This window comes from Lactuca serriola, chromosome 9 (assembly GCF_051521515.1).
Source record: "Lactuca serriola cultivar US96UC23 chromosome 9, Lser_US96UC23_V15, whole genome shotgun sequence".
NCBI classification, from domain to species: Eukaryota; Viridiplantae; Streptophyta; class Magnoliopsida; order Asterales; family Asteraceae; genus Lactuca; species Lactuca serriola.
The window spans coordinates 219,795,519-219,863,220 of record NC_136416.1 but is presented as its reverse complement, the minus strand read 5'-3'; the positions used below and the strand labels follow the sequence as shown (position 1 = coordinate 219,863,220).

General features: G+C 37.4%; 2 protein-coding genes across 2 annotated transcripts; both read left to right on the top strand.

The window, feature by feature from the left end:
- The first annotated feature begins 29,246 nt into the window (after window positions 1-29,246).
- LOC145077194 (uncharacterized) lies at window positions 29,247-44,400 on the top strand. The gene is made up of 14 exons (XM_079022954.1): window positions 29,247-29,822; window positions 31,677-32,778; window positions 32,877-32,945; window positions 33,054-33,278; window positions 33,397-34,128; window positions 34,248-34,845; window positions 34,930-35,027; window positions 35,378-35,515; window positions 36,253-36,342; window positions 39,204-39,936; window positions 40,022-40,425; window positions 41,190-41,545; window positions 42,213-42,427; window positions 43,248-44,400. Exons 1-14 carry the CDS (start codon window positions 29,374-29,376, stop codon window positions 44,054-44,056), a joined length of 6,018 nt encoding a protein of 2,005 aa, XP_078879080.1. The 5' UTR covers window positions 29,247-29,373; the 3' UTR covers window positions 44,057-44,400.
- A 16,991-nt stretch (window positions 44,401-61,391) lies between these two features.
- LOC145077198 (putative disease resistance protein At5g66900) lies at window positions 61,392-65,508 on the top strand. Its single transcript, XM_079022961.1, has 5 exons — window positions 61,392-62,181; window positions 62,308-62,714; window positions 62,795-63,150; window positions 63,761-63,975; window positions 64,539-65,508. The coding sequence occupies exons 1-5, from the start codon at window positions 61,512-61,514 to the stop codon at window positions 65,354-65,356; spliced, it is 2,466 nt and encodes an 821-aa protein (XP_078879087.1). The 5' UTR covers window positions 61,392-61,511; the 3' UTR covers window positions 65,357-65,508.
- The last annotated feature ends 2,194 nt before the right edge of the window (window positions 65,509-67,702 follow it).

Genomic DNA, 67,702 nt, shown 5'->3' with positions numbered 1-67,702 from the left:
AAACCCTAGGGAACCTCCCTAGCACCCGAAGGAAGCCCCGAGGCTCCCGGAGTCCCGAGAAAAAGAGTCTTTCGGTTTCGAAACGCTGCTCCAAATAAAGTTCCGGTTTTCTTTAAAATCCGATGTAAATGAGCTACGCTTACGCAATTTTTAATATAGCTTTCAAATAATTATAGTAATGTTATTAGGTCTTTAAAATAATTATCTGGGCTATTATTATGAGTTATATTGAGTGTTATTTAATGCTTATATAATAATATTAATAGCTAGACTATTAATTAGTCACGGTTAACGTTAGACTAAACCCTAGTGGTATTGATACTAGGTTTTATCGAAGGAAAATTGTTTTAAGAGTATCGAAGCGCTGTCCGAGTGCTGAGTCACCACCTTTCAGGTGAGTGTATAGTTACTTTCAGCTTACACATAGATATGAAGTATTTTATATAAATTACGTGCTATGTGTGCATATTATCTGAATACTTGCTATCTATGCTGGATGAACGTTTTATACATGTTTTCAATGATTTAAATTGTATATGTATTTTATATCTACAAAATGTGTTGGGTAAAACATGGGTAGATGTAATAGTTGCTGTGTGACAAAATAAAATAATGAGAGGCCTCGTTATAGATGTTATTGATGATCCAGTTATCTAGCGGAGTATAGATGACGACCACGGACTATTCTAGACAGTCCAGTGGAACACTACCAGGCTTGCAACCTGTAGGTGTTTATTTGAACTGTGTGCTCACCAGGTGTACTCCATCCCCCACATGGTCGCCTTAAGGACATTTATTGCTGAGGAATCCCCTTAGCAGTAGTGTCCATCCCGATGATAGTCCTTAGACTAGGTCCCTTGTGTTAGATGTTTTAGGGACGTAAAGTGAGGATAACGGGAATGGGTAATCGGGTTTGTTTGGTTTGATATAGTTAATAAACTTATTTATTGTGGGTTGAAAACCCTATGTGCTCACCAGGCTCCCAAGTCTGACCCACTCAGTTTCTTGTATTACAGGTAGTGGCGCATGAGCATAGATGTGATGTCTTGGGATGAGAGATTAAGGGATTTTAGGCCTGTAAATACAGAATAATGTAGTAAGGCCTATGATGTATTGTTTATGCTTATGATCTGTATCGAACATGACATCCCGAGTCTTTTTAATGAAATACATTTCTATGGAAATGCTTTTGATAAATCTTTATCATATTTTGTTTTGGTACAAATTTCGCACACTTTTATTTAAATTGTTACTCTGATTTTTAAACAAAGCATAAACAAAATCGGTCTTTTCTGGCCGTGAAAATGGGGATGTCACAGTCGCGTTCTGATATGTGTATTTTTATATATATTTTTATGCACTTTATCTTAATATTTTGACCTTATTTATTCTCTTTTAGAACTAAAAAGTACTCATAATGCTTTGAATTATGTTTTGCAGCTATTCGTTATCGATAAAGCACAAAAGAAAAGACTAAAGCGGAAATCGGGCTTAGAAGCTAAAAGAAATTAAAAATGCTGGATTAGACCAATTACGCCCCGCGTAATACACCTGTACGCTAAGCGTAGCGACCAAAATCATATTACGCCCAGCGTAATTCTAGGTTACGCCCCGCGTAATGGCTGGCCTCGGATAAGTTCAATCGCGTAGAAATCTTAGGTACGCCCAGCATAATCCGACTTACGCCCAACGTACGTAAGTCGGCTACAAAGGTTATAAAAGTCGATTTTCAGCTAACCAGAAGGGGGGATTCGACTTCCAACTTAATTTAGTCGATATTAAACTTCTGTTAAGCCATTTTGAGGGTTTAGAAGGTGGCCGGAAGGCCGTTAAGCTAACGGGAGCAGAGATCGGAAGGGTTGGAGAGCGGATACATGTCGGTAATCATATGGGTTGCTAACGTGACCATGTTTAGCATTCCATTGTGGTACTATTCTGTATTTAGTTTCTGATTTGGGTGTAAAAACCTTTTACTTTGTGTTTATGATTGAATGAAGCTTTGATTATTAGACTAATTGCTATATTAAACAGTTTGTTTGTGTTTAATTTATCTTCCCAAACTTGTTAAAAGATCCTTACGTATTAATGATAATTATTTGCTATTAATTGTTAAGTGAATTGAGTTGCATGAACATCTGCTTGATTGCTTGTCTCTTATGATTTTGATGACCATCGAGGTTATAAGTCTAGGAATAACAAATGTGAAACTAGGATTAACTTGGGAATAAGTAAGTTAATGTGTGAGCCTTGTTTGATGACCATCAACAAGAGGTTAAATTGAATGTCTAATTTGATTAACTATATTTACAAGTCTTGCTTGATACGAACTGAACACTAGGAAGCATGTTAGTTTAACCAACTGATCACTGTTTGAATTGACTTGTTTGCTAAAGGATTAGTTACAGTGAACGCGAATCTAATCATTTTAGGAATCGATAAACATGAATAAATGAATTTATGTATGCAATTGTCTATGTTTTTAAGGTGTAATTTGTCTAAACCAAAGTACCTGAAGAGATTTGCTTTCCTATTAGTTTATCGAGAGTGGTTAATTAATTGTTAGTTTGAGATTTATTTCTTTATCCTTTTCGTGTGACCTGTAACCTATAATTAAATATATTAAATTAATCCACCGTTCCCTGTGATCGACACCCGACTTACCTAAGCTATACTGTAATCTGACTAGGTACACTGCCTATAAGTGCATAGTTAGTCTAAGTTTGTTAGGTTATAAATATTAAAATTAGTGGGTACTTTCGTGCACATCAAGTTTTTGGCGCCGTTGCTGAGGATCGAACTGTCATTAATTTAGTTTATTTGATTATTCGTTATTTTTTTTAGTTAGTTTTTATTTTTAGTTTGATTTTCGTTGATACCATTTCACTTGTCGGGAAGGTTCTTGTTGTTAATTGCAGGAATTTGGGGTTGTACACATTGCTTGACTTTACTTTTTGCATGGGTTTCGATGATGAAAGCAATTAGGGAATTCTTGACCTGCTTAGCCTACTACTTTGTTGATTTGTCCAACTCAATCCATGAGGCGTAGTATAGCAAGGCGTATTGTGGTGGTTAAGTGGAAGACCGAGCTCTTGCTGTTCTTGACTAGTTAGGTCACTTCTTGTTCCGCTTTTAGTTAAAGGTGCAAGGAAAACAAAGGAAATATTCTAACGAGTCCCGAAAGTGGGTGTTTTCGCAAACCAATTCTTGCATGCAAAGGTTTTTGATCAACCGTTGTTGTTTGATCTCGACAAAGACAAGTTGTTATGACGTCTCATTTTTTTTTCACTCATCGGGAAGTCATCAGTTGCTGAAGCAATTAAAAAGAAAAAATAATTAAGTTTTAAAGTCCCTTAATTAAATAGTTAAAAGAAAAGAAAAGAAAGTTTAATTAAAAGAAAAAGAATACTTCATTACGCCCAGCGTAAAGTTGAATTACGCCAAGCGTAATAAACCCTGGATCGCGGATACACTTTTCACGGAGATGGGGTTACGCCTAGCGTAAGGCGACGACCAGGTTATATCTATTCCCCTTTGACTTTTTTGTTATTCCTTCAAATTTCTTCTACTCGCATACACTGTGACGACGAGCTTCTTCCAAGAATCTTGATTTTTTTCTCGTTTCTTGTAAAATTCGACACACAAGTAAGTATTTCGGTTACTTAATGTTTTGGATTTGTTTTTAAATCGACGAAATTGGCTGCAAATTGCCTTTGTTCGAAATCTAGGGTTCATATAGTTCTTGAATTAGGGCCGATTTCGCAAATATATGTTCTGATTACCAATTGAATGGACCGATTTCTATCAATTAACTAAACCCTAGGACTTAATTTGGTCTTAATCCCGTTCCACACCCATCGATTTAAACTTGGGGACGTACGCCTAGCGTAACCCCTATTGACTTCGATTCTTGACTGCTACACATGTTTCCCTGTTAAGTGTTTGCTAATAGACAATGAATTTACAGGGATTGATTCATATTTTTAGGGAGGTCCCGTTTTTTTCTACTGTGTTGGATCACGCAATCCTTATGCTCGATATAGCCCATTTGTTTGCCCTGCTGTGTTTATTGCTTACAGTTGGTTAAATTGAAAAATTGTGATATGGGTTATGACTTTAGCGCAAGCAAAGGAAGAAGAACACAGACTCGTGAACCTGGACGTACGCCCAGCGTACGCTGGATGTACGCCCAGCGTACAGACCATGTCCAGCTCCAATTTTTTTTTTTTGGTTTAAAAATTTGTTAATGCTGCTATATTTTGTTTTGTTTTGTGTTTGTGTTAATATGTGCAGATTATGGCCCGAAGAACTCAAAGGACTAACCCACCCGAGGATGTGACCGATCACCGTTTCTTACAATTTCCGCAAACGCTGAACGATGCAACCTAGGCACGTTATGTCACCAACTTGAGCTTGCTTCTCACTAAGGAGATCGATATAGCACCATCATTCGACTGGGAATTGGCTACTCGGACTGGACTAGCTGCATTGATCCATGAATTTTTGCAATACACGCACTCGGACGCGAGTGGTGTGGATTTGTTCGTGTGTTAGGGATAGGCACGTTTGTTCAGGATCCAGGAGCCTGTTTATCGGGAATTTTTGCTGGAGTTTTACGCTACAGTTTCCTATGATCCTAAGAAGGCACCCGATGACAGGACAGCCTTTGCCTTCAGACTGGGGGGGGAGTGAGCCGGGAATGCAGCGTGATAGAGCTTGCGACTCGAGTGGGTATTTACACAGCCGATGAGACGAGGAGTGTCCACTTCCCGGCATTCCTTGCTGATTGTCTCACGGATCGGCTAGACGATTATAACGAGAACACTTTTTGGGCCGAGATTACAGGAGGGGTTTATACACCATCTACCGCACGAGGGAGGATGATTCGGTCTACTACATACTGAATGCTGCACCAGTTGATTTCCATGTCTCTCACACATCACAAGTATAGTGAGAGAGTGCCTTCGACGGACTTGTATTTCCTATGGGCACTTGTTACTCCAGGGAGGCACCTGAACCTTCCAGTGGCTTTAGCTGCATATTTGGGACGGAGGGCCAGGGGACTTCGGGAGGATAGCCCGATTTGCGGAGGGCATTTTATCATGCGGTTAGCTCGATCATATCAGTTGCTAACGCGTGAGATCACGAGATCGATGGTGTTTCACGACATGAGGCCAATGAGTCTTCAGCTGTTAGAGTCGATGCGTGTATTAGAGCGGGGTGGAGATGGTGTCTTGAGGGTTCGAGCAGATGATGTGGCGGATGAGGAGGGTGCCGCCGAGCCACAACCGAGACGGGTCCAGTGGCATAGACCTGCTCCTCAGGGAGCGCAGCAGGGACCTGAGCCAGAGATTGATATGCACTACCTAGCTCAGGGCATTGACCGTCTTGACATGAGGGTCCAGAACCTTAGCGAGTATGTTGCACATGTGGATAGGCAACAGTAGTGGTATGGGGATGCGTTGAACGCATTCTTTGCCCACCAGGGGTTTCAGTACTCGGTTCCCTACCCTCCACCATTCCAGTCACGATATGATGGGGCCGGTACTTCTGGGACACAGCCGCATGATGATGGGGATGATGAGTGATCTTTTTTATTTTGTTTATTTTTTGTGTTATTTTTCGTTTAGTATTAGTTTTTTTAGTATTTGGTATGTAATTAAACTTTAATTTAGTTTGTTTTACTTTTGTTTTCCATGTTGATGCTCTTTGGTTGTTTAGATTTCTGCAGAATTTTCGCCCTTAGAAAGCTGGCAGTAAGTTCAGTAGCTAGGTCCGACTGTTGCTAGAGAGAGTCGTGTGAGAGTTGAAGATTATAGTCAAGACCCACAATTTGTCATAAGTGTGGGGTGCATATTGATTTCGTGAGCGATCGTTTTGAAGATTGACATTTTTACGACATTTTGACTCTTATGATATGGATGAGCTGTTCCCACACCATAGAGTTTTATTTTGACGCGAGGAAGAAGTATCATCCCGGCTGCCACGACATGGTTGACACTTTCCTATGTTGTGGGGGATTTTTTTCATCGCAAGAAGAGGATGTCATTCTTGGCGAGACGATGTGGTCGACACTTTCCCACGTCATGGTTACTATACATTGCATTTGTTTGCAATCTTTTGCACCACATTTTTGGAGTCGGCGGTCTTGATTTTATTTTTCGGCAAATTCAGAAGCAGCAGTTCTAGCTTTCAGTCTTTCAGCAATATTTGAAGCAACTTGTAGCAGCCCCATTTCGATCTCGCCACAACTACCCAGGGGAGTATGTTCCTTTTTCTCACTTTTTATGTTCTTAATTCGTTTTAGCATACAATGAGGGCATTGTGTGAAATAAGTGTAGGGTAGGGGTCGGTAAAAGTAAATTAAAATTAAAAGAAAAAATGAAATAGCTAGAATTTGGAAAATTTAAGAAAATTTAAAAACTTGAAATAATAGTTTAAAAATCTAGTGATAATTTAAAAACTTGAAATAATAGTTTAAAAATCTTGTGATAATTTAAAATTTTTGCTAATATTGATAATCCGATGAGAACTCAAATGTTTAGTTGAGCCAATATACATTATAGTGCATTTGTGGCCTCCCTTATTTTAGTGAAATCATTGAACAAAAACATAACCCCTCTTGGTTTGAAGGATGCAATATATTTAGCAGCCTAAACCTGAAATGTATCCAGGAAAATTATTATTGTTAGCCAATAAAGGTTGAGGTTGAGCGCCTCTGCTTAAGCATGTAGGTTTTGAGTGAAAAAAAGTGAGGTGCATGCAATATAAAAAAAAGAGAGAATTACGAAAAAAAGTTTGAAGAATTTTGGAGCAAATATAGTGAAGATCAATAGATCAAAATTCCAAGAAATGCAAAAAGTTGAAGATACCAGAAATCAAATCAAACAAAGGTGGTGAATTCAAAGAAATCAAAGATCAAATGTCAAGAAAGTGAAGAATTCCAAAAAAGCTCCATAGTGGTATCATAAATTGTAATTCTAGATTATGTATGCTTAGGTTGCTCAACTAAAAATACCTTGAGGTTAGGAGGTTTTCTGCGGATGGATTCGGAGGGTTGCGTAAAATGAGCATTGTTCGGAAAAAGTGGGCGAGTGTTTATGAGGATTGTGAGTATTTAAAGTATGGGGGGTACTTTAGGAAAATTTTAGACACAAATGCATGCGTTGAGGTCTTGGCATAATGGCTGAGTTTTAAATGGATCGTTTAGTGCAATATTGGTAAAATAAAAGTAAATTTGCTTGGGGGCAAGCAAAGGCTAAGTGTGGGGTATTTTGATATGTGTATTTTTATATATATTTTTATGCACTTTATCTTAATATTTTGGCCTTATTTATTCTCTTTTAGAACTAAAAAGTACTCATAATGCTTTGAATTATGTATTGCAGCTATTCGTTGTCGATAAAGCACAAAAGAAAAGACTGAAGCGGAAACCGGGCTTAGAAGCTAAAAGAAATTAAAAATGCTGGATTAGACCAATTACGCCCCGCGTAATACACCTGTACGCTAAGCGTAGCGACCAAAATCATATTACGCCCAACGTAATTCTAGGTTACGCCCCGCGTAATGGCTGGCCTCGGATAAGTTCAATCGCGTAAAAATCTTAGGTACGCCCAGCGTAATCCGAGTTACGCCCAGCGTACGTAAGTCGGCTACAAAGGTTATAAAAGTCGATTTTCAACTAACCAGAAGGGGGGATTCGACTTCCAACTTAATTTAGTCGATATTAAACTTCTGTTAAGCCGTTTTGAGGGTTTAGAAGGCGGCCGGAAGGCCGTTAAAAATGTTTTTTTTTAATGTAAAATAGCCCAAAAGTGGACTTTATTCAAATAGCGGTTATAGGGCCGCTATAGCGATGACCATAATCGCGGTAAATAGCGGTAAATCGCGGCGCTAATAGCGCCACCGCTATTCTAAACCGCTATTTTGAAATAGCTTTCCCTTACCTCCGCTAACCGCTATAGCGCCGCAATTGACTACATAGGTTATGAGATATGATATGTTAAATTATGTATGCTAGAGCTGGCTAGGTATTCATATTAGGACTAGAGTGGCCTGATTTTGTGATGCCTTAGCCTAGGAAGGGTTGTGCTACTATGTGATGCTTGAGAGCGAGTAGGTAGTAGTGAGGGGCTAATAAGAGGTCTACCGAAGGGTAGCCTATGCCAGTGAGATATAGAGTAATTGTGATTTGGGATCCAAGGAGGAGGACTTAGGGTGAATACTGATGCGGTGTAGGCGGTAGTATCAGGGCCCGTACTACCGAAGACACCGGAGCAGTGCGCACTCTAAGTAAGAATCCTTTGGGTACTAAGGAACAAGTAGGGTCGAGTTATCGAGTATGATCATGCTCGAACGAGTCTTTGATATTATTATGTTATATTTCAGAGACATCATGGTTGGGACACGCCACAGACCTGAGGCGGGCGGTGTGAGTGACGAGGAGCTTCATCAAATGATCCACGATGAGGTGGCGGCGACGATCAGGGCCGAGATTCCGGAGATGTTTGGGTCTATCAAGACCACTCTGATTGAGACTTTCGATGACCGGTATGCCGCGGTGACTGAGGCTGCAGCCACTGCAGCTATAGCAGCTGTGGCTGCTGCCAGGCCTCAGGGAGGTGACTCGTTGTTGTTCCGGGAGTTCAGCAACATGAAGCCACCTGAGTTTGATGGGACGCAAGATCTGATCGCTGTGATGAGATGGATTGCCGATATTAAGGGATGCTTCTATACGTGTTCATGTCCGGAGCATTTGAGGGTTCGGTTCGCATTGAACCAGATTCGCTTGGGAGCGAAGGACTGGTAGAAGTTCGTGACGACAAGCTTTACAGTTGCAGAGATCTCAGAGGTGACCTCGGAGAGGTTCACCACCATGTTCAGAGATGAGTATGTTCCCCCGGTGGAGAGTGAACGGTTGGTTCAGGAGTTCTTGACCCTCAAGCAGGGTACTGATTCGGTTACTGTGATTACAAGGAAGTTTCATGAGAGGGCGATGTTCTGCCCTGAGCAAGTGTCTTCTGAGCTGGCACGTATGAGCCAGTATTTGGGCGTTCTGAGGAGAGACATTCAGGAGTTTGTGTCGAACTCGACGTACCGGACATTTGCTGAGCTCCAGGAAAATGCCCGGAAGAGGGAGATTGAGTTGGAGACTCAGGCCAGGGAAGAGGCCGAGTCTCAGAGGATGGATCGGCGGCCGGCTTAGTCTCAACCGGCAGCCAAGCGGGCCAAGTCCGCTGATTCGAGGACTGGAGGCCAGAAGGGCCGCACTTGCGGGAAGTGCGGCAAGGGACATGAGGGGGCATGTCGGTCGGGTGCTTGCTACAAATGTGACAAGGAGGGGCATATCGCCAAGGATTGCCCCAAGGGATTTATGGTTTGCCTTCATTGCAACCAGACTGGCCATCGAAAGGTCGAGTGTCCACAGTTGCATCAGGGGTCAGCACAAGGATCTGCGCCTGTTGCTAGGGTTACCGAGGTTCGACCAGTGAAGGCCAAGGCTCCGAAGGATCGTGGGAGGGCTTTCCAGTTGACTGTGGAGGAGGTCCGCGCAGCGCCCGATGTTGTGGCTGGTACTTTTCTTGTGAGTTTTGTACCTGCTTTGGTGTTATTTGACTCGGTTGCGAGTCGGTCATTTGTTTCTTTGGCATTTAGTCATCACATTAGTATCCGTCGAGAGGCGTTGAGTCGACCTCTGCGAGTTTCTATAGCTGACGAGCGAACGGTGTATGCTACGGATGTGATTCGATGATGTATCCTTGAGATCTTCGGTGTGGAGTTCCCGATAGATCTAGTCCCGATTGCGATGGGGGATGTGTGTGTTATAGTGGGCATGGATTGGTTGAGCCGATTTGGATCTTTCATTGCGAGCGTCAGTTGGTGACGATACGAGACCCTAGTGGGGGAGTACTTACGGTGTACGACGAGGGAACCCGATGAGGGTCAGCGTTTTGTTCGGCTGCCAGGGCGAGACAGAGTTTACAGCAGGGCTGTAGTGGATTCGTAGCCTATGTGATGGACACGCGAGTGGCCGCTGGGAGGCCAAGTTCGATTGATGAGGTTCCGATAGTGTGCGAGTTCTCGGATGTTTTTCCCAAGGAATTGCGGGGTGTGCCTCCCGAGAGGCAAGTGGAGTTTCATATTGATTTGGTTCCGGGAGCAGCACCTATCGCCAAGGCGCCTTATCGCCTCGCGCCACCAGAGATGCAGGAGTTATCCTCGTAGCTTCAGGAGCTGCTGGGGAAGGGGTTTATTCGACCGAGTAGCTCGCCTTAGGGAGCGCCGATCCTTTTTGTCAAGAAAAAGGATGGTTCACACCGGATGTGCATTGATTACCGGGAGTTGATCAAGTTGATGGTCAAGAACCGTTATCCGTTGCCGAGGATCGATGATATGTTCGATTAGTTGCAGGGGGCGTCTTGGTTCTCCAAGATAGACTTGAGGTCGGGTTATCATCAGATGAGGGTTTGGGATGAAGATATCCAGAAGACGGCGTTCAGAACTCATTATGGGCATTACGAGTTCGTGGTGATGCCTTTTGGGATCACCAATGCACCAGCATCATTCATGGATCTCATGAACACGGTGTGCAGACCGATGCTGGATCGATCGGTGATCGTATTCATTGATGATATTTTGGTGTATTCGAGATCTAGAGAACATCATGAGGAGCATTTGAGGGAGATCCTTGGAGTTCTAAGATCGGAGAGGCTTTATGCCAAATTCTCCAAGTGTAAGTTCTGGTTACGAGAGGTCCAGTTCTTGGGACATCTCGTCAACCATAATGGGATATTGGTCGATCCGGCCAAGATTGAGGCGGTCATGAGGTGGGAGGTACCGAGATCGCCCACCGAGATCAGGAGATTTCTAGGATTGGCCGGCTATTATCGGAGATTTATCAAGGATTTCTCCAAGATCGTCGTGCCACTCACCAAGTTGACCCGGAAGGGTGTCGCTTTTTCCTGGGGTCCGGAGCAGCAGACCTCATTTGAGACACTTCGCCAGAAGTTGTGCGAAGCCCCGGTGCTCACGCTCCCGGAAGGGATGGAGGATTTTGTGGTGTACTGTGATGCGTCGATATCCGGGTTGGGAGCACTGCTTATGCAGAGGGGGCATGTGATAACATATGTATCGAGAGAGCTGAAGCCTCATGAGTCGAGGTATCCCACCCACGACCTGGAGCTGGGGATTGTGGTGTTCGCCCTCAAGATTTGGCATCACTATCTGTATAGGGTTCGGTGTACCATATACACGGACCACAAGAGTTTGAAGTACTTGATGGATCAGCCCAACCTGAATATGAACCAGAGGAGATGGTTGGATGTGGTAGAGGATTATGATTGTGAGATCCTGTACCACCCGGGCAAGGCTAATGTTGTAGCCGATGCCTTGAGCCATAGGGCAGAGAGCGCCCCGATACGAGACGTTTGCATGAGACTGACAGTGATGACCCCGGTGTTGGACACCATTCGAAGGGCCCAGACGGAGGCCGTGAGACCGGAGAACCGCAAAAGGGAGCGAGTGATTGGGCAGGTATCGAAGTTCATTACCGATAGTCGAGGACTTATGACCTTTCAGGGTCGGATTTGGGTACTGTTTGTGGGCGGAACGTGTACCATCTTGATGGAGGAGGCACATAGATCGAGGTTCTCGATCCATCTCGGGGCCACTAAGATGTTTTTGGGCCTGAAAAGGGAATATTGGTGGCCCTGTATGAATAGAGATGTCACATGGTTCGTGGAGAGGTGCTTGACCTGTCGCAAGGTTAAGGCCGAGCACCAGCATCCACATGGTAAGTTGCATCCATTGGAGATTCCCGAGTGGAAATGGGAATAGATTACCATGGATTTTATCACAAAATTGCCAAGGACTACAAGAGGTGTCAATGCAATTTGGGTGATTGTGGACAGATTGACGAAGAGCGCTCACTTTCTTGCTATCAGTGAGAGTTCTTCTGCTGAGAGGTTGGCAAAGTTGTACGTGAGGGAAGTGGTATCGTGGCATGGAGTACCGACCTCGATTGTTTCAGACCGAGATGTGCGTTTTACTTCCAGATTCTGGAAGAAGCTTCATGAGGAGTTGGGTACGAGGCTGCATTTTAGTACCGCATACCACCCACAGACGGACGGACAAAGTGAGCGGACGATTCAGAAGCTCGAGGACATGCTTCGGGCATGTGTATTGGACTTTGGAGGGAGTTGGGACACGTATTTTCCCTTGGCTGAGTTTTCCTATAACAAAAACCATCACTCGAGCATTGGTATGCCACCCTTTGAGCTGTTGTATGGGAGGAGGTGTCGGACTCCCATTTGCTGGGGGGAGGTAGGGCAACGTGTGATGGGTAGTATGGAGATAGTGCTTCAGACGACAGAGCAGATACAACAGGTCAGACAGAGGTTGTTGACCGCTCAGAGTCGCCAGAAAAGTTATGCAGATAGGCGACGATCCGAGCTCTAGTTTCAGGTTGGGGATTTTGTTCTCCTGAAGGTGTCTCCTTGGAAAGGAGTGATTTGATTCAGGAAGAGGGGCAAGCTGGGGCCCCGGTATATTGGGCCGTTTAAAGTGATTGCGAGGGTAGGCAGAGTAGCATATCGATTGGAGCTGCCTGCAGAGTTGAGCCAGCTTCATAATACCTTCCACGTGTCTCAGTTGAGGAAGTGTATAGCCGACGAGTTAGCGGTAGTGCCGCTGGAGGATATTCAGGTGGATGCGGGCCTGAATTATGCTGAGAGACCAATTGAGATTCGGGATCGGAAGATCAAGATTCTGAGGAACAAGGAGGTGCCGTTGGTACAGGTTCAGTGGCAGCATCGGAAGGGGTCCGAGCTGACGTGGCAGACAGAGTCAGAGATGCGGGAGCAGCATCCAAAGTTGTTTTTGGTATAAGACTTCGAGGGCGAAGTCTGGTTCTAGTGGGGGAGAATTGTAACATCCTGAAATTCGGGTTCAATCATTTAACCCTTCTTCTTTTCCAAGTTGTCAAGCTAGGTCCCTTTATGTAAAAATGCTAGTCTTGTGAGTACGCCGGGCGTACTGAGGAGTACGCTGCGCGTAATCGCGCGCTTAATTTTATACGCGGATTCATCCGGGTACGCCCAAGGTTACGCCGGGCGTAACCGGCCCAGATGCAAAACCCTAAAATGTCTTGAGGGCTATAAAAGGAATGAGATGGCCTTGTCCCTCATCCACCATCACTCAGAAAGAAACCCTAAGAGAGTGCTCCCTTCGTCCCTAGCTTGTGTGTGAGTGTTCTAAGCTTTAAAGTGCCATTTCAAGGTGGTGAAAGAGAAGAGGAGGCCATTGTAGGAGCTAGAAGTTGGTGGTCAAGAGTAGATATGAGATCTACAGAGGTTGGAGCTTCTTCCTGAGGTATAAAGTTCAAAACTTGCCTTGCTATTTGTGTTGTGTGCTTCTTTGACCAAATTCTAGGGTTATTGGTCCCAAGATGGAGACTTTATGAGCAAATAGTCTCCATTGGCCTAGATCTATCATATTTCAGGACTATATGAGTTGTATGCTCATAAAAATGCAATATTGGACGTAAATGTTGAGCCATGCATGAGATCTAGACTTTTGGAGGAGAAAGGAAAGGTGTTAGAGGGTGTGGGAACCTTTACAGCCATGCAAAGGCTTAAAGGTTTCGACTTTATGAATTAAGAGGTGTTAGAATGGCCAGATCTGGAATGTGAGATTATGTCTTAACTGTTTAAGACCTAAAATGAAGAAAGTAGGAAACTGGGATTTACGCTTGGCGTAATCCCAGTACGCGCCGCATAGGGGGGTCGCGTTTCCCGATTCTGGAGTGCACGAGTACGCCCCACGTACTGCTTGCTGTTGACTTTTGTTGACTTTTAGGGTTTTGGTCAACATGTGGACTTTTGAGTCAGGGAGGGGTAAAATGGTCTTTTACCCTTCTGTGGGATTGTAGAAAGGGATGTAGTATAGCCTTGAGAGCCGTTAATGATTTGAAATGATTACTTGTTGTGATTAGGCAAGGCTAGGTCGTTGTTTCGAGATTCAGAGGTATCGAGCACGTGAGTTACTAGACATCATACGAGGTGAGTCTTCTCATTATATTGTACCTGGAAGGGTACCTATGTGTGACCGGAAGGTCTGGTATGCTATGAGATATATGCATTGTATGTTATGAGTTGCATGTATTGTATGCATTATGTATGTGATATGTATGCTATGCTTGATGTCACAACTATAAATTTTTGTGCCTTGTAACTACAACACTTAAGTCAAATTGTGAATCAAAGACATAAGAGCATGTATGATGCATACTCTATGACAACAAAATTTCAAACAAACACCCCATGCAAGCATTTCAAGTAGTCAATAAGCAATTGGAAACCCTAGGAGTTCTTGATTAAGTCCATTTTGGACTAGGAATTCCTTATTGGGCCCAATGGACCAATAAGCTTCCAGTTTGACCATCTTGGGCTTAGAACTCTTAAATGGGCTCTAATTGGACCCGCTTCCATGTATTTCAATATTTTGGGCCATATTGGGCCTAGAATGAAATAAATTAATTATATGAACCATTTTGGGGCATAATTTACCTAATTTAGCCCTAATAGGTCATAAAAATCACACTTATAATTATTAGGACCAAAAATCACTTAACATAACTATGAAATTGGGCTTAAGCCTTTAAGGCCCAAAAACTCTCTCTTTTCTCTCCATTCTCGGCCCAAGCCCACAAAGAGGAAGAGTTGACTTTGTGTGTGTGCCACCTCACTTTTACCTCAAGGTTTTCTATGCAACTCTCATACTTCCATGCAACCATCTTATCAATCCTCTCTCTTCTCTCCTTTCTTCTTGATTCTCGGCCGAGAGCTCCCAAACACACACACATTTCACTCACAATTCTCTCAAGAAACTTCCTCATTTCTCCTCCATATTTTCGAGATCCAAGAGGTGTTCAAGGGACTTCTTCCATAAAAATCATCATCTAAGGTAAGATATTGCTTGGATCCATAAGCTACCTATTCATTTCATTCAAAAATCATCTCTAAATTCATTCAAACTTATGATCTAGCACCTTAAAAGCATCCAAGTTCGAGATCTTTCAAGGAAGGTTGCTAGGATCGAATTCTTCTCATCTTTTCCTTCCAAAACCGAAACCACACCCAAGGTGAGCTTCATACCCCCTCTTTTTCGGTTTTTATGAGTTTTTATGGGGGAAAATACAAGCAAATGTGTAGATCTATGAGTAAATGTATGCCTTGTGTGATTTTTATGCTTGTATGTATGATTTTATGTGTTTTGTGATGAATATGTTAGCCAAAAAGTACCTAAAAACCGAGATCTACAATATGAGGAATGAAATAAACATAACTTATACCATTTTACACTAATCAAGTCAAGAAAAATAGTTTATTTGGTTAGGATGAACATTTTTGGACTTAAAACCCATTTTTGGGCTCAAATTGTCAAAAATACAAAACTAAGGGCCCAAAACGACAAACGATAATTTCTGGAGGTTGAAAAGGGTTCAAACAGTTTCTAATATAATTTTTCTGAATATCAACACTTTTGAGGGGCTTAAAATGTAAATTTTGAACATAATGGGCTAAATTGGGCTTTTCGGCCCAATAAGCCCCAAATTGCAAGATTTTTGAAATTGAGGGGCTGAAAATGCAATTTTCTGTAAAACAGGGGATTACAAGTGTATTAAAACTATTTCAAAGGTCAAAAATGTTTTTCAAAGTTAAAAGGGATCAAAATGCAAAAAATTTCCATTTTGGGCCAAAACTGTAAAGTTTGCGAAAATGGGGGTTCCAACCGAGAAAACTTCATTTTTGAAGGACTTAAGCTGTTTATCAAATAAATCTGGGCTGAAAATGTCTTTTCAATAAGTTTTGATACTAAAGTGTCAAGAAAAATGGTTTAAGGACTAAAATGGAAATTCTTTTATATAAAGGATTAAAAGTGTAAATTTTATCCAAGAAGGGTCATAAAAAGGTAAACTCTTAATTTTAAACAAATAAATCCCTTAAGATGAAATACGAGCACCACAACTACCGGCGAAACGTAATAACAAATACACTTTCAACACCAATATCGTTATCAAACGAATTGATTCGGTCTCGAATCAATAACGAATCAAAAATCAATAAACAATAGTACTTCAATAAACACGCAAAATTCACGAGAAGTCAATATTCAATCTTTGGGCTTGAAAGTTTCAAGTCGTGCTTGTTGGGCCTAGCTAGCCCAATAACATGATTTTTAGGCCCGAAGGGAACGCGCTTACATGTTGTTGGGCCTTCTATGACCTAACTCCATGTAAAAGGACTTTCAATAGCTTTATTGTGCTGTTGGGCCCCAAGGGCCCATTGGTACTGCTAGTAAAGTCGAGAAGTCAAATGTGATTCGGGCCAAGTGCCTTTCGCATTCCCGATAGCCTTGAACGACTTATGGAAATAATGGGGGCTTCGTACCCTCCTTTCTCCTCGGTTGTGGGGCTATGAGAAGTCAAGGTGGTTGGATTAAGTGAGTAGTACGGACAACGCCTAAGGGATCGTTTGTATTTGGTAGTTATAAACTAGTCATTTTCATTAATGCGTGATTATAACGACTCACAACCCATAATTAATTCAATGTCACCTGGAATTATCGAAAACAATCGTCGTACCGGTATAACAATAAATAAGACACGAAATTTTATGTATGAGGAAAACATTGGGTTTTCCCGGAAAGTTCAACACTTTTACCTATGTGATGTATACAAGGTTTAACAATTATACACGTTTACAAAAATCGACAAGCATACTACGGATCTCCACACTTTTTCTTATATACAATACTCGTTTAAGAAAATATCGGATTTTCTGGGTTTTCAAACTTCACAAAAATCAATATTTTTCAAACATGACTTATGAACTCACCAACATTTCATATGTTGACGTTTTTCCAAAATACTTGTATTCTCAGGTAACAGGTAAATCGAAGAATATGTATCCAGTGATGTCATGGTGTTTTTTTTTAAATTAGTATCGAACGGTTTAAGTTATGGAAATGTAATGTTTAAAACAATGTGTTGAATGTAAACAATATCAATTGTAATATTTCAATGCATGGTGATGAATGATGTTATGATTCATGTATAATCATTGTGATGGTATTCAATTGAGTCACAATAGCCCTCGGATGTTTCCGCCGTCTGGTTCGGGGGTGTGACACTTGATATGGGCCAGAAGGCATTATGATGTGGACCGGAAGGTCAGGGAGTTATGGACAGGAACGTCGACATGGGTAGGACCGGAAGGTGTACCGGGTTGGGACGGAAGTCCCCTGAGACACATGGACCGGAAGGTCATATGGGTATGGCCTGGAAAGGCGTATGTGTGTAAGTGGTATATTGGGGAACTCACTAAGCTTCTTGCTTACAGTGTTTATGTGTAATATGTTTCAGGTACTAGTGAGGACCGTGGGAAGGCACCGACGTGACTCGTACACACACAGGCGGATTTGGATATGTTTGATCTTGGGATTTGATATGTTTTGACCATGTTACATTGGATTTTATGGTTTTGTATTGAATGAAATTATGTTTTAAAAATGAAAAATTGTTTTGAAAAATTTACGTCGTTACATAAAGAGCTGACATGGGAGTGTGAAAATTGAGGAGCTTATTCGGGAGGATGTTTTGGAGATAACAGGACGTATGTAGAGCCTCGAACCAGAAATGTGGTGGAAGAGATGCATGTGTAAGAAGGACAAGCATGATTTCATTAAGTCTTCAAATCATGCGCTCTGATTTCCCATTTTGTTGGGATGTTTAGGGGCAATAAAATCAGAAGTGGAGCCCGTTCGTGTCAGCGAACGTTTTGAAAGAATGGTTGTCGAATTCACCCCTAGATCACATTGGAAGGCTTTGATTGGTAAGTTGAATTGGGTTTTAATGTATTTGTGAAATGTTGAGAACTTTGTGAAGGTTTTGGATTTGAACTTTAATGGAAACACCCATGTGTATTGGGTGTAATCATCAATTCAAACCATGTAGTATTTATATCCAGTTTTACTTTTTACGGGTGACGTCCACAAGTCACAATGAATTATATCAAAGGGCAATATAGTAGAGGATGTAGAAATAGAAAAAGGTAGACGTTTATGCTTGGAAATTTGACATGAATTGCAAACTAAATTTCGACAACGTTTATTACATGAAATGATTTTATTTGAACTAAGAAAATTCAAAACAGGGAGGCCAGGATGACCCAAACGGTCATGCCAAACATCTTGAGCACTTGCGGACAGAAAGGTGGAACCCATGACCGGATATATGAGAGGATAAAGTTGATTGGAAATATTGTGGCGAGATATCATTCGACCCGTCTGGTAATCCTTCACAGAAAACCCATATGGATCAAATTCAACAGAAACCTTGTTATCAATTGAAAATTTCTAACATAAATAAGGTTTTTAATGATATTTGGGGTGTAAAGAATATTTTTAGGGTATAGGTCTCGAGTGCGTGTTTGAAAAGATGAGTTACCTGATCCTTGCACTAGCACACAAGCACCATTTCCTACAAATATCGAATCAATTGGACAATATAACGAGGGATTTGAAATTTTACCTTGGTCTCCAGTGAGGTGATCAGTGGCTCCCGAATCCATGTATCACTGTTCATCGAGTTGTTCCAGATTCATTGCTTGAAAAGCTTCACCTATTTGAGTAGGTTCCATCGGGTCATAAGCTATGAAATGAGTCTGATTGTCTGCTGGGCCATTGGCGCGAGAAGCAGGCCTACGGACAGGAGTCCAAGTCTGGGATGGTTGACAATTCCATGGAGAGTTCCAACCTGTAGTTGTTGGGTAAGGACAGGGAGGTGGGCTCCAATAATCCCAAAAGGGAGCACGGGCATTTGAAGAAAACCAAGGTTGTGCCTGTGCTTGCTGAACCTGCTGATGCTGAGACCTAGGCTGTGGATTCACTGGGTTGCGCCTTAGGGCAGAGGAAGTACTACTCTGCTGAGAATTGGGTCGTTTGCCATTGTGCCTGTTGCCTTGGCGTCGACGATTGAGTAGAGTAGATGGCGCAGAATGCAAAGTTGCCATGGCTGTGGGTGGGGACAGGGTCTCACGGGCTATTTGCCTTTGGTGTTCGAGTTCCAGCATACTCACAACCGTCTCCCACGTAAGAAGAGTCTGATTAATGTAGATCGTTGTTGTGTCATACTCAGCAGGTAATCCACGAACTAATTGAAGAACTAATCGTTGATTGTTAACAGGGCAGTCCACATCATTGAGTCTGTCACCTAGTTCCTTGAGCTTTTGACAATATGATTCGAGGGATGGCATGGATTTCAGAGTGAGATTGTTGAACTCATGTTCAAGGGCTGCAGACCTTGAACCTTTATTGTTGAGGAATATGGTTTGAATGCGACACCAAGCTTCATGAGCCGTAGATTGAGTTTAAAGGACATGAGTCAGCAGGTCATCAGATAATGTCCCATAAATCCATTGCAAGACGATTGAATTCTCCTCTTATTTCATTCCACAAACATAATCGTACATATACAGGGAGATAACAATAAAATCGGGAATTACAATCTTCTAATTTTGGAGCAATATTTTGACTAGGTAATATATTAAATACCCTAGAAACATACAACTAATAATATTCAACTAATATATACAGCTAATACAACCAAGTAACACATATTCAAAGCCAGGGATATTAGAGGGTTATAATTGTAAATAGCCATAGTATAAGGGTTAAGATGTAATTATGTGTTATGTTAGTTTGACATTCTTTTACCTCATGTATATGTACTCTGTTTTTGATTCAATAGACTTTGAGAAGTTTCATTCCTTCATGCATTTGTTTGATATGGTATCAGAGTGTATTCCTTGTTTCCGCTCAACTCTCGTTTGTTCTTGATTTCATTTTCATTTGAATTTGATATCATTTCTATTTGTTTCTTCGTTTTGATATTTCTTGATCTGTTTGATTCTTCATTTCGAAGTTTTGATCAATTCATCATGTCTAGATCTCAGCCAGAAAGTTCATAAAATGTTATTATCTCTCCGATTGATGATAGGATGTCTCCTTATTACATTCATCATTCGAATATTCTAGGTTTTGTCCTAGTTTCTCAACCATTAACTGGTGAGAATTATCTATCATGGAGTAGATCGATGATTATCGCTCTTTCAGTCAAGAATACGACCAGATTTATTGATGGATCTTTGCCTGAACCTCCATCTTCTCAAATTGTCAATCACAGTTAATGGATGCGAAATAATCAGCTCGTTATTTCATGGATTCTCAACTCGGTTTCTAAAGAAATCTCAACAAGCATTATGTTCACTGATTTTGCTCATAAAAATTGGGATGATCTCAAAGATCGTTATCAACATAGAAACGGACCTCAGATTTTTCAAATTCGAACATAAATCGTGAATCTCAATCGAAATCAAGATTCGGTTTGAGTATATTTCACAAAATTGAAGTCGTTATCTGAAGAACTTGAGAATTTCTGACCAAGATGTTTATGTGGAAAGTGCGAATGTGATGGCGTAAACAAAATTGAAAAATATTTTTAGTCTAAACAAATCATGAACTTCCTAATGGGGCTAAAGGATTCGTTTTCTACAACTCGCGGTCAGATTCTTCTTATCCATTGCCTGCTATCAATCGTGTATTCTCTTTAGTTGCAGTGGAAGAGAAACAAAAGAACATTTTGATTGATAATGAACATACTTCATCAGTCGCATTTGTAGCAAAATCCAATAACAATAGATTTTCTAATGCCAATATCAATCAAAACAAGAAATTCAATAGAGATAGGCCTTTTTGTACTCATTTTAATTTTCAAGGACATACGGTTGAGAAATGTTACACACTTCATGGATATCCACCAGGATACAAACCCAAGACAAAGAATAATCAAGTCAATGTTGTCACAAACGACAATATCACCGTTGATTCTTCTATGAATGATGGTCTGAGTAACATGTTCATGGGATTTTCTCAAGCACAATGTCAACAAGTGATGTCTGCATTAACAAACCACATGATTTCTGTGAATCCAAATGAGAATACTGCAACAGGTAACTGTTATTCTCTATCTATCAAAAGTGGATTGAAACCTTGCATGTGGATTCTTGATTCAGGTGCATCTCAACATGTGTGACATGACATTAATTTGTTTATCAACACAAGAAAAGTTACTCATCACACAGTTACTCTTCCAAACAAGGTTATCTTACCTATTCATTTAGTTGGGGACATTAAAATTGACTTTCTCTTTACCTTGAGCAATGTTCTTTATGTTCCTGCTTTGATCTAAATCTTACATCTGTAGTGCGATCACTAAATCTCAGCAATTTATAGTACAATTCACATGTCATCATGCTTATATCCAGGATGTCATCCACAAGAGGATGATTGGCAAAGCTGACAACATTCAAGATATTTATGTGCTTAACAATCAAAAGGAAGAGGTTGCTGCAAATAGAGTGATTTTTGTTTCTATGGAGTTATGGCATAAGAGATTAGGACACCATTCTAAAAATGTTCTTGTTCCAATTAAGAGCATTCTAGGTGTTTCTATTTCTCAAAAGAGTTGTAATAATCATTGTTCTGTGTGCCCTTTGGCTAAACAGAAACAATTGCCCTTTGAAAATTTGAACAATATGTGTGATGACATATTTTCTTTGGTTCATTGTGATATTTGGGGCCCATATCAACAATCAACTCATACAGGACACAAATGTTTTGCTACCATCGTTGATGACAAAAGTAGATATACCTGGATTTATCTGTTGAAGCATAAATCTGATGTAACATCCCAAAAATTCAAGCCAATTTATAACTTTTTAAAACATTTAAAAAGCATTAAGTTATTACAGTTTTTTTTCAAAATAGTTTAAACATAAGAGTATCCTCAGAATCAAATCATAAAACCATGAAATAAGAGGAGCTGTACGATCACGCCTTCCCCTTCCGCGATCATCAGAAGTACCTGAAACAATATTCGATAAATGTAAGCTCGAAGGCTTAGTGAGTTACCCCCAAAATACCAACCCATACTAACCAAAACAAATATCATATGAATACAAACACAGATCAGCATGCATAATGAGCCTTCAGCTTGACTGGACCGCCTCGCAGGCCTTCAGTCTATCTGGACCGCTCTCCGAGCCTTTGGCACGTCTGCACCGCCGTGTAGGGCCTTCAACCTATCCGGACTGCTCACCGGGCCTTTGGTCTGACTATCATACCCTCCTGGGTCTGTAGTCTATCCGGACCACCCAGAGTATGTGGGCCTTCAGCACAAAGCAGGACCGCCTCAACCCAAACCCCCAATCAAACAAACATGTGCACAGACATATCAGCTAGCATACATAACGGTCAACCGATCTAACATATCAAATATCATAGCAACATCTTATAACCAGGATACCGACCTAACCAGGTCACTAACATATGCACAGATGATCATACAGATCTAACAGATCACATAGCATAACAACATCCTAAAACCAGGATACCGACCTAACCAGGTCACTAACATATACAAAGATAATCATACAGATCTAACAGATCACATAACATAGCAACATCCTAAAACCAGAATGCAATCATAAGGGTCGGCCTTGGTGCCGTAGACCCTGTTGATATAGTGAGGAGTACTCACATGTCACTGCTGAAGTCCCGCAGAATAAACTCCAGTTGCTGGTTGACAGCTTCCCGAACTATCAACATCAAATAATACCTAACTAATAATTGGGTTCCAATCTCAAAGTCCAACTTACACTCCAAAAGCCCAAAAGTCAAATAATGGGCCAAAGCCCAACATATGGCCCGATTTTCCGAATTGATCCTTATATATATATATATATATATATATATATATATGTGGCCGAAAATGGTCCCTAAAATATCATTAAACACCCCAATTTAACCATTTCCAAAATATTATGTTTGACAACTTGTTTAAACATTTTTTTGAAGCAAAACCTTATGATTATTAATATAACAATTTATGACTTATATTCCATAAACATATTAGTTTTTGGTTCTAACATCTACTTTATGATATATAGTTCAAAACATCGAGACTTGTTAAAATTCGAGTTCTTGAACCAATACATAAAGTTCATAACTTTAAGCACATAATTCATAACATACATGCATAACAAGCAATTATACTAAAATTCACAAGACCCTTGACTTGTATTCTCCCCCAAAAAACAATGAAAACTAAAAAAGATAGGGGTATGAAGCTCACCTTGGGTAGAAGATGGTGTAGTCAAAGAGAGGTGGTGAGAATTTGGAGCCTAGAATACTTGAAGTGTTGGATGAACTCCTTGAGGAAATTGCTATCATATACTTATGATGTGACAACCGTCAAATTCTGGTCAAGTCAAAGTCAAATAAAGTCAACAAGTCAAACCGGTCACCTCAGTTAACCCTTGTATACTAGGGATTACGTTATGTAATTACTAAACAACTCGCTATTCTAATGAGAGATCATAGATTGAAAAGTTCGTACATCTAGATTTCCTTAACCTAAAACTGCGTTAAGTAATGAACCAAATCGATAAAACAATGTTGCATACTCATCGGGAGTGAGTGAGATCCTTAATCATGGCTTAACGAGGCTTAGGACCTCGCGTTGCGGAGCCAAACACTCACAAATGTCACACACGAAACCTCTCTCAATCGTTTTCAATCTATCTCTCTTTATCTGAAATCTCTCCTAAATCTCTCCAAGAATGTGAAATCTCTCCCAAATCTCTCTTTGTATGAGAAATCTCTCCAAGAATGTGAAATCTCTCCCAAATCTCTCTAAGTATGTGAAATTTCTCCCAAATCTCTCTTTGTACGAGAAATCTCTCCAAGAATATGAAATCTCTCCCAAATCTCTCCAAGAATGTGAAATCTCTCCCAAATCTCTCTTTGTATGAGAAATCTCTCCAAAAATGTGAAATCTCTCTAAGTATGTGAAATCTCTCCCAAATCTCTCTTTGTATGAGAAATCTCTCCAAGAATATGAAATCTCTCCCAAATATCTCTTTGTATGAGAAATCTCTCCAAGAATGTGAAATCTCTCCCAAATCTCTCTTTGTATGAGAAATCTCTCCAAGAATGTGAAATCTCTCCCAAATCTCTCTCAAAAGTTCCTTAAACTTTTTAAAGTCATTCGGGTCATTCCGACCCTTAACCGGGTCAAAAATCGCTTAAGACGGAGTTAGAACGGGTAAAATACCCTAAAAGACCCGAAACCCTTTATATGGGGCCAAAGCCTCTTAGGGCCGAGAGTCCTCTTAAGGACCCGAAACCCCCCTCTCAGGACTGAACCTCGCAGACCGAACCCTCCCTTTTGGGCCCAAACCTCGCACACGCCCGAACCCGAAGTTTCTGTTCATTTCGGTCTATTTCTCTCCTGATGCTTTCGGACCGAACCTCCTTTCGCTTCTTGCTGTTTCGCCTCATTTCGCTTTGGCCCAGCACCAGAAGGGACCGAACCTCCGGCCAAGACCGAGAGGCCTCGCTGGAAGTCCATTTCCTTCTGGTTTTCGACTACGACTTCATTTTAGCTTCGTTTTTAACTATTTTAACGCGGGATTTTCACCCAAAACTTTATTTTAACATATAAGACCCCATATTTACTAATTATCCACGTTTTTGGGGATAAACCTTATCCAAGAAGAGTGGGTGAAGTACAAGAGATAGAGTGTTGACTTATCTTTGTATTATGACACAAGCAACCCCCATACCCACTCCATGCCTAACCCACACTCCTCCCCACCATACCTTGTCACTTCCTTGTACTTTTTACCTCTCTCACAAGCCATCCCCACATCTTTAGAGCTGGTTACTCAACCTCTCTCCTCATTTTCTTTCACTTGCTATCATTTCACCAAAAATCAAACACAACTTTTCTCTCAAACTTTTTCTCTTTATTTCAAGACTCCAAGGCTGATCTTCAAGCTTTAATCTTCTCTTGGTAAGTATAATTCATCCTCCTTGTAACAGGTTTCATCAGAACATAACTAAAATTTTCTAACAGGTTTCATCAGAAAAGTTGGACTCCATTCACGGACTGTTTTGGACAACTTGAACATTTTAGTTTCAAAAACGGTTTTAGGTGCAAGTAGTTCCAGTTCTTAGCTTTAAAATGACTACTTGCACATCTCCATATGATTTTTCTACAATTTATGGTAATTTTTACAAAAATGTCTATCATTTCAAACATCAATCCGGACCAGTCTGTGATTATGGACTTTTTCACACAAGTTGGAGGTCATTAAAGTTTATAATAAAAAATATGAACAAACTAGACTCATTTTCCAAACTCTCAGAATTTACGGATTCTGATTTGCACCTTTAATTATTTTTCTATAAATTTTATAAAAACAGAATAGAAATGGCAATACTAGAAAAATATTTTCAATTTCATTTACACCTTGTAACTTGTTGAGCAAGGTGTGTACCTTCATGTGATGATATGTTATTACCATATATGTCATTTTGTCTTGTTATATAGACATACATCAGAAAACAAATGGATTCTTACCTTCATAAGTATGGTAAATATATAAATGGTATTACAAGGCTATATCCATTGAAATACAAACATTGGTAAACTATGACAAGTATAGTTTATGCTCACTACCCCAATAAATATTTAATAAACTATAATAGGTATAGTTTAGGATTCATTTACATAACAAGCACATTACTAAAGGTATTACACATACAAGAGGGTTATAATCGAATACCCCCACAAACAAATACGCTAGTTATAATAGGTATAGTTATGACGTATATACATTACAAACAAAGTAATAAACTATAATAGGTATAGTTTATGTTTCATCTACACTACGAACTTAATTACAAGAAAGGGATTCACCATCACCACCACTTTTGATAAGCTATAATATGCATAGTTCATGTTCACTACCACTATCGCTATTTGATGAACTATGATATGTATAGTTTATATTCACCATCACCACCACGTTTTATCTAACTTTAATTTTATATAGCTTATACACACAAGGAAATTATAGAAGGAAACTATAGGGGATTCTAGGATGCACTATTTCATAACATAGAAACTTACATTTCACAATTTGAGGAAAATATCGGAGTTTTCTAGAACAACTTAATTGCTTTTACAAGGAAAAACAGTTTATTTCTCAATTAAAACTCTTATGAACTCACCAACCTTTGTATTGACACTTTTTCAAACAACTTATATTCTCAGGAAATTACTAAACAGGTAAATCAACTGCTTTCAAGGACGGGACGCTAAGGCGATAAATTCAAAACTTATTTTGTCATCATGATGTAATTGATTTTGAAACATGTAAACTTACTCTATGATGTAACTCTTTCAATTATATAGATGATGGTTGTGTTTGCTTTCTTCACTATTACATTCGTTGTTATGATACTATACATGAAGTCATCCACCCCCGAACGTTTCCGCCGATCTGGTTTGGGGGTGTGACATATGAACACATAAATTTATGTGTGAGTAGAAGATTACAAATAACTAATTGTATGAATCATTTAACAAGGCCTACTTCACTTACCAAATCTTAAAAGACAATGTGAAGAAATGGCTTCTGGAACTTGGTTGAATGTTTGAGAGGGTTTACGAAGGTTTCTCAGAATGTGAAAATGAGTTTGTGAAGTGTAGAATGGGGTTTACACCCCTTTCAAATGGAATAGGGATATTGATGGGATATTTACTTGGAATACTGTTGGGTAATATTGATTTCTAGAAGTTAATTCATGAGTTACTGAGATATGTATTGGGAATAGCCATCCACAGCTCACAAGCACCGTAAACGCATTTGAGTTAAGAGGAGTTTATGGTCTAAAAGCATCCTAGGTTTAAGTTCACGGTCATATTGCCTTTTAGGATTGAGTTTACGCCCACTAGGTGGTCCCCCAAAGGAGTTTACGCCTTAGATTCTTCCTTGGATGGTGTTCACGGCCAAAGGTAGTTCACTAAATCTAGTTTATGGCCAAAGCTTGGATTCTTAAGGGTGTTTACGGCCAAAGCTTGGCTTCTTAAGGGTGTTTTTTAAAACGATCGTTTCCGATGAAACCGAGATGTTTTCTCAAAAACCGTGCTTCACGCGGGTAGAGTTTCGGCTCGAAATTTATTTTTCTCGGGATCTTCGGGCTCTCTGGCGTTTGCTTATGATGCTAGGATGATATAATAGGGTTAGGGGTAATTTTTGCAATATTGAAGAAAGTTTAGGGTAGGAGAATGAAAGTTTGCAACCTAAAATCGGATGGCATCAGGTGCTATTTATAGTGACTGATCCCAGGAGTTACGTTGGGTGTAACTTTAGAGTACGCTGGGCGTACTAAGGGAAAACTCCAGATGCGTCCAAGCTACGAACACGTGGCTGTCATGCAATGGAGTAAGCTACGTGGCCAATCTCGGACCGTGAACACGAGTACGCTGGGCGAACTCCGAATTTTCAAACTTCAAAAATTCGTAACTTTCGCATACGGGCTCCGTTTTTGACGTTCTTTATATCCACGCGTAGGTGAGACTATGCTCTACAACTTTCGTTTAAACCCCGTCGGCTAATTTTGACTTTATTTTTAAAGTTATATTTTTAACAGGCCGGGAAAGAAAAAGTCTGTTAAAAATTCATAACTTCTTCATCCGACGTCCGTTTTCGTCTGTCTTTTTACCGTTGAACTAATATCAACAAGATCTTCGATTCTCGTTTAGGTTGTTTTGACTAAAAATCACTCGATCTAAAATTCGAGTTTCGGGCTACATACTACTATGCCAAATCTTAAAAACTTCATAACTTTCTCATACGAAGTCAGATTTGGACATTCTTTTTACGCACTCTCTCGGTTTAATGAACACTACGTCTTTCGTTTAGATCACTAAGGCTAAAAAGCACTTTAACGAAAATTCACTTTTTACGTCATACAAGGTTGTGTCGGTTCTGTCGCGAAACTTCGACATATCATAACTTCTTCGTTATAACTCGGATTTTGGTATTCTTTATATCTTCGGAATCCTTGTTTCAACCACTACAACTATCTTCATAGATATCGGTTTTATCTAATATTTATTTTCGACGCTTATTTTTATCCTTAATTTATTAAATCATAATAATTAAGTTTAAAGCACATAATTCATTCTTAATACTTCAAAACGAGTTCCAATGGTTGACCTAGACTATTACACCATCATTAATGCTTAGCCCAGAAACATGGGCGTTACCATTTACATTCATTTGGTGTACTCAAATGGTTGTAGAGTAGTGGTATTTATATATACTACACATTCTATAACCTCCCATTTAAACACCTCTATTAATCACAAATATTAATATGTGTTAATATGTAATTAAATTGTAATATTAATTACAATTTCAGTTACGAAAGAAAGAATATTTGCAAGAAAGGTCCCTGAACTTTTCTTTTCTTTCTCCCACCCATTAAACTCTTTTATTTACTTCTTCCAACATCTTACTTTAAGGATTAATTTCTCATTCATATTAAATCTATTTTGGACGTGTTAAAAAAAATTGGGGAAAACCCATTTTTATAAATTGGTTAACACTAATTTTCCAATAATTGTTTTGGTTAAAACTTGATTGGTTGAATTGTATTTAATTTGATATGTGGGGATTAGTTTGTTTTTTGAACACTACTGTGTTTTTTTGAAACTTGATTATTGAATATTATGTCTTTTTGAAACTTGATTATGGAATATTATGTTTTTTGGAAGTCAACTTAACAACATGTAAGTATTATGAATTGCATCGTCATTAGCTTCACCTAGTGTATAACCGGTTCTTGTTTGGAAAAATAAACGAAAAACTCATTAGTTTCACTTAATTTATAACCGGTTCTTATATTATCGTAATACCGGTTCCGGTTCCAACGCTCATCCCTATTTATGACATTATCTTAACTTTAAACGTGTTTAACTAGAAAAAATAAAGAGTGTCAATGGCAGGGACTTGATTCAAAATGAATTGAAACCATAACGATGAAATCGGTAATAAAAAGTTTTCAGGGGCCTATATTGTAGTTTTTGTATAAACACAGAGACCATTTCTAGTTGCTCTAAATTTTAAGTTGTCTTAACTCTTATATAGATTTTTTTTTTCGTTAAATACAAAAATATTCGCTGCTGGGATCGTGTTTTTGTAGTTGGTAAGCGGGGTTAGTGGATATTATTTTATATAGATTTTTTTTTTCGTTAAACAAAGATATTATTCGCTGCTGGGATAGTGTTTTTGTAGTTAGTAAGTGGTATTATTGCATAATTGAAAATTTCCCTTGACTTCATCTTCCATCCATCCAGGTTGCAGATACATTTCAATCGCTTCCGGTTCTTGATCCAGTATTATGGCTTTTCCTAGTGTTTATAACGTTTTCCTAAGCTTTAGAGGCGAAGATACTGGCCATTCTTTCACAGATCATCTTTACGATGCATTAAAACGGGCAGGAATGGTTACTTTTAGGGATAATGAAGAAATCAGGAGAGGTGAAGAACTGCAGCCGGAGATCGAGAGAGCAATTAAAGAATCAAGGGCTTCAGTAGTTGTATTCTCAGAGAAGTATGCAACTTCAACTTGGTGCCTAGACGAGCTTGCGTTGATCCTCCAACAAAGAAGAGAGTGCAATCACTTCGTTCTGCCTGTTTTTTATCACGTCCATCCTTCTGATGTGAGGAAACAAAGAGGAACTTTTGCTATCGAAGTCAAAGCCTCTTCAAGGTGGACAGATCACAACGTGCGCCTGTGGAAGAAAGCTCTTAAAGAGGTTGCTGATCTGGCAGGCATGGTTTTGTCTGGGTATGCCTTTTTGTCTTTTCTATAAATTTTAGAATTAGATTGTAGCAAAATATTGGTTTCTGACTCGGAGAACTTTTAGTTGATTAAATGTATCAATACTTTAAACTATGAATCGGTAAATTAAGTCTGAAAAAGTAATTATATTTATAAAATACTTTGATAATTTCTTCTTTTTATTTCACTAAGTCTGCAGCTTAATGCTTCTTGATACATCATATACAGGATTGAGTGTTAATTAGATCTAAGCGGATCTAACTGAGTTCTTTGTAGCATATTTTTCTTTCTTGAAAAAAATTGAGGCAGACTGTCTATGTTAATTTCTGATTTAGGAAATTAAGACAAAAAACAATTATATTGTGCCTTGTAACATAATTGTGGGCCACCAGTATTTGTTTTATTTTAATTAAATTGGTATTTTAATAATATATTTGCAATTAAATTGGAAAAACTTCTATACAGTTGCAAATGCTGTGAACCATTCATAATCGAACTTTTATATTTTTTGGGAAATTAACTTCGATGGTAATAAAATTTAAACATACTAGTTGTAAGGTAATTTGGAAAGTTAAGTATTCAATATTTCATATATATATATATATATATATATATATATATATATATATATATATATATATATATATATATATATATATATATAGAGAGAGAGAGAGAGAGAGAGAGTTAGGTTCATATACATCCAACAAATATTGTGTGAATGTAAGGACCAATCACAATTTAAGAAAAAAATAAAATATTAATTACTATATGGATATAGTTAACTATAGAAAATAATTAAAGCATTTAATTTCTCCTTAAATGAGGGATGTCGGTTACATATTAACAAGCGAAATAAAGTCCTCCTTCTTTATTAATATGAAAATCAATATTCAATCGGAAAAAGGATACTCATGGTTAAAACTCATACGATAATTATCAAGTATGTCTCATATATATTCTTTTCCTTTATTAATTGTTTATATAAAAAAAATTATATTTCACTAACGTCAATTGATAAAAGTTACATGAGCCTAAACCATTTTGCCTTTACATAAGTAAGAAAAAAACAAAAGGAATTCAAGAATTAAAATAATAATTTTAGGGATTTTGTTTCTGGTATTTTTTTGTATATTATTTAAGAATCTAATCACATTCTTGTAGAATATGTTTAGTTTCTTTTTCTTTTGCACATCTATAATATTGATTTATAATTTGTTTTTAATGCCGAAAGAATGGAGTGTGGAGTGAGAACTAACTTATGTATGGGGTGTATTCTTTAAGAATATTACTTCTCAACAAATAGTATTCTTTAAGAATGAATGAATAAAAAAACTACTAAATGCAATCGTCTTCTTTACAAATGAAAGAATGAAAATTCTTTAAGAATGAAAGAATCAAAATACAAGTTCATATTTGTTGAATGAAGCCGTATTCTCAAAAAGTCAGATTTATTTTAAATTTATCGAATAAGATGTTATATTTGGTTTAACTTTTATTAATTAATTCTATATAGTTTCCTAAAATGTAAACAAATTTTAAATTCTCTCTCTTTACAATATTTCATTTTTGTTGTTACAATTAATTAGGTATAATTATCCAATACATGCTAGTCTATGTTAACAATATGTACCTTAAAATCACAACCATTTATTCTTTTAATCTAGTGGTCTAGATTTGGTCACACATTCACACAATACTTATGATTCACATTTAATCCTAACCCTATATATATATATATATATATATATATATATATATATATATATATATATATATATATATATATATATATATATATATCAAAGCATCTCTAAATACCATCCCATGAATTTAATGATTTTTCTCATGTTATTCTAGGTCTGAAACAAAGTTTTTGAAGGAAATTGTTGACACCATATACAATAAGCTGGATCACAAAGAAGTTAGTCTTCCACCTAATATAACAGGGATGGACACTCGATACGAGGAGATCCGTTTGTGGTTATATCGACCGGATGTTGAATTTTTAGCAATTTGCGGGATGGGCGGAAGTGGCAAGACAACACTGGCCAAATACATCTACAACTCAAATTGGAAAACTTATGAAAACATGAGTTTTCTTGAAGGCATTAGAGAAAAATGTGAACAGCCTGATGGTATGCGTGTGCTACAAGAACAACTTCTCAAAGGTATTTTAGGCGGCAAGAAGAGAAAAATACCTAGTGTTTCTGAAGGCACATGTAAGATTGAGGAGGCCTTACAGACAAAAAGGTCGCTTATTGTTCTTGATGACATTGTTGAACGTAGTCAGTTAGTTGCTTTACTTGGAACTGGGAGGATTAATGCTCATAGCAAGATTATAATAACAACAAATAGAGAAAATACAGATGATTGGTTTAAGTTCACAGATTGGAGGTGTGAAGAATATAAAATGAAATTATTGAATCATGATGAATCGTTAGAGCTTTTAAGCCGTCATGCTTTTGGTTCCAAAGTTCCCATGGAAGGTTTGGAGGAGCTTGCAATACAAGCAGTACAATATTGCGAAGGAAATCCTTTGGCGCTTGAAGTGTTGGCTTCTTCTCTATCCAATAACAATACCATCTTACATTGGAAAAGCCAATTAAATTTACTGGAAAAAGAAGTTGATTCTAGAATTCAAAATGTACTTATAATGAGTTACAAATCATTGTCGGGTGACTTGGAGAAAGAGTTATTCTTGCATATTGCTTGTTTTTTTGTTGGCAAAGACGCGGATTATGTGGTAAAGATATTGCAGCATGATTACTGTGCATTTTCTGGGATCAAAAGCCTATCCAACAGATGCCTTCTTTCTGTTTCACCAAACAACAAACTCATGATGCATCCGTTGCTTCAAGAGATGGGGAAAAACATAGTTCGTCAAGAATCAAAATTCCCTGCAAAACGTAGTAGAGTCTGGCTGAGTAGCGACTCTTATAAGATATTGAGTAAAGGAGAGGTAAGATGCTTTTTATATGTACATTTAATTAAGCCTACAATTACTTTCACACCCTTCTATTTCATTTAATTCTACAATTTATCCTTCTTTCCTTTTAGGGTTCAGAAACTATAGAAGGTTTAGCACTTGACAGCCAAATGCTAGAGGAACAGAAGTTTGCTTTAAAGGTAATACAGAATCACTAAGATTATATATATGCATATTTTTACACACATACTTATACCTGGATCTAATAATAAGCTTACTAAATATCCCTCTTCATTTTAAATCTGCAGTTATCAAACCTCAAGACAGATGCACTTCAAAAGATGGATAAACTAAAATTGCTCCAACTACACTTCGTGGAGCTCACTGGGTCCTACGAGAATTTTTCAGAAGACTTAAGATGGCTCTGCTGGCTTGGATCCAATTTAAGAACCATACCCTCTGACTTATTCATGGGGAACTTGGTGGCTATGGATATGAGCTATAGCAACTTGGAAATATTTGAACCACCCACGGTAGGGAATCCGATACACTCTTTATGTTGCTTAATTATCCGTTTAGCTTCTCAATTCTTAGTGGTCATCATCCAGACATTGATTGCTACATTAATTAATCTTGTTACTTTTGTTACAGGTTCTTCCATCGCTGCAGATTCTGAATCTTACAAACTCGCACAATCTATCCGAAATACGCAACATGTCCATGATCCCTCATCTAGAGACTTTAATTCTATGGAACTGTCACAGTCTCTCTCGTGTTTGTGAAACAATTGGAGACCTCACGAGTCTTGCACTACTGAACATGACAGGATGTAGAAACCTGTGCAAGAGTGAGCAAACAGAAGCTTCTACCTCTGGTGGAGGAGTTGCAGAACAGCCTACCTTTTTCTTCCCACCTTCATTACACCAGTTATTCCTCAAGGATTGTGATCTTGAGTGTACTGAGTCTTTTCCTCTGAGTTTTAGTGTTCAACTATCTTTGCAGTACATGAATTTAGGCAATAGTCTCTTTGAGTTTCTGCCTTGTTATGACCATCTTAAAAATCTTCGGGTCCTTGACTTGAGTTTATGCTCAATGCTTAAACAGCTTCTTTGTCTCCCAAGTACACTTGCAGAATTGTATGTATACTATTGTAAGTCGCTGGAGGAAATTAGTTTCCAATCACATCGATTCACATTGCAAGAGTTTGGCTATGAAGGTTGTGTTAGTTTATTGGAAATTGAAGGCTTTATCAAATTGGTGCCTGTAGCCAAACTTGAAGAAATTGATTTGGGACATATGAAGTGGTTGAAAGAATATCAAAATCATGAGTTGTGCCTGGTTGGTGATGATGAACTCACCAAAGGCAGAAGTACGTGTATCCAGGTACGTTGTTAGTTGTTACTCTCTTAAATTCATGCATGAGCACACCACACACACATCAGCATAACACCTACAAACTGATTATATGTGAGGACTAAATTCTTGTGCTTTTACATGGCCAGATGTTGTATGAATTCAATATAATGAGCACATCTCTTCCATACATGGAGGATCCAAACATGAAGCCTACTTACGAATCAGAGTTATCATCTTTGTCATCTGTGTCCTTTGACGTGCCTCCGCCTCCCAAGAATAGGAGAATCAAAGGACTTGATGTAACTTTCAAGTATACAATATCAGGTGAGAATGATGTGTTATGGTTCTGTAAGATCAGTACGACCAATGGTGTTGATTTGATGTACAACCCCAAAGTCTTTGGTAAACCTGAATCTGGTGAAGTTGGTATATGGTTAAGCTATTGGCCAATTGGAAATGCATTGGATACGGGAGATAAAGTCAACGTCTCTATCGCTGTGATCAGTGGATTGGAGGTACATGAATGTGGTGTGAGTCTTGTTTATACTGATGATAAAGTAGCAGAGGAAACCTTGGAAAACAACATGGAATGGATAGAAGTTCTTGGAGGAGATTTGTCTGGATTTCAACTAAGCACACGGGCTTACTATTTGTGTCGCCGTGATTTGTTTGAGTTAATGGAGGTTGGTAGATTGACTCTTGGTTGGTTTAGTATTCTAGTTGGTGATACCATCGAATGTACAGGTATATCCCAATCTACTGCTGGGCATTTATAGTCAGATTTATGACGCATATATAGAACGTTCATACTGTGACACATTGTTACAGAGGTACGAGGATGGAGAAAAACAGGTCGACCTACACAGTTGAAACCATCATTTACTGAGTTAAAGTTTGTTAGATGCATCGTCCATGGTCCTGAATCGGTACATTTCCTCTTATTTATTTATTTAATTTCTTTTTTGGGGTTGGAGAGGGGTACTTGGGGGGGGGGGGGGGGGGGGGGGGGGGGGGGAGGGGGATCATTAACTCGTTACATGAATAATATGGAGGGCCTACATATCTTGTACCCTACCTATGTGATTGGTGTAAGATGAATAGGACCTTTGTGACATGTAATACATATCTATAATTCAAATAGAATTGATATACATCTCAAATCCCTATTTCTGTTGTATTATACATATGATTGTTTTTAAGTTTGATAGCAATGTGTGTTTGCTATGTAGTGTAATGATATGCTAATATGGCCCTGGTGTTTTTGAAAAATAAATAGGAGGACATTTACAAGATTGCAGAGATGTCAAAATCATCTTTTGTAGATATCTATAAAACATTGGACTTCACATCAAGCCTGCTTGGGGAGACGATGATATCTTCCACATCGTCTAAATTTAGTGAAACAACAATAAAGGTAACTTAGTATTACATTTAGCATATAAAAGTAAAGAGTTTAAATCTTTCCTTGTGCTGGAAATTAACTCACTCCCAGTAATGCACAAATTTACAAGTACATGTCTGAAGCAAGCTGCATCTGTTGACGATGAACTTGGCAGAGAAAGTGATGAGTTTAGTAATTTATCACATATAGGTCTGGCTTTGTCCCTGATTCCCAAACACGGCCTATGAAAGCTTCAATTCTTTTACTCTCCGTATGAAATAAATGCCCAAAAATTCACTTTGAATCTGGCTTTCGTCTTAAACTTGTATATGGTCTACACAAGACATTAAGGGAGTTTACCTATCCTTTTATGCTTATGTTGTTATTCCATCCAGTGCCTTCAATGCTATGGCCATTAGCTTTATGAGCTATTATCATTTACACAAAGCTAATGTCCTTATGAGATGATGGATCTTCATGCATAACAAATAAAAGAAAAATAAAGCAATCAATAATATTTTTGTAGAGAAAGCCGCTAAACTTCCACTTCGCAATGGATTTTCTTCTCAAACTAGAAGAACTTTTGGGAGATGAATTTGATTTATGAGATCAATATGTTTTCTCATTTTCTTACTTCTCCCTTCATTTTGCTTACATGCATGCTGGTGTTTTTAAAGAAAGTCAATGAACTTCACTTGTCACCTTGTTTTCCTTTAAATCCCAATGCCGCTTCTTGATTTTGCTTTTGTTGTTCTTGTGATTTTGTTCAGGAATTAAATGAGATTCAGGAGTCTACTATAAGCATACATGGTGAGAAGTTGAAATCACTGGCTACACATGGTGTTACTGACGAGATGGAGGTAATATGACATTAAGCTTATTAGATACATGAAGGAGCATAAACCAACACAAAATGGAAGTGAGAAGAAAGTAAAAGATTTTGGTGTTCCTGAGTTTCATTAAATGATGGAAGTGGAAGGACATGAAATGATCACTTTCCCTCCTAAATTTCCTTCAAATTTGGAAGGATTTGGAGAGAAAGGAACAAAATGTTTAATTTTCCTTTCACTTCTTTCCAACTCGGAACACAAAATACAAAATTCTTTTCTTTTTCTTTTTCTTTTCTCTCCTTAATTTCTTTTCGTTGCTTTTCTTTTCTTTGCTAAAACTCAGAAACTATTGTGTGGATCAAATTTGGCTGGTATTATCAAATCAATGAAAAATTAAAATTGATAAGGAAAAACAACTAGCTAATCACATGATTTATGGAAATAAGAGATATCACTTGATTTAACAATAGAAAGAGAATTGTAAAAAATGGGAAATGAGCACAAGTTATAGAAAATTCAAAATTGGAAGGTCACAACGAAGGATTTTGGGCCTAGAGCTGACTCACCCGTTAGACGTTAATTCCGCCATTTTGACCTTCTATTTCGTATTTCCCAGTATTTTTGCTTATTTCCCTTTGAAATTATTCCATTTAAATTGTAAATTTTACATTTTTCAATAAGAAATATTCTACATAATTAATACATTTCAAATTTAATTATGATGATATTTTCCATAATTAATACTTATTGTATGTGCCTTACGGCACAATAATGTGATTCCATTTATTTCCATAAATCATAGGATTGATTAGGTATTTAATTTGATTAGTTGATTGTCAATTTTAAATATGGCAATAATTAGCAAATTTAGCTCCACCTTATATAAATGGTTGCATATAAGCCTTTGGAAGTATCTTGTAATCGATGATATTCCCCCCTTTGAGATTTTCTTAAATAATTCTTGTTTTTACTAATTCTGTTATGCGTTAGATTTAGGGTGTGTTTGGCAAAAGTAGTTGTTAGCTGGAAGCGGGTAGCTGGTATCGAGAAACTGTAGCTTTTATTTGTTATATGAGTGTTTGGCAAATGTAGATGGAAGCTTTTGAAATATATAAAATCACATAAAATGACAATTGATTAAAAATAAATAAATATATAAATATATTTTTAAGGGTAATTATGAAAATTGATTTCAAAATCTCAGTAGTGTTTTGTTAAACGCTACATGAAGTAGCTTTTAGATTTGGAATGTTTTGTTTAAACTAAAAGTTAAACGCTCGTAGTGACAAACGAAGCTTTTTGTTTAAGCTAGAGCGTTTTGTCAAAAGTTAAAAGCTAGAAATTCCTAAACGCTTCCAAAAGTTCCTTGCCAAACACGCCCTTAGTCAAAAATATTAATGATACTCTTGTGAATCAAGTAACTAACTATACTTAATTTACAATCAAAAAATATTTGATTTAATTACAAGAATTCCACTTCCAGTTTTGGAATCATTTTTTCTATTGATTTTATCAAAGCAATTGATCATATTAGTCCCCATAATTCTCATAAAAAGTGGGTACTCATATTAGTCCATATATATATATATATATATATATATATATATATATATATATATATATATATATATATATATATATATATATATATATATATATATATATATATATATATGAGTTATTGTGCGAACCAAAAGATTTGTGAGAACTTACGAACTCATAATCAACTCATCATTTTTCAACACCAAAAACATCAATTTTTTCCAAATGGTGCATCGAAGCCATATTTAGGCTCAAAAAAATAAGATTTGACAATTTTTTTTTTTTGAAATTTGCATGTATGCACAATCGTCAGTTGTATGGACTACTAATGAGCATAATCAGCAGTCATATGGATTGTAGATGTTCACAATAAGCAGCTATATGGACTGCTGATGAACAATCAGCAGTCCATATGACTGCTAATTGTGCTCATCAACAGTTCCTAAATTGTTGATTGTGCTCATCAGCATTCATACAAAAAAACCAAAAAAAAAAATCATTAAATCTTTTTTTTTGAGCCTAGATATTGGCTTAGATGCACCATTTGAAGATTGATGTTTTTAGTATTGAAAAATATTGAGTTGATTATGAGTTCAAAAGTTCTCACAAATCTTTTGGTTCTCAAAAGAACCTAGCTCTCTCTCTCTCTCTCTCTCTCTATATATATATATATATATATATATATATATATATATATATATATATATATATAGACACACATATACATACACAGTTACATAATAATGTATAATTACTTAACGAAGTATATAAAATTTATTATCATTTTTGTAAGGGTATATAAAGATACATTATTTTGTGTTGTATTGCAGCCTAAACTCACAAGTTATATAAATTTATAACTTCCATTTTATTTAGTACAATATAAACTCACAATCTGTGGTGCCGGTATATTACAACAAGTCAACAAGTAACTAAGTAAATTCATTTCATGCTAATCAATTTAATTAACAAAAGTTAAATCCTTTTAAGAAATTTAAATTATTTTCAAAGACATTCCATATGCAAAATTATCTTCAAATCTTGTTCTTAGTCATTAGCAGGTTGATGTTATTGAGATTCAGAAATAATTATGTAACAGTAAGTCTAAGTGTGAGTAATTGATTATTATATGAAAAGAGAGACATAAATAACCAGATATTTTAGTTTTAAAATAGAAAATAACAGATTATTATTATTATTTTCTTTCTTTTTTTTTCCTGATTGTTTGTTCATACTCAGAAGACGTCTTGACCGGATTTCCAATTGTCAAGCACTGTTTTGTATCCATCATCTTCATATCATCAGATTTATCCATCTAATCTTCCTCTGCATTTTCATACCGACTTCAGGTTAAGCCACAAGAAAAGGCTATGCTACTAGATCCCCTTCTTTCAGAATCCATCTCCAAACTATATGAAATCGTAATAAATGCAGCTCAAACCACAGCCAATTTCAAGCTAGAATTGATGCAACTCGCTGTCACCTTAGAGAGAATAGCACCAATTATTCAGGACACAGTCAATATGAATCGGAAACTAGATCGTACAGAGGTCGAATGCAAGATGTTCACAGATGAAATCAAAGAAGCAACAAAACTCGTTGCCAAATGTTCGAAAGTAAAGAGGAAAATTATCAAGAAGCTGACTTACTCACTGAAGCTAAAAGACTTCAACTTTAAGTTGCTAAGATTCTTTCAAATCGAAGTTCAAGCCTTCCAGATTCGGGACATTACACAGACGCTTTTAGAGGTCAACGATGTAAAGTTAAAAATGGATTGTACTATAGCTTTGGATGTGAAAGATATGCGACTGGGAAGAAGTTGGATCGATAATTATGGTGATTCAGCGTCCACATCTTCGAAAGCAGATCAATCTGAACGAGAAAAGTATGGTTGGCAAGTTCCCGCACTTTCAAATGGAATTGTGGCATTTGATGAGCGATTAGCGAAACTCAAGGCTGAGGTTTTTTCAAGCAGCGATATTAATGATGGTGATGATCGTTCGGTGCTAGTTGTTGCAGCTGCCGCTGGATGTGGGAAAACTACTTTGGTGAAAATGCTATGCCATGATCCTGAAATTCTAGGTAATTCATCACATTCATAGTGATTGTGAATGACCTCTTTAATAATTTTACTAGCCTGATGCTTTGGTATCTTACATTTGAACAGATAAATTTGGGGAGAATATCTTCTTTGTGACGGTTTCAGAAACACCCAATTTCATGGTGATTGTCAATGACCTCTTTAATCCAAATTCCTCCTGCCCCCAAGTTCTGTTTGAAAACAATGAAGATGCCAAGAACAAATTAGAAAACTTTTTGAATCAGAAAGTATCAGGTCCCATGCTTCTGGTATTAGATGATGTGTGGTCTGGTTCCTTCATTGAAAACTTTCCATCCAAGAACAAAGAATGCAAGATTCTGGTCACGTCTAGGACTGCATTCACAAACTATGATGTGTTCCGATTTGATCCTTTGAATGAGAAAGATGCAAAAACTCTCTTTTGCCAGTCTGCATTTACTAAAGACGGAAAGAGACCTACTCCAACTATTGATGAGAATCTTGTGAATCAGGTAACTGTATGGAACGGTGTGTGGGACTTTCATTTCATATTAATGTGATTTGACTCTTTTGGGTACTTCATCTTATGTCAACCACCACCTAGTGGGCCTTTGTGTATGTGCAAATTGCAGGGAATAATAACGTACTTGACTAACGATACTAATATGGGCAATGTACATTCATATTTGTACCCATAATAACAACATCCTTATATCTATTACCCATAATAAGAACACATTCATAAGCTCACTCAAAATAGCAACATACTTAATTTTTTTTTTTTTTTTAACGATGATGGCAATGCTGCTTTATTATTTTTTTTACCTATAACAGCAATGTGCTTAAATTTCGTTATTAGTCTAAGGATTGTAATTTTTTGTTATATATTGTTGTTATTGGTAAAGAAATATTGTTATGTTGCTATTACTGGTAAAAAATTGTTAGTACATTGTAGTTTATGTGGAAAGAAATGCAAGTACATAGCTACTATCATTTACGTAATCAATACAAAATGTAAGCACATTGTCGTTATAGGTAAAAAAAAATTTAAATACATTGTTATGGGTAAAAAGTAAAGTACATTGTCCATATCAGTAAACAGAGTAAAGTAAGTTGCTATTTCCTTCAATTTGCCAAATTACATGTCACGTTCAACTCTTCGAGAGCGGTGTAGGCCAACTACCAACTTAGAGGATACTAGATTACCAGAAGAATAACTTGTTTTTTTTATGCAGAATTTTTTTTAGCTTCCTAAAGAAGTAATTTTTGTATGTAGATGGTAGCATGTTGTAAAAGACATCCACTTACTTTAATCGTGGTCGGGCGGTCCTTAAATGGGAAAGATGAGTTAATCTGGAGATCTATGCTGAAGTCATTGTCTGAAGGTAGGTCAGTTCTAGATATACACAAGGATGTACTCATCCTCCTAGAAAGAAGCTTTGAGGCCCTACATGATGAATCCAAGCAATGCTTCCTGGACTTTGGGCTCTTCCCAGAAGATCGAAGGATCCCGGTTAGCGCCCTCTTAAATATGTGGGTGCATTTGTACGACCATGATGATGACGGTGTTGATACCATGGCCACCATCTTTGGCCTTTCCTTTAGAAATCTTGTCAATCTTATGGCCACGGGGTATTTCACTTGTTCTTAATCTTTTTTACCACAAAGTGCTTGGATAAATCTTATTAAATAAATATTTGAGGAAATAGTGGCATGGGCAAATTTATAAAAAAAATATATAGGACTTGACAGGGAAAGGATGGGGACGCACTTGGTTCTGTAGTGTGTTTAGTAGTCAAAAGGACGGGATTCAGTTCTGTTGGAATCATTTGGAATTTCACCTAGGGGGAGGGTGGAAGAAATTCAGTATCTTTTTTTTTTTTTTTTAAAGAAAAGACCAACTACCCTCCTTATAAGTACATATATTTTCAGTAAACCAAACATATGTAAAAAAATATTATTTTGAAAATCATATAATTTTTTTAATGAAATATTATATTTTTTAGAATATTCCAGTTCCTTCGGAGGATTCCATTCTTTCGAAAGCCATTCTATGAATCATTATTCTCATTTTCTTTATAAAGTAGTCTTTTCTGCATCAAGTAAAATAGAAGCACCTATATAGCTTACATAAATAAGTCATGTCCCCACCCCTATTAAGTTAAAAAGAAACATAACTTTACTCTATTACTATTTTACTATAGATTTTCCATTTGATGTACACCTACCTTGTTAAATAGGATGCACTTCAATTTCATTTATGTTTATTTTGTTGTAGCCTAATCCTTGAATTGTTTAGTTTTAGGAATCAGTCGGGGGCAATAGTTAACTATTGCGACCAACAATTTGTCACCCAACAACAAATGCTGAGGGAGCTTGCTATTCACTTGAATAGCAAACTACCTTTACCACAAAGGAGTAGATTGATCATTAATGCACGAGGAGAAGACTTGCCTGCGTATATCCAACAAGTGCAAGAACCTATGCAAGCCCGCGTATTGTCTATTTCCACAGGTTCTTATTCTTTCATAAATTTAAATATATGTTCATTTTATATCTGTGTGTGGTTGGTTCCGGGGTCAAGTGAGGGTTCGAGTCACAGAACTGTAGTATGTGAGTTTTAATTCCAATGTGGATCTTCCATCAGCCACCTTAGTGAGCCATTGCATACCTAATTTACATTGTGGGCTAGTTCCTAAATTTGTGTAACCTAATGTATCTCACTAAAGCCATTTGTCAGTAATAATACAAAACTCTCTCGTGTTCACCTATGGTCGTAGCCATCCTGATCATGTGAACCACGTAAATTGATTGTGTCTTGTTTTCCGTTTTGCATTGATTACTCTGTGTTTGAAATCGTTTATCATTTGTCGAGTTGATTAATCCATAATAGGTGCTTCTGTTTTTGTATTTGTTTATTATACTATCCTACTTTCAGTTCTTTCTATTACATCACTGTATATACAACTTTTTTTCTTGTTAAGACATTGTACTCTGAAAATCTACCAAATTATATAGTTTTCTACTTTCAATTTTTTTCTTATAGGACATTATACTTTGAAAAATCTACCCAATCATAGCAGCAGATATTACTTTGCATTTAGATAGCATTACTATATTTCAAAGTACAATGTAGTAACAGGAAGAAATGGAAGTAACTGTAGTAAACAGCTCAATATTAAGTATGTTGCTATTTTTTGCATCTAATACTTCCCAGAACAATATTAATCTTGTCTATGAGAAGTCAAAAGTCTATTTGTTTGGGACAAGGAGGTATTAATGAATTTAACTGTAAATTTTGTTTTCTTATTAACCGATTACAATTTTATTGCAGGAGAATCTTTCTCCTCACGGTGGTGCAACATGGAAGCCCCAAACCTCGAAGTTCTAATTTTGAACTTAGTATCAAAAACCTACACTTTACCCCCTTTCTTAGCAGGAAACCAAAAATTAAAGATTCTAAACATCTCAAACCACGGTTTATACCCTACAAAATTCAAAAATTTCCATTTTCTTACCTCTGCATACAATCTAACAAGGATTAGATTTGAGCATGTCGCAATATTTCCATCCATTTTATCGCTCATAAACCTGCAGAAAGTATCGTTAATAATGTGCAAAATTGGCAAGACTTTCAAGAACCGAATGGTTAATACCCCAAATATCTGGCCAGAATTAGATGAGCTTGAGATTGATTACTGCCAAGATTTAGTTGAATTCCCGGGGGCGTTATGCAACAGTGTCCACCTTAAGAAGATTAGCATTACAAACTGTAATGAGATGTGTGGATTTAATGAAGAATTTGGGAACTTGATGACTTTGGAAAGTTTATTTCTTCGTTCTTGTACGAAACTGAAACAGTTGCCGGAATCGATTTGGAGATCTGAAAAGTTGAGTGTTCTTAATATTTCAGATTGTTTGAGCTTGAGTGGGTTGCCAGAAAAAATAGGGAAACTGGCTGGTTTACGGAGGATTTATATGAAAGGTTGTACTGGAGTACATGAGCTGCCAAAATCTGTGGAGGAGTTGCCTCGTGTACGTGTGGTATGTGATGAAGAATTAGCTTCTCTATGGCTTGAATACAGTAATGTGGAGATTGATCTGGTGGAAGATCAATTGAAAACCCTAATGAGAATCATCTGATATTCACACTTCTAGGTCCCATCTGTCTCGCTAGACAAGACACATGATAGAACAAAACAAATTGTCCTGCAATTGGTGTATACCGGACTCATTAGACAAAAATTCCATTACTTTGTTCTACTTGTGTCTTCTTATATAATAGGTTTCGTTGAGTGTATATATGCTTGCATTTTGTTCTTCAAACAGGTGTGATTTTATTTCGATTGTTTATACTTCATGTAAATAATTGTCTTGGTTGTTGAATCCGTTGTGATGCTTGATGTTCTAGTAGGAACAACATCAGTATCACATATTGCAATGGACTCTATAAGTTTATGAACTAATTTCAAATTTTTCTTGAGTTACATACCCTTCATTTTTTTTTTGGAAAGACAAAATGAATTAAACACCTCTAGCAAAATAGAAGAGGAAAAAATTACAAGAAAGATATATAAGGATTATATAACCAACGATCCCACAACATGTTATGAAATTTGCCCCTATTACTAATCCAAAAAATGAAAAAGACATTATATCATCAAAATCTCATCTCTTTGAGGTCTATCCATTCCTATTAGACAGTTAATGTTAGTATACGGTTTAGAGTGTAAATATGCTTATTATATATATTTATCCCTCATGTACTTACATGTGAATTTATCTTAATACAATTACAAGTCTGATATGGTGGTACAGAGCACGAGAAACGTACGGCTCCTCTAGGGTTGCAACTCTACCCTTTCCGGTTCTTTATGAGAGTTATAGCTTGACACAAATCGATCATCGCCAACATCAAATCAATTCTCAACAACAAATCGATCTCAATGGCCACTATCACCGTCTTCTCCACAACTGAGAAAACATCACATAATTCTCATAAGTTTCTTTTTACTCTCTTCTACTAATTATGGTTTTTTTGGAAAACAATGATCCAACCTTTTCTTGTTACCAATAATCTTTTCGGCTATATTGATGGAACCATTCCGTGTCCCAACCCCACTATACCACCCACTGAGAAAGCCACCACAATTGAACCTTAGTCGAACCCTTCCTACACAGCCTAGATGGATAGCTAATGATGCCCATGTTCACATGCTCCTTCTATCTACCATCTCCGAAGCATCTTACCCACATACCCAAGGCACAACCTCAAAGGACCTTTGGCTCTCGCTACATAGCTTATGCTCCACAATCTTCTTCTAGAGAATACACCCTTAAAACCCAACTTCTCAATCTTGAGATGAAATCCGATGAAACCGCCTCTGTTTACCTCCTACGTGCTCAAGAATATTCAGATGCTCTAGAAAACATTGGCGAACCAGTCAAGGAAAAAGACCTTGTTATGTTAGTTATCTTCGGTCTTCGTGAGGAGTAAAGTGGCCTAAAATCCACACTCCTGGCTCGCCAAGCTCCCACATCCTTTCAAGAACTCATGGTCTTCTTACTGACCATGACTTTATGGTCAAGAAAAACCCACCCACTGTTGCACCTGGTTAAGCTTTTGTTGCCACCGCGGCCGGTCGCTCCACCTCTATCACTGCCACATCACCTACTGATCCCATACAAGCTCTACATCAACTTGCTTCTCAGCTTGGTCTTCAACTTAACTCGGCTCCCCATCACCCCCTCAGGCCTTCTATACTAACCGGCCTCCTTCCTCTCGGAGTCGTGGGTCCAACAATCGTCGTGGCTGCGGAAACTACAACCAACAAACATGCGGTAATCGAAGCCAAATTTCTTGGGCTTCCATTCAAAACACCGTTTATGACACCTATAACAGATGCAATATTGGCCATATTCCTTCTCAGTGCCATAACCGTGATCCTAACACCATTCGCCCATGCCAACAACCTTCTGCTAATTTTGCAGAAAACTACTCACAGTCAACCACCTAGCTCAACGACACAGGATCAAACAACCATGTATCGCATGATCTCTCCTCTCTAGACAGTCACACACCTTACTTTGGTGAGGATGATCTTCATGTTGACAATTGTACATGATTACCTATTCTTCATATTGGCTCTACTCATTTTTATTCACCTAAGAAAACTTTTTCTCTATATAATATTCTTCATGTTCCTGAAATCAAAAAGAGTCTTCTTTATGTTCAAAATTTTGTCTAGACAATGACGTTTTCTTTGAATTTTGTCTAGACAATTACCTTCCTCATGGGTCCAAGTAACAATGGTCTCTACTTCATTCATCTTACGTCCCTTTAGTGTCTTCCCAAAGTTTCCTTCACTACTCTTAGAGCACCCTCCGACATTTGGCATCACCGGCTGGGGCATCCTCACCCACAACTTTTAAATTTTATTTTTTCTAAGTATTGTCTTCTTGTTTCTAGTAAAGGTCTAGATTCTTTTTGTAATTCCTGTCACATTGGGAAATCATCCAAACTTCATTGGTCACCTTCCACATTTAATAGTAAACATCTTTTAGATCATGTTGTATGTGATGTTTGGGGTTCAACACCTGTGACCTCGTTTGATGGCAACAATTATTTTTTTGTTATGTGTTGATGATTTCTCTTGATTTATGTGGATTTTCCTTCTTAAATGAAAATATTATGTTTATGATGTGTTTAAACAATTTCTTATCCTTATTGAATGATAGTTCTCTACCAAACTTAAATCTGTTCAAACTAACTCGGGGGGAGGGGGGTGTTTGCGTTTCACAAACTCACTTAATTCTTTACCTCACTTGGCATCATTCATCGTCACAATCATGTCGTTGAAACTGGTTTGACTCTTTTTGGTCAATCGGGTGTTCCAAACACATATTGGCATTTTTCCTTTGACACCACTATTTATCTCATTAACTGCATACCATCCCAGATCACATCTCGTATGTCACCCTTTGAGTCCACATTTAAACGGTGGCCTGATTTCTTCTTTCTAAAGGTCTTTGGGTGCCAATGTTTTCCTCATCTCCGTCCTTACAATCAACATAAGATGGATTTCAGGTCTACTCCATGTGTCTTCCTCGGCTACAGCTACTCACACCATGGGTATCAGTGCCTTGACTCCACTTCTGGCAAGTTGTACATCTCCCGTCATGTTCATTTTTACGAGCAATACTTTCCCTTTTTGGCTCTTGTATCTACGCCAACTATACCCTCTCTTTCCGACCCATATGTCTTGACCTACCTATTACCCATTATTCCTGATACCTCACCACCTACCACTACACAACCAACTCTCCATCATCACAACCCTTCCCCCTCCCCCCCCCCCCCACCTACCACTATACCCTTTCGAATCCAACGATGGAACCGGCTCTTGTCGCCACCCCTCTCTTCTCCTATGCTTGTCAAAAATGACATATACCTAACCCTGTTACAGATACAAATCCTGTTCTAATTGAGGCCACAACCGAGGCTCCTCCTACGGTTTCTATTGCCCGAGCACTCCCTGCTGCACTTCGCAAAACCCGAAAAATAAAGTTCCTTTTGATCCAACAACTTTTCATGCTTCCACTAACCATGAACACGAACAAACAACCTTCTTGACTGCTGTTAAACACCCATATTGGAAACAAGCTATGGTTGATGAATATGGCATGTTAATACAGAATCACACATGGACACTTGTACCTCCCACAACTAATATAAACATTGTAGACTGCAAGTGGGTATACAAAATTAAATGTGATCACACTCACTCCATTTCATGGTATAAGGCTCGGCTTGTAGCCAAAGGCTTTCATCAACAACATGGGATTGACTATCATGATACCTTTATCCTGGTTGTCAAGTTTACTATAGTGCATGTCGTTAACTCTCTTACGGTGTCCAATAAATGGACTCTTCCACAATTGGATGTCAAAAACGCATTTCTCCATGGTGATATCAATGATACGATCTACCTACGTGTAAGGTTACACCTTATGATTTGATGAGTCAAACACCTAACATGTTGTCCTCCAACACCAGTGCCAAAAACAACTTGTTAGTGACAACGTGATCCTAATGATCTTAGTGATCGTTTGTATATTAGGTAGATATTCTACGTAAATACAGAATAAATGTTTGATTTGTAATCTTAGTGATTAGGATCAGACCTTTACATAGATTAAAATATGTCCCCAAATAGTTGGATCTGCATTTCTGTAATTGTATATATTATACTATTAGGGTTAAACCCTAATAGAGCTTTGTGCCTCGCTTTGTGCGACTGTTCTCTTTGTGAGAACCTTTCCTTAGTGAAAGTATATTTGTGATCATTCTTGTTCTTCAGTTACTGTTTACTCTTTATTTTGTTTGTTTGTTTTTTATTGTTCACACTTGAGTGTATCCGATTAATACGAGCCTTCAATTGGTATCAGAGCAGGTTTATGATACATTCAAGTTATCATGTCTTCCTCCTATAATCCAAAGTCGTCTGTTATTAGAAAGATCCCTCCTTTTGATAAACAAAACTTTGTTGCATGGAAATCAAAGGCTATGGATATTCTCGAAATCATGGACTATGACATGCTTGATGTTAATAACAAGGGTCCCATCGTCTCCATGCATCGATCTTCCACTGACAATGCATCTTTCAGTGGACTAAAACAAAAGTTTGTGTTTGAATTCAACAAGGAAGAGAAATGAGTTCTAAAACTTGATGTACATGCAAGGATTGCAATAGGAAACTCTATTCAATAGCATGTTTATCGATTGGTTCAAAGCTGCACAATTGCACAAGAGATGATGAATACCTTATCAACCATCGTCGATAGAGAAGGGCTTTCTGATGATAAGGTTACAAAACGTAAGTGCCTCATGTCTCAAGTCAATGATCCTCAAACTGAAGTATCAAGGGATAGCATCGGTACTTTTAACGCTGACCTTTCTCAAGCTGCAAAGGACTCTAATTCTCAGGATTGGGATTATGCCTCAATGTATCAGAACTAAAGCAAGAGTTTTCAAATCAATTGATCAGGATTACTCAATTCCAGTTGTCAAAAGAAATGAAAGCTCTAATTTTAAAGGAAATAATTCTGGAATCAGGGTTTGTTGTCGTTGTGGTGATGCTTCTCATAAATTCAACAAGTGTACTTTTGAAGAAATCTCAAATCGTGCTGACAACATCATTGCTCGAAATAACAAATGGATTAAAATGTAAAGTCGTTAAATTGTCTCCTTGATGTTTGTTATCGTATTTTCTGCTAAAAGGCTCATTGCAAGAAGAGTCAGTATGTACTAACTGTATATTTTGGTATTTTAGAGTAAAGAACATATTTTGTATTTAAACAATGACCGCTCAAGTCATATGATAGGGTTCAAGTCTCTTCTAGATGACATTGTGAGAAAAGATGGTCCAACTGTTATGTATGGAGATAATGGGAAAGGATCTACAAAAGTATATAGTACTATCAAATGCAATTTTGTTGTGTTAAAAAATGTATCCTATGTCAAAGGTCTTCAATACAATCACATCTCAATCAGCCAACTATGTGAAACTGACTATGAACTCCATTTTAACAAGAAGGAAGGAAAACTGATCGATCAAAAGAATGTCAATGTGCTGACTGGAAACCGACAAAATGACATTTATGTTATGGAAATGTTTTCTGCTAACAACACTCTTAGGCACTGCTTATTCTCTCGTGTTCAATCCCATCTAAACTGGTTGTGGCGCAAGAGACTGTCTCACTTAAACTTCAAGAACATCTTAAAGATTTATGGGAATCAGCTCGTGAAAGGAATTCCTAAGATGCATTTTGTTAAAGATAAACTATGTTCAGCGTGTGAAAAGGGAAAGAAGACCAAGTCATCTTTCAAGCCAAAATCGTGTTCCTCCATCACCAAAACTTTTCATCTCTTTCATATGGACCTATTTGGACCTATCGCAATAAAGTCAAGGTCAGGGAAGAAGTTCACTCTTATTATCGTGGACGAATATTCAATATTTACATGGGTGATTTTTCTTAGAAAGAAAGCCATGCTGCTAATGAGATCATCTCTATCACTAAGCAATGTGAAGTTCTTTATGACCATAAATTCAGGTAACTATATAGTGATCATAGCACTAAATTCATAAAATCCTTTGTAAGACATTTTCTTAGTCATAGGAATCTCTCAAAACTTATCTGCTATAAGAAATACCTAACAAAATGGCATTACCGAAAGACGAAATCGAACACTCATTGAAGTTGGGCGAACTATGGTTGTTGAGGTTGGTCTCCCTATATCCTTCTAGGGTGAAGCTATCAACACAACATGCCACACTTAAAACCACTCGATCATTGTGAAGCGTCATGGGAAAACTGCTTATGAGCTACCTAAAAGGATAAAAAGTGACATCTCCTGATTTCATGTGTTTGGCTGTGTTCTCTATATTCTGAATCAGGTGGATCAACGTTCAAAGTTTGAAGCTAAATTTGATGAAGGAGTGTTCTTGTGATACTATGTTGTGTCTAAGGCTTTCAAAGTGTTCAATATTTCAAGGAAAATTGTTGAAGAGTCTACTCATTTTACCATCGATGAAGACTTATTCATTCATAATCGGATTGATAATCCTTCTTCCATTCTAAATGAGCTCACTTTCAATCCATCAGACTCTATCTCTGAGTCATTATCAAATTTTATTGAGCCTGTTGTTCCCAACATTGATCCGATTATCAACTCTCATTCTGACACCGAAGATTAGTCATTCTTATAGGATCAAGTTGTGATTTCTGAAGAACCTAGTCCAGTCACATCTTCAAATCCTGAAGATTCCGTCCCAAATAGCGTGAATGAAAATTCAAATCATAGAATTCTTCATGATCATCCTGATTCTCAAATCATTGGAGATGTCCATTATGGGATTCTCACTTGTATCAGAGTCAACAGTAACTTCTGCATGTTTGTGAACATTGTCTTAATGATAGAACCAAAAAAATTTTGTTGATGCTCGCAAGGAAGCTGACTGGATCAAGGCTATGCAAGACGAGTTGAATGAGTTTGAATGTCATCACGTTGGACTATGGTTCCTCGGCCTCAAGGAAAAACTATTATTGGTACTCGTTGGATGTTCATAAATAAGATGGACCAATATGGAATTGTTACTAGGAACAAGGAAAGACTTGTGGCTCAAGGATTTCGTCAGCTGGAAGGTTTGGATTATGATGAAAGCTTTTCCCATGTTGCTCGACTAGAGACAATACAACTGTTCCTTGCTTATGCTTCATTCAATAAATTCAAAGTATATCAAATGGATTTAAAGACTGCTTTCTTACATAGGGATCTTCAAGAAGAATTCTTTTTGAAACAACCTCCAGGATTTGAAAGTGAAAAATTCCCTAATCATGTTTATCGCGTAAATAAAGATATCTTTGGCTTGAAACAAGCACCCAGTACACGGTATGACACCTTGGATAATTATCTTCTAAAGACTGGATACAAACGAGGAAAAATTAACAACACCTTATTTATCAAGCAATCAGGACCTCACGTTATCCTTGCTCAAGTGTATGTCGATGACATTATTTTTGGATCTACTGATGAGAAGTTGAGCTCTGAGTTCGCTGAAGTAATGGCCAAGAAATTTGAAATGAGCATGATGGGTGAACTAACTTTCTTTTCAGGTTTGCAGGTTAAACAAATCACTAATGGAATCTTCTTTTGTCAAGAAAAATACATTGCAGATATAATGAAGAGATTTGTATTTTCTGATAGCAAACCAACGAAGACTCCAATGTCTCCATCAATGTCTATCTCTGTTGATCCAACTAGAGCTGATATGAAGGCAACCCTGTATCGAGGAACGATAGGATAACCGCTCTATCTTACTGCTAGTCGCCCCGACATCATGTCCGTTACCATCTTGTGTGCTCGATATCAAGCCTATCCAAAGGAACACCATCTTCTTGCTGTAAAAAGGATCTTTAATTACTTGAAACATACGCCCAATATTGGGTTATAGTATCCACGAGACTCTGAGTTCAAACTTGTGGGATTCACTAACTCCAATCAAGGTGGGTGTGGCATTGATCGAAAAAGTACTTTAAGAGGAGCTCAACTGCTAGGAAATAGACTTGTGAGTTGGGCCAGTAAGAAGTAGACATCAATGGCTTGTTTTATTGCTAAAGTTGAATACGTAGCTGCTGGAAGATGTTGCGCTCGGATTCTTTGGATTTAGAATCAGATCTTAGATTAAGGCTTCAACTTTTTCAAAGACTTCCATCTGTTGTGACAACACCAGTACCATCCAGATGATTCAAAATACGGTGCAACACTCTAAGACCAAACACATCGATATCCATCATCACTTCATCAGGGACATAGTTCAAAAGGGAAAAGTGAAATCGTTCTACAATACATCTACTGATCAATTGGAAAACATCTTCACTAAGACATTAATTGAGAAGACCCTGAACAAATTGATTGCTGATCTTGGAATGCTTTCAATGACTTAATTTTCCTTTTGTTTGCTTTGATTTTTTTTATTTGTTTTCACAAATTCAAAAACACAAAAACACTAGTACTTCATTTACTTTGCTTTCACGTTCTTTTCTATTTACCATTTCTGATGTTGTTTTCTATTTACCATCCTTGCCTCGTACCATTTTAAATGAATTGATGGTGAATTTTAAATTCTAGACTGCGACTTAATTTCATGATACAAAAGATAAACCACTTCTCATTAATATATTTACATTGTTTAGGATTTATGCGGATTTCACCTCAATGTGATTGAAACATCTCATTCTCTCATTTAACTTCTTCTTCATAAAACTTAACGATTCACTGTGATATACCACACATTGATGAAAGTTTCAAAATCAGTGTCAATGGTTAGTCTATGTATCGTAGGCTATCACACACACACACACACACCCCAATCCATTCTCACCCTATATTTCTTCTTAAAAGTCTTATTATTCAACATAACATATCATACACTGATGAGAGCTTGAAAAATTTGTGCCGATGGTTAAGCTATTTACCATAGTTTATCACACGCACCAACCCATTCTTGCCCTTAAATTCTTCTTAAAAGTTTTATGATTCAGTGTTAAATGTCGGTTACTGATGAGAACTTGAAAAATCTATATTGATGGGTATAGTCCATACCGGAATGTATTACATGCATCATTCTACTCTCGCCCTTCTCTCTTCTAATAAATGTAGTTAATGATTCAGCGCATAAAACCATACGCTGATGAGACTATGCAAAACTATGTAAATGATCTACTATTGCAACAGCACAATAGTGTGATACACCTGTCCTATCCTTTAACTTTATTTGATGTTTTCTTTTCATTTTAGGTTTCTTGTTATCTTAAAAAAGGAGGCATTGATTATTGATGTTGTTAATAAGGGGGAGAAATGTTAAATTTTTCTATGATGTTATTAAATCATTCTTAGAATAGAAGACACTCTTGAAAGTGGAAAGTTATAAATATAAGGGGGACCAGAAATTAGCATTTCCCTTATTGTTTACTAATTGCTTTCGTTGATTCTACTTCTTGAAATGATTTTGATGTCAAAAAGGGGGAGAGATCATCATATACTCATACATATTCATTTTCTCAGTGGGGGGGGAGAGATAGTTTCAAAAACACAAGAAAGAAATTTCTTCCTCTTAAGGGGAGCAAAAGAAGGAAAAATTTAAACTTTCAATGTTACTCTCAGGGGAGCAATAGCTGAAGAATTTGCTTGAAGATTAGTTTTAACATCATCAGATAGGGGAGATTGTTAGGTCACACCTTATGATCTGATGGGTCAAACACATAACACATTGTCCTATAACTCCAGCACCAACAACAACGTGGTCCTAATGATCTTAGTGATCATTTGTATATTAGGTTGATGTTCTCTATAAATATAGAATATTTGTTTGATTCATAATCTTAGTGATTAGGATCAGAACTTTACATAAATTAGAATATATCCCTAAAATAATGGGATCTCTGTTTCTATAATTGTATATATTATACTATTAGGGTTAAACCCTAATAGAGCTTTGTGCCTTGCTTTGTGCGCTTGTTCTCTTTGTGAGAACCTTTTCTTAGTGAAAGTATCTTTATGATCATTCTTGTTCTCCGGGGTCTGTTTACTCTTTGTTCTGTTTGTTTGTTCTTTATTATCCATACTTGAGTGTATCCGATTAATACGAACCTTCACTACGCTATCCTCCTAGCTTCGTTGATCCTCATAAACCCAACCATGTATGTTTACTTCATAAGTCCTTATATGGGCTGAAACAAGCCCCACACGCCTGATTTCACTGTTTGTCTCGAGCCCTTCACACTCTCAGATTTATAGGCTCTCACATCGATCCCTCTTTATTCATACTATTGACTAAGGGTATGCAGGTATATATGTTACTTTATGTTGATGATATCATTATAACAAGAAACAACCTGGGGCTATTGATAAAATTGTTCGAAGTCTTGGTCAGACTTTTGCAATTTAAGATACATGGTCTTTTTCATACTTCCTTGGCGTTTCGGTGGCATACCATGGTACTGATCTCTTTTTATCACAACAATGGTATATGTTAGATATGGTACAACATGTTGGTCTTACTGAAGCCAAGCTAGCTAGCACACCTCTTCCCACTGGTGCCTCTTTATTTCTTTGTGATGCCCCCTATTTGACAATCTTGTTCGATATCATCAAGTAGTTGGTGCCTTATAATATGTCACATTATCCATACCAGATAAATAGAAATAGTATTTAATATAAATACTTAAAATTATATGTTTGATATTTTAGGAGGATTCAATCTATAAGGATGATGTCTAGCATTGCGTCTTTAAGAATTTATTATTCAAAAGATTTTCTAGATTCATAGTGTGTGCATGGTGACCAGTTGGGTCTTATATGCTAATTTTTGTTATGTGTTACTAAGCTGCTAATAGCTCCAGGGCGTATTGTTAGCATATTTGGACTGCTAATACTCCACAGGGTTGCTGATAACCTACAAGGCATGCTATTATCTCATTGGAATCGTTGCCCCAGGATTGTTGATAACCCATAGGGTGTGCTGTTAGGTTATTGTGATTGTTGATAGTCCCATGGTTGTTGATAATCAATAGGGCGTATTGTTAGCCAATTACGACTGCTGACAGTCTCAATGTTGTTGATAACCCACAACTGTTTATTTTTATGTGTTGTGTGTGATACTTAGCGAAACTCACTAAGCTTTGTGCTTGCATTTGTAGATTAAATGTTTTTCACTTACTATTTGGATTGCGAAGGCGGGACTGTACACACACATCAACAGTTTTTATGATTCGAGATTCCACATTATTTTCATTATAACTCTGATTTTGAATTTTGGTATATGAACAATTGGTTTGACTTGATTATATCTTTATAAAAAGAGGTTTCTATTATATTTTAAAACTGATAATTTTATTCTGAAAAATAGGACGTTACAAGTTGGTATCAGAGCTCTAGTTTGAGAGTTTGGATAAACACTTGTGTGATTCCATACTCAAACTAAATGTATGAGAAATTTTCACAAAACTTTTTGGAAAAGATTGATTTTAAAACAGGAAAAAAAAGGATGTGAAGTGTACAGTCGGTTGGAGCTCGAAAGTGATTTCCTAAAATATCCCTACTTGTCATATATGTTGTAATTGAGTTGTTGTTATAAGAGCTGTTAGAGATGCATAATAGTGATTAGGTTATGGATATTCAAGAATTGAGTGTTAGGATTGCCTGATCTTGATGATGCCTTATTGTGTGTTGGTTTTGCTGCTCGAATGTTGCTTGTTTTGTGCTATGTGAAACGTATATTGGTGTTAATTAATTATTAAGTGAATACGTTAGGTTGCATGCCACAAAGATTAAATAGTTTTAGAATTATTATTTGGCTCTATTGCATAGCTATTGTCTGAGTCTAACCATTTTAGTGCATGATCTTTTTGTCGAAAGATTGTTTAAATTTTGTTGCATGTGATTGTACTTGTAACATAGTTAGTTGACATTAGTCGAATTTTCTTTTACAACTGATAGCAGGGTGGGATGGGAATTCCTAGTGACCTTGGAAGAATGTTAGAATATGCTAGTGTGGGCACTCGTGTAATAGATATCCTATAAGGAGAATCTAGGATGATTAGTGGTATGTACTTGTTCGGGTGCGAGTTTATGTGATACGTTTTGTAAATCAAAACCAATAGACACGCAAGGAAACCGACAAATAATATTGAGAATTATATGTTGATTAGTTGCGAATAATAGATCCAATTATTATTAATATGATTACCAAGTTTCGTCCAGAAACCAGATTAATCCTTCTCGATTACATTTGATAATAAAAAAAAGGTAGAATGAGAGTGTCCTGTTATTGGCCAAAATTAAAAAACAAGACAATAATGTAAAATCCACCTGTTGATGGCTGGATCTTGATTGTGGAATAACTGCACGGATCGAACTCCTGTTCTTAAAGGTTTTTACTTTGCTTCTATCGGATGTAAGCAACAGAGTAAAACCCCATTATTTAATGTAGATTTATTGAGTTTCCAAAAACAATGGAAAACGATAAACACAAATTGAATACTAAGAATCCGGGAAGAAATCACAGAGAGAATAAGAGAGCTTTCAATTTTCATTGATTGAATACGGCTCCTAAAGGGTTGTATTTATAAGTGTTGAAACCCTAGACGGCAATAAAGGGGCCCCTCTTGGGTCGCCCCCTAGAAACCCTAGGGCAACGACTTGCTCTCCAAGCAAGCCGTTTTCTGGGCCTTCCAGAATATTCCGACTTGACCTCTACGAAGTCAGCGACGGTCAACTATTTGACCGGATTGGTCAAACCGACTTGACCCGAACTCGTCAAAAATAAAAGCTCCTCAGCTCCCAGTAACCGATGCGACGTGCGAAGAGCCAAGTGTGCCTAAATTGCGCCATTTCGCGCACTTATGGCATCGGCTAGTGCTAGTCTAGGCTAGGCGCGCGCGTGGGCTTGGCCCATTCCTTTGATCCACGAAAGTCTTTGAAGGCCTATCAAGAAAAATGGTATATAAACCCACTAAAACTTTCTTCCCTCACCAATGTGGGATAGAGGAAACTTTCCAACTTGCAAGATTACGTCTATAATTTCATATAATAAGAGAGATTGATAGTGGTCACGTGTAGTAACTTAGGAACGTTAAGACAATTCTTGGGGTATGTATGGATAGGTATGGAAGGTAGTATGTGCATGTATTACTAAAAGCACATGATTCACACGGGGATCAAGAAGAGTTTAAAAGGTTTCTAATGAGATAGTGGGGGAGTTGATAGTGTGGTATAACACTAGGGTTAATTGTAGTCATCTTCGTCACTGCCAGTCTTTAAGTGATGCTCGTTTAGGATGAAGATGAATCTGGTAATTGTTCGGGCCTTAGTGGCCATGGCAAATCAGGTTTGATTAGTGCAAACCTATGTGATTTAGTTGATTCTAAGGTCTTAAGGGCCTTGTTCAAAGTAGTAACAGTTTGAGTCGCGAGACTCAGGTAGGAAGTGATGGTATAATCAACTTGAGGACTGTAGCCTAAGACTGGGTGATCGACCGATGGATTAGGATGTCGTTTTCTATGATGGGATTATTTGGGACTTAGTGGCTATGGTAGATTAGGTTTGATTAGTACAGATCTGTATGAGTTTGTTGATTCTATAGTCTTAAGGGCCTTGTTTGAAGTAGTTCCAATTTGAATCACGAGACTCAAGTGGGAAGTGATGGTAATGATCGACTTGACAACTATATCTTGAGACTAGGTGATCGGCCGATGGATTGTGATTTCATTTTCTATGATGTGATTATGTTCTTCTAGCTTCCCATGTTCAAGGGAGAAGAGATTAGATGTGTGTTAATAAATTATTAAACAAAAAGATGGTGTTCTCAGCATCGATTTCTTCCATAAGGGAGTAATGTCTAGTTCACAGTAAATCATTTATGTCTCACAACAATGGAATGTTCAAGACTCGATTGTTCTTTTGGTTAGGTGGAGGAGTTGAAGAGCATATCGCAAGTCGGATATGTGACACGGTTTTGAGAAGATTGGGTGTATCTGAGGAGGCATTAAGATGTTCTTGATTCGAAAAGGGGAGTTATGTTGTGATGATTGGTTTGTCAAAGCTATTATTGGAGCATCTGTAACTTTTGATGGAGCAGAGTTTAGTTCTCAGGGTGCCTCATCAAACAAGTGGTATGTTGATTGTCTTGGCTGAGTTTGAAGCTGTAAAGTTGGGGGAAAGTTTCTGAGGTCTCCATCTGAGAATTGCATTTTCCTTATGAATTTTTGGTTATTGTTCGAAGAATCATCTTATGTTGTGTTATGCAATCTGAGATTTAAGGTTGATATGTATTTAGTTGAGCCGGTCTGAGGCTTTGATGCTATAGACGTCAATTGGTGATGGTTTGAACCCTAAGTGGGGGAGAATTGGATATTCTGCTTGTAGGATCATTGGTCTATTCAATTTTATGGTTTCAATACATTAGGTAAAAGGAATATGCGGTTCAGGTATACTCGTAAATCGTTCTTTCTTAAGGTATGGGCCAATGATCAAAAGAGACTAATTAAATATAAGGGGTTGATTTGGAGTTCATGGAGTTCATATGAGGCGTTTTTAGTGCAAGGAATTCTCTCTCAAAAGTCACCCTTTGTCCAAGGTGTGTTGTGATTCCATTTGAGGCATTCACACTATTGGTGCTAAGTTCTTAAAGGCCAAAACTACAAGCTACAACAAAGAGGTAATTATATAACTCATTTATATGTTGTTTATGTCAATTGCATGCTAGTTGTAGGCTTAATGTTTTGGAAACAATATTGCATGTATAATTAGAGAAAACATAGATCCAAAGCATTTAGGGTTGTATGTGCACCATAGGATGTTGTAGTATACCAAAACCCATCAGTTTTTGTCGTTGTGCTTTCTAAGGATTTGCCGAAGCCACTCATGGTAAAGGGAAATTCAAGGATTGTCCAGATCATGAGAGTGGAGTACTAAGCCATCATGTTTATGTCTTTAGGGACACATGTGATGTATTCACATCAGAAAGATGTTGGACAAAGAAATTGATGTGGGCAGTGATTACTTCTGGAAGTGCCAGGGATCTTTTTTTGGGGGGAGGGTGTGTTTTAGATGCCCAGGTTGTGCCTCCGATATAAAGGGCACAGTTAGTTCGCGGTAAGGGTCGGTTATTTATAGTCAATAATGGACAGTCGTTGATATGTCGATCGGTATCAGAGTTTGATTCGCATATTTTCATATGGGATTCATTCAATACTATACGAGATCATTGGGTTTAGTTTTTGATCCATTTTTAATATTTGGTTATTTTGTTTATCATCAACATCTAATTTTATTCGAAGGCTTCAAGCTGTATCAATTAAAGGTGCATCAACCATTCTTCAAGTTTTGTCAAGCCTATACCTTGGTCTCTATCTATGTGTGATGTCGATTGTTTGGTTCTGGAATTATTGTTCCTAGTGGGCTTTAGTTGGAAGCTATCCTTGGTTATTAGGAGTTCGGATGTCAGAGCAACATTGTTCAGTTTTTCAAGTGTGATTGTGGCCTACGCAAGGTCGAGTTTTGGCATGTTGCATCAGCTAGGTTGGTATTAGGATTAATTCAAACAGGGTGTTGGCAACATTTCTAGGTAGTTTTTGAATTTATCTATGAAATTAGAAGTTCTATCGGTGTAATGACGCATTAGAGGGATCTGTTCAACTTCATTTAACGTATGCGATCTTGTTTTGGTTGTTAGAAGAATGTTTCTATTAGCAGTTGAGGTTCGTCGTTTCGTTTGATCCACTGGTACCACATCCTTAGGGTAAAACCCATCAGTAGCTACTTTACACATGCTCTAGAACCATCAGTTTGTGAGTTTGGACTTTGAGATTGAATTGGGGTTTTGGGAATAAAAGCTTATGCAATGCATTCTAATTATTGCTTTGGTAATATTTTATCATCAAAATGATTTGAAATTCTTTCCCCATTTATTGAACTCGATATATCTTTCAAAAGTTTTATAACTTATTTTAGAGATTTGACTTTAGAACTGGATCACCATTCTCATCTATTGTCCGTGAAGAGCTGACCTCGAGAATACTCACTATGCTTTCGAAGCCTAACCTATATATTTTTAACATGTATCCAAATTAGGTCTTGTGTGGAAGATGGAAGGTAAAGAAGCTTGGATATTTTAGAAGACTGTTAGACATGTAATAACTACACTAATTCCTATGTTTTATGTATTTGTTGAAATTTCCTTGTAAAACTTAATAAGGTGTGTTTGAACATAACTTTTGAGTCCAAATTTCATATTATTAAAACATTATGGACATTTTAAGCTTGTTAAAGTGTTTTTGTTAAAACTCGTTTAGCTCATCAGTGTAATGTTTCATCTCAAGATGTTGTTCCCAAGTAGAAACATTGTGAAAGACACATTACCGGAGGCCACTATCTTTTAAGAAGTTAGGGTAGCCGATTGAAGGGGGTGTTGATCTAAGGTTTCATAGCCTCATCAATTTGGATGTTGAGCCGATCTAGGTGGTTCATGAGGGACACTTCTACAAGAAGAGGAAGAAGGTGGTGTGTGAAGGACAAAGCTGTTTTATTATGATGATGATAGCTAGACACCAGAAAGAACAAAAAGGATAGTAGATAACCAATGGTTTTTATTACTGACAAGAACAAAGGGACGACATAGTGGGATTAAGTCGTCAAGGTGGGAGAGGGGTGGAGTGAATTTGGCAAGACCTTCAAAATTATTTAAATATAAATTAAAAAATAGATGATAAAAAATTAAATAAAAAATAACCTGGGGTAAATTCGTAATTTTAGATCAAATATGAAATAAAATAAAACTTTAGGAACCAACCACATTAGAAATTAAAATCATTAAGACCATTCATGATAGAAAAATATAATTAGGTGTGAACTTGTGAACTTTTATAAACCATAAGGAGCATCTATGTAATTTAGGCATGTTTCTATGATAGCCATCACCGGCAATAGTAGTGGTGGTGGTGTCGGAAAAGACTTATTCACCTTTTAAGGTTCTCAACTTCTCGTCGGGAGGACTCTACTCGTGTTGGTCGCGTCTATTAGCGTCGTGAGTTTATATTTGTGTTCCATCATTGATTTTATCATGAATGAGTGAGTGAGGGAGTACATTTACAGGGAGAAACGAGAGGTGATGACCAATAGTGAGGGGAGGGGTGCGTGTGCGTGTGCGGAAATGGGTGGGATGGTGAGGCCTATTTAATATAATAATATAACTAAAGAAAAAAAAAAACAGCAACAAAATAAAATTACTGTAATAATTTCGAATCAAAATCAAACTTGGACCAAACCTACAAAATTGGTAAGAGTACAAGGACCAGATGCATAATTTACTCTAAAAATCAATAAAGTAGACCACCATTCGTTGGTTTGTCCATCCTTCGCATTCAGAAGACGCGTTCCAATAGGCAATAGTCAAGCTCTGTTTTTCTCTCAAGCACCTTCATATCATCAAATTTTCCTGTCCATTTTGTATTCTGATTTCAGATTAATCAACAAGAAATGGCTATGCTTCTAGATGCCCTTCTTTCCGAATCCATCTCCACACTAACTACACTGGTAATATCTGTAGTACAAACCACAGCCAATTTCAAGCCCGAACTGGAGCTACTCGGTTTGACCTTGCAGAGAATCAAACCGATCATTGACGAAATAGTGAATATGAAACGGAAATTAGATCGTACAGAGCTAGAGTGCAAGATGTTCATAGAAGAAATCCAAGAAGCCGAAAAACTTGTCGCCGAATGTTCGAAAATAAAGAGGAATATCATCAAGAAGTTCACTTACTCACTGAAGCTAAAAGTCCTCAACAGTAAGATGTTAAGTTTCTTTCAAATCGAGGTTCAAGCATCCCAGAGTCGGGACATTATGCATATTCTTTCGGTGGTCAACGATATGAAATTAAAAGTGGATCGTATTTTTGAGGAACAGAGAGATACGACACAGAGTACAGGTCGGGTTGGTAATCATCGTGGGTCTGAAAGCACAGAACGAGAAAAGTATGGTTGGCGTGTTCCCATACTTCCAAGTTTGATCGTGGCGTTTGGTGAGCCGCTGGAGAAGCTGAAGGCGGCGGTTGGTGATGATCATCCGGTGCTGGTTGTGGCCGCTCCTGGTGGATGTGGGAAGACTACTTTGGCGAAAATGCTATGCCATGATGCTGAAATTGGAGGTAATCCATCAATTTCGGGTGTATTTGGTCACTAATTTTTAGGATGGAAAAGGTATTAGATAGTTGTGGTTGCTTGATTTTGATTTCGGGTATATTTGGTCACTAATGTATCTTACTTTTGAACAGAAAAATTCGGGGAAAATATCTTCTTTGTGACAGTTTCAGAAACACCCAACTTGATGATGATTATCAGCGATCTCTTTAATCCAAATCCCTCCGATCCGCGACTTCTGTTTCAAAGTAAGGGAGACGCAAAGAACAAACTGGAGAATTTTTGGAATGAGAAAGCGTCAGATCCTATGCTTCTAGTATTGGACGACGTGTGGTCTGATTCATTTATTGAACAAATCTTTCCATCCAACATTAGAGGACACAAAATTGTTGTCACATCTAGGACTGCCTTTCAGAAGTACAAGACATTCAGATTTGAGCCTTTGAACGATGAAGATGCCAAAAGTCTATTTCGCAGTTCAGCATTCACTGAAAGCGGAAGTAGACCTAGTCCAACTATCAATGATGATCTTGTGAATCAGGTAACTAACTATATCATGATATTATTCTTTTAGACTCTCATTCTATACGTAATCAAAGAAAATATGGTTGATATATGTAGATGGTACCATGGTGTAAGAAACATCCACTTACCCTTTCTGTGGTTGGCCGATCTTTAAATGGGAAGGATGAGTTAGTTTGGAAATCTATGCTAAAAAAGTTGTCACGTGGTAGGTCAGTACTAGATCTACATGAGGATGTATTTATCGGTTTAGAAAGAAGTTTTGAGTCCCTCGATGAGGAATTAAAGCAATGTTTCCTGGACTTTGGGCTATTCCCAGAAGATCAAAGGATCCCTGTCAGCGTCCTGTTGAATATGTGGGTGCATTTGTACGACCATGATGACGAAGGTGTTGATACCATGGCCACTATCTTTGAACTTTCCTACAGAAATCTTGTTGATCTTACGACCACAGGGTATTTCACTTACACCCTGTTTTTTTTCCTCCCATCAAGAGATGTTTGGATACAGTGTTGTTTAAAATATATTTGAGGAAAAAAGGCACACTAAGTAAAACTTGTAAAAAGTTAGGACTTGAAGTAGGAAAGCCTTATTTTTCTGACTTCTCTGTTGAGTCCCTTCTTTTTGCACTAAATCATAAAGACTCGTTTTTACGACTTCTCATACATAGCAGGTTTGTAAAAAGTTAGAACTTAAGCTATAAAAGACTCATTTTTACGAGTTTCTCTTTTAACTTAAGTTGTTCTTTTTGCATCAAGTTAAAAAAGAAACATCCATATGGTCATATATAGCAAGTTTATAATAAAAGAAATTGATATAACGGGGAAAGCCTCATTTTTCTCACTTACTCTTTAAAGGCGTCTTTTATGCATTAAGTCAAAGAAGAAAATCCATATACATAAAATTTTTAAATAGTTATGACTTAACAGGTAAAGTATCATTTTCCCAATTTATCTATTAAGTTGTCCATTTGAATTGAAGAGTACTGTACAACAATTGTTAATCGGGAGAGACTTCAATGTGTACTTATATAATTTGTTGCAAACTAAATCTTGAATTGTTTAGTTTTAGGAATGATTCTAGCGCAAGAGTTAACTATTGCGACCAGCAATTAGTGACACAACATGATTTGCTGAGGGAGCTTGCTATTCACCTCAATAGCAAATTACCCTTAGCAAAAAGGACAAGATTGAGTATAAATGTACGGGGAGATGAATTTCCTACACCAATCAAACAACTTCAAGAATCCATGCAAGCCCGCATATTGTCCATTTCCACAGGTTTTGATTCCTTTATAAATTAAAGCGCGTATATCTTTGTAGAAGCATGTGAGGGTTCGAGTCTTAGCAGTTGCAATGTTGGAGTTTCAGTTCCAATGTGAATTTGGCTCTTTGAGAGTAGTGGGTTATATGTTAGCCACCTAGGGGGCTGCTATGTATTTGATTTACATCTCACATAAGATCTTAAGGTCAGACTATGTTTTGGGCTAAAATATAAAAAAATAGCAACATACTATTTTTTGTTTATTATATCATCCCCCTTTCATTTCTTTTATTTACTTTGAAAATTTACTCTATTATAGGAATTAAAATTCTTTTTATATGACTACGATTGCTATAAGTTGGTAGATTTTTCGAATTACAATGTTGTAATAAGAGAAATGAAAGTAGGATGTTGAAATGAAAGTACATTTTATTTTGTTGTATTTATACCCTACCAAAATAATATTAATCTAGAATATGACAAGTGAAAAGTTTAATCTGTTTAGGACAAAAGGGTTGAAATGATTTTACAGTTTATCACGTTTTCTATTAATTGTATTTGTATACAATCTTGATTGCAGGAGAATCGTTCTCCTCCAAATGGTGCAACATGGAAATCCCCAACCTCGAAGTTCTAATCTTAAACATGATGTCGAAAACCTACACTTTACCCCATTTCTTAGCGGCAAATCCAAAATTAAAGAGTCTAAACATCACAAACCACGGTTTATACCTTACAAAATTCAACAATTTCCATTTTCTTACCTCTTCACACAATCTAACAAGGATCCGACTCGAACGTGTTGACATAAGTCCATCCATTTTATCACTCATAAGCCTGCAAAAAGTATCCTTAATAATGTGCAAAATTGGCAACACTTTCAAGAACCTCATTACCAAAACCCCAAATATCTGGCCACAGTTAGTTGAACTGGAGATCGATTACTGCCAAGACTTGGTCGAATTCCCAGGGACATTATGTAACAGTGACCATCTCAAGAAGAATAGCATCACAAACTGTAATGATTTGTGTGGGTTTTCTGAAGAATTTGGGGATTTGATTAATTTGGAAATGCTTAGTCTTCGTTCTTGTACGAAATTGAAGAAATTGCCTGAATCGATATGGAGACTTAGAAACTTGAGTGTTCTTGATATTTCAGATTGTTTGAACTTGAGTGGGTTGCCGGAAAAAATGGGGAAATTGGGTTGTTTAAGGAAGATTTATATGAAAGGTTGCAGCGGAGTAAATGAGCTTCCAGAATCTGTGGAGGAGCTGTCTCATGTACGTGTGGTATGTAATGAAGAAGTTGCTTACAAATGGCGGGGGTATAGTAATGTGGAGATTGATTTGGTAGAAGAAAATCCATTAGAAACACTTGAGAGAATGATGTCGTTTTGATGCTGCATATATAATTTGTTTAGTTGAGTGCATATTTTCTTGTATGTTGATCTTCAAACGAATGAGATGACATTTCGATTGTTTGTATAAACAATTTTTGTAATTTGTGACTGATTCCTGAATCAATAAGAATCAAGAAATTATCGGATCAATTATTTTATGATTATAAAAATGTGAAACACCAAACAGAAATCATTTTGACATTAAGTAAATATCATATAAAAGAATGAAATCCTAAATTCTCCGAGCTAACAAATGCATCAGTGTGGTTGTTGACAATGGCCTCTGCTTCAATCCACTCATCATGTTCATCATCATCTTGCTACTATCTACACTCTTCTATGATTTCCTACTCTTCAATGGTGAAACCAATCTACTCGCCAATCTCGACGAAAAGACCTCCGCAGCTTTGCTGCCGTCGAAACCTTCTTAGGCAGTGAAATTGACTTCTTCACGGAGGCCGTCCTTGGCGGTGACGTCAACTTCTTCTTTCCGGTGACTGGGCGGTGACTGTTGGTGATTTTAGGATTCCAAGGGACTACAACCCCTCGGCGGCGTTTAGGGGCAGCGCCCCTAGCCGGGTCCAAGGGGCTCGAGGCAGCGCCCCAAAACCTAAATGGATTTTTATATCTGATATGACTCCAACCATGCATTTTACCGCCAAAACTCACTTGATGATGCAACCTTTAGTTATGTCTAATAACTACTAGGTTTTTGCGCAAAATTTGAAGGCAACCGCCGTAACCACTTTTCCCTCTAGTATAAGAACATTTTTTATGTTCCAAAAAACGGGTTACAAACCATATACTCTCAAAATCTAATTTGAAGATTTGTTCTATCTCTCAAGATCACATTAACAGGTATTATGTGTTTCAAAATCTAAATTAGGTCAGTAATTCAGATTGGTCCATTCTTGGATTATCCCACTTCTGAATTCGTGTACCTTAGGAAAAAGGGACGAATTATACATTTCAGAAAGTGTTTGATAAACACGGTCTTTTTATCTATCAAAATCTATATTTATTGTTATTTTGATCCCTTTATTTTCTAAGAGTGATATCACCTTCTACACATTCCCTTTATTTTCTAACAGTGACGTCAACTTCTACTCATTCATGTCTTGGGTAACATCATGTTTGGCAGTCATTTGTTCTGATTCATTAAAACTGCCAAAGAGATGATAGCCTCTCTTGATTCTTATTTCAAATATTTTTACTTTCTGTATGATTGATAGTCAAACTTCCACCCTAATTTCATCTGATACTAGGAAAATTGACAAATCCTTTATTCATTAGAATGTATTTTTACAGTTTTAAGCAACGTTGAGTATTTACCCCTTGAAGGGGTTCACCAACAATTTATAAGATAGAGACAATTCAAAGCCTTCTTTCAAGAAAGACAATTCACAAAGATATGGTATTTTAATTGTTTGGGTATGTGATTTGTTTTAGTGGATATGGTTTGAATTGTTTTTATATTAATCACTAACTTTTTGAACCACAAATATGCACCTTTGGGTGCATATTGCCCTGTTGCAAAGTTGTTCGAATAAGAAAAGTGGAATTTGTGATCTTTTAAGTTATATTATATGCTATTTTGGATTCCTTCTTTTTATATAGTTTTGTTTATTTAAGGAAAATTATAAAAATAAAATAAAACAAATAAAAAATATATTTTGGGGGGTTTTGCGAGTTAACCACTTATACCTTTTTTTCCAATCAAACCATTAAAGTTTCCAGACTTTCCCAAATTAACCATTTTGAAATTAGCATTAAGATCGACCAAATTCAACAAAAAAACACCATTGAGAGTATATTTTTTCTATAAAGGAACCACTGTATTGGTTTCCTAGTAATGAATCGCAAACATCCTATGAAATTTATGTCCCTATGATATAATCAAAATGGTTAAATAGGAAAACTCTCCGAAACTTTTATAGTTTGTTTGGAAAAAAAAAAGTATAAACAGTTAAACCACAAAATTGCCTAAAATATAACGATTTTTCTGTATTTTTCCCTTTTTTATAAGTTATTAACTGATTTTCATTTTGCATATTGTTATGAATCTAGGACACCATCCGTCCAACTCAATCAATTCCATTCCACCATACCATACCTCTACATCAATTCCATTACGTTCCCGTGTTGCATCTTCCCCGTCATTCAGCCATACACCACTCCATATTATCTCATTTTCTTTATTAACCTCTGGAATCGAAATGTCACTCCACGAAAGTCAAGACCAGGTGTAACATCTTGATTGCCAGGTATTTTACACATTTAACCCTTGGTGTGAGAAATGTTTGCAAAAATGGTCCCATGGCACTTTAATGAGAAAATGTGGGTT

Excerpts from the sequence above, each read along its gene's own strand:
- LOC145077194 (XM_079022954.1), top strand. The coding sequence starts at position 29,374 with ATGGCTTTTCCTAGTGTTTATAACGTTTTCCTAAGCTTTAGAGGCGAA. Across the intron at positions 29,823-31,676 it reads GCAGGCATGGTTTTGTCTGG|GTCTGAAACAAAGTTTTTGA; the intron begins GTATGCCTTTTT and ends ATGTTATTCTAG. Across the intron at positions 39,937-40,021 it reads CCATGATCCTGAAATTCTAG|ATAAATTTGGGGAGAATATC; the intron begins GTAATTCATCAC and ends ACATTTGAACAG.
- LOC145077198 (XM_079022961.1), top strand. The coding sequence starts at position 61,512 with ATGGCTATGCTTCTAGATGCCCTTCTTTCCGAATCCATCTCCACACTA. Across the intron at positions 62,182-62,307 it reads CCATGATGCTGAAATTGGAG|AAAAATTCGGGGAAAATATC; the intron begins GTAATCCATCAA and ends ACTTTTGAACAG. Across the intron at positions 62,715-62,794 it reads ATGATGATCTTGTGAATCAG|ATGGTACCATGGTGTAAGAA; the intron begins GTAACTAACTAT and ends TGATATATGTAG.